Source organism: Octodon degus, unplaced genomic scaffold, assembly GCF_000260255.1.
Source record: "Octodon degus isolate 3935 unplaced genomic scaffold, OctDeg1.0 scaffold00226, whole genome shotgun sequence".
NCBI classification, from domain to species: Eukaryota; Metazoa; Chordata; class Mammalia; order Rodentia; family Octodontidae; genus Octodon; species Octodon degus.
This window is the reverse complement of record NW_004524802.1, coordinates 578,980-646,492: the sequence shown is the minus strand read 5'-3', so window position 1 is coordinate 646,492 and position 67,513 is coordinate 578,980. Positions and strand designations below refer to the sequence as shown.

The window sequence follows — 67,513 nt, the reverse complement described above, 5'->3', positions numbered from 1 at the left end:
CGGGGGTGATCCTCTGCATGCAGTGCCCAGAAGTCCACAGACAGAAGCAGGGCCTGGGCTGGGCTGGGGGATAGGGCTCCTGTCCAGTGCTTCGGGGGTGCAGGTTGGGAGCACAAAAGCTCTGTGTGTGGCTGCGAGGTGAAGAGCTCAGTTGGGGCTGCCCTGCGCTCTGAGTACCACAACCCCCGGGAGCACAGCGGGGGGCAGAGCACAGCGGAAGCCAAGGGCCAGGGGTGGGGAGCAGGAAGGGTGGAGCCAGGCTGGGAGGCAGCCAGACCCAAAGCAGGAAGGAGCGGGGCTGGGACCTTCCTCTGCTGAGTGGCCTCGAAAGTCCTGGGCTCCAACAAAGGAGACCCATGCTAGGATCCCCTGAGAAACTGCAGGGTGCACAGGGTACTGGGGTAACACTCTGTCCCCTGTCAGTGACAGAGTCACCACCCCAAAGCACAGAGGCCTGAGGCAGCAGCCAGGTGGTCCCAGTTATGGCTCAGCCCACCCCTCCACCAGGCAGGTGCCCTAGGAAGGGCTCAGAGTAATGCCTTTGAGAAAAGGGACAGCCTTGAGTAGGGACAGCAGGCACGCTGGGCAAACTAGAATCCCAGCACTCTGGAGGCTGAGGCAGGAAGACCTCCAGCTCAGGCACATTAGTGACTTAGAGAGGCAAAATCTTGAAATAAAAAATAACCTAGGGATGTAGCTCCACATGAAAGTCCTAGGTTCAATCCCCCATACTGAAAAAAATGAGAGAAAGAAGGATAGGGAGGGAGCGAGGAAGGGACAGCAATTGAGTGTGTGTGGGGGGGGGGGTGTGTAGACCCAGACCCATCAGATCCCAGGATCCCAGCAGAGACCATGGGGTCTCTGGAGAGTGAGGAGGGCCAGACAGGGGCAGGACAGAAGGAAGGGCAGGGCTCCCCCTGGAGGAGTGGGGACATAGCAATCTTTGGGCAGGGGCCACACCACAGCAGAATAGTGCAGAGCACTTCCAACTACCCCTCCACACAGCAGGCAGTGTCACCCTGGGCTGCCATTCTGTTGAGGACAGGAACCTGGGGCCATACATAAGTGAGCCACACAGAGGGTCCCTGGCCTAGGGCTGAGCCCCTGGAGCCCCCCACAGACAGAAGAGACCCATCCCATACCACAGTCCTGAGCGAAACACGGGGTCCCTAGTGCTGCTGCTGAGGGGAGCTGGCTCTGCAGCAGCTCAGCCCAGCCCCAGGGGGACAGGGCATCACAGGACAGCCTCACCCAACGGGGGGTGGGGTCCAGTCACCCTGGGTCCTGGCGTCACTCCTGGAGCATCCTGCTTCTCTCCCAGAGGTGTCCTTTTCCTCTCCACAAAGAGCCCACTGAGGCAGCCCCCAGTAAGCAGAGGCCCCACTGACCCAGAATCACCCAGTGGTGGGAGTGAGGCTGAGGTCTCAGGTGCACAGGGATCTGGGTTCAAATACTGCCACTCATGTTTGGAAAGTTGCTGCCCCTCAGACCTGAGTTTCCCTGTCCTTAAGGAGAGGACCTGGTCCCCACGGGGGCCTGGGGATGAGCGTAGATGTGCAGCTGTCTGCAGACACTCCTCACCTGGGCTGCAGGCTGCGCAGGAGCCTCAGGACGAGCAGCTGGGGCTACAGGCTCTGAGGCCTGGATCCAGGGCCAGAGGTCACTGGGTGTGACAGGAACCTACCCTGCTCCCCAGCTCTGAAGTCCCCTCCCAGCCCATGGCCTTCTCACTCCCTCCGGCAGAGGAAGCAGCGCAGTTGTGCAGACCTCAGATGGTAGCTGTAGTACCCTGGGGAGAGGAGACCTCATTTCCACACAGCCAGTGTGCCCATGGCCCCATCCTGTGGCCCCAGAACCTGGTGGCAGCGAGGCCCCCTTTGCGCCCTCCTAGCCCCTTGCCCACTGGCTGCATTCACTGACTTCCCTGTGCACACACGCCCACCCACATGCACACGTGTGTGACGAGGACTGCACCAAGTTGTGCATCCCTTGTGTTTGCAGGGCGGTGCCTTCCACTCCAGCCTGCCAGGCTTGCACCCCTGCTGCCCAGGCCTGCAGACGATGGTGGGTGGCCACAGGCCCTCCCACGCTGTGCATGGAGCCTTCCTGCACCCACTGCTCCCTGCTGCACCTCTGCCCTCACATAAGTGCTCTACCCCCTCAGCTTCCTTGGGAGCTGGAGATCAGGACCAAGCTGGAGTGCAAATCCCTTCACCCAAAATTCGGGGAAGGTACAACAGCAGAATCGATCAGTGTGCATCCCAAGGAGTAACCTGAGGGACAAAGCATATCATCCTCTCAAGAGATGCATTTTTGTTCTTTTTGAATCTCGGAAATAGAGGCAAATGAAACATTTCCAATCTGATAAAATCATTCACCAAGTATCCACCACAGAAGTACATTTAGGAAAACAGATCTGTGATGGGTGGGACTTGGGGGAGCCCAGGACATTTGGAGAGCAGTGTCTCCCTAGTCCAAGCTCATGGCCCTGAGGCTGCAGGGCCAACCCTCGCCACCTTGCTCAGCCAGCAGAGAGCCAGGAAGCAGCAGCCCAGCAGCGGCCAGAGCCCAGGCTCAGGGTTGCAAAAGACTCTCCAGCTCGAGGGACCTGGAGATGCAGCGCTGGGCTGGGGCAGGAAGTGTGCCTGACAGCCCGGAGCTCCTGGGAGCCAGGAAGGGAGGCCACTCAGGGCCCATGGGGTGAGGTGGGTGGAGGACACAGGGGCCGGGAGAGAAGGAGCCGGAGTGTGGGACAAAGGCTCGAGCATAGGTCAGAGTGCACCCAGCCAAAAAGTACAAATAAATAAGCCAATGCAGGCGAGGCCGTCTCCAGGGCAAGAGAAGCCCCCTCAGGAAGCAGGGCTCTGGCCGCCTGCCACAGCACAGCATGAAAACGGGGTGCGGACCTCACAATGCGACACATGACAGATGCCACCCAAAGTGATCCTGTTCAACGTCCACGGTGACCACTGGGGTCATAGTGTTGGCCCAGAAATCATGGATGGAAACGCGCTCTGCCTCTGTGGCCCTTGCCCCAGTGCACCCAGTCCACCAGGAGAGGAACAACAGCCATATCCATATCACAGCCGGACTTCCTATAAAAAACCCAGCAGGGACTCCCCACATCAAGACCAATCTAAGAATCCTGGGCATCCACCCACATGGGGTGGGGGTTGAGGGTCTCTGGACAGAAAGGACAGGAAGGGTAAGGTCAGAAACCCAAGTGAAGAAAGGGCATTAGCTGAAGATGAACTCACTCCAGGGTCCCTTAGTGGACAACAGCAGGGACACGGGAAGGGCCGGGAGGGAACTGGGTTGTAGAGAGCACGAGCCTGCTGGTTTGCACCTTCCGTGCACATCTGCCACTGTTCTCCTCTCACACAGAGAGGCTCCCTATAGGCAGTCGTCCCTGGAGGAGGAGAACACCGTGGGCCCAGCGCCTGGGACCTGTCCAGCCCCCAGGAGGCGCTGTGATGGACACAGGGCGCAGCAGGCCCAGCCCTGGGCCATGGCCCGGGCGAGCTGGGCAAGGGGCAGGTCTGCGCTGGCCAGAGAAGGGCTTGGGCAAATCATTCTCCTCCTCCGTGCTACACTGGCCTAGTTTGAAATTCCAGTCTGTTCTAGCCTTGTAAAATGAGCTGGCCAACATTTATGTGCTTGTTTTGCCTCCTGTTTTCTGAAGCAAACTGTGTAAGAAAGGAGCTAAGCAATCCTTCAATTTGGTAGAAACAGTAAAACTGTCTCTGGGACTAGAATGCAGTTTGTGGGGTTTGGTTTGGTTTTTGGAGCAGCAACGCCTTGACACTTCTGACCTACTGAGGGCTCCACGCCTTCTAGCGCCCAGGTCCACTTTCTGAACCACCAGGGCTGGGAGTCTGTAAAGAAATGAAGTTTATGCTGCTCTGTCTCCAGCTTCCAGGCGCCCAGCAGGTGGAGGCTGAGGCAGCACCCGCGGACAAGGAGCCTGCCTGTGTCCCTGGGCTCCTCTATAAAGCCAAAAGAATCGCTCGGCGGTGGCTTCCCCTCTCCGCCCTGCTAGCCGCCTCGGTTCCGCTAACAGCTCCCAGCCCTGGGCAGGGCCTTGCAGCTCATTTTCAGCCCATGTGCTTTCCACGGCTTTCAGGTCTGCAGCAAAGAGGCGCGCCGTTCGCGGGACCCCCTCCCCTGCTCATTCATTCATCTCTCGCTGCTGCCGGCCTTCGCCCAGGCCGGCTCCCTTCTGCTCAAATCCAGTCCTCCCAGCTTCCCCTCCGACCAGCAGCCATGGGGGACGGAGCTGCACAGCCCCGGCGCCCCGCTTCCCACCGCTGTGCAAGACGGGTTTTTCCCTCCACAGCCAGAACTGACCCACAGCGAAGGGAAGGCCGGAGGCAGGGACCTGCGCGGCGGCCCTGCGAGCGCCCCGCGAGCGCTGCATCCAGGTCGGGGAGCTGGCGGAGCCCTCGGAAGGGCAGGAGATGGAGGCCCCGAACTGCGACGAAAGCCCTCACCGAGCGCGGCCGCAGCGCGGAGGCGCGAGCCGAGGCCCAGCCGCAGCCGCCTCTCCACGCGGAGGTGCTCGGACACGCAGCGAGGGTTTGCGCCGCGGCGCCCGCCGCCCCTCGACCGCCCCCTCGCGGTGCGCGCCGCCCTCCGCGCGCTCGGGAGCCCTCTTGCCTGAGTGGTCCAAACTGCGGGAACATCCCGGTCCAGGGCGCGCTCTGGGAAGGCAGCTCCAGAAGAGACACCGCTTGGCCCTCAGCCGCCTCGCGCTCAGCCCGACTTCTGGCTCCCCCAAGGCCAAAGTGACCGCGAAGGCCGACGTTCCTAATGGATCCAGGACATGAAGGTAGCCGCACTAGCGCAGCTGGACAGGAAGGAGGGGTGCGCTGCTTCCCACAGCGGATCCTGAAGGGAAACGGTTTCATTGTTGTTTATTGATTTGTGTATGTATTTTTAGGAAGGGTCCACAGGGTTGCTGCGTAGATTGGACTCAGTGATCCGCCTGTGTTCAGCCGCCCAAGAGCTGGGATTACAGCTGCGCGCCACCACGCCCAGCCTCAATTCGGTCTCAGCTTTAATCCGCTGCCTGAAGGGATATGGTGATGGGCCTTTTACTGTAATAACTTTTTTAAATGTAAACACTCTCTCTTCAGATCACACCCCATCTGTTAACCAAGACCCAAACTCTAGGCCACCACAGGGGCAAGGCACACAGCTTCATGGGCCTGGCATACTAGTGTACACCTGGAATAACAGCCCTAAGAGGCTGAGGCAGGAGGGTCCCTGTGAGTTCAAGGCCACCCTGAATTACACAATGAGACCCTGTCTCAAAATAAAGAACAACAAAAAGAGCACAGCTTTCGCATGTCATGGCAGTTCTTGTCTGACCCAGCGATGGGTAGGATTTGGTTGAGAGCAGGGTGGCCAGCTCTGGGTGCCTGCCTGTCCCTGGCCTGCACTCCTAAGTGAGGGACGCTGGTGTGGGCTGGAGCTGGCTAGAGATGGTAAAGACGGGTGCAGTTTGCCCAATCAAGTTCCAGGGCATCCAGCTCACCCGGATGAGTCAGGGACTGGACTGTGCCTCACACCATCTGCCTTGGCAACCGACCTCACCAGGTCGGGCAGCAAGCATTTGCCTGGGGGCCCGCCTTCCCTCTTCCTTGCTCAGCCCTTCCTCCTGACAGACCCCCCCCCCAGTTTATTAAACAAGCCTTGTGCGGTGGCTTTGGGTACCCCCAAGGGACACTCAGAGTGTACTCGTGCCTGCAGGGCTGCTTGGCAGGATTACTGCAGGCCCAGGCCTTCTGCTTGATGCCCCGAGACCAAAACTGACCCCTGCACCCAAGCAGCTAGGGATCTGCTCACGCTGGTCTCTGGCCTTGGAGCTTCTCCTCGTTTATTGTTCAGATCCCCCAGAATGTTCTTCCTGTCCTCCATGCTGGGAAACAGAAACACGCCAGGCTCAGTCCTCACCTGCCTTTGCCCCCCAGGAGCCCCATGGGGAGGTGCAGCTCTCCTCTTGGGTAGCGCATCCTCCTGCCACAGTCCCGCCCAGCAGTGGATTGGCCCTTCCTTCTTCTCCTTTACTGACCGAAGCACACCCAGGCTGCACCGTGTTTACTTTCCACACTTACCCTGAATTCCCGTTCAGTGCCCATGACCTGGGCTGAGAGCTGGACACTGCCATGGGTGTGCATCGCATGGCAGACTCCAAGCTCCTGCAGGTTGAGCTCTTCTGACCAGGAGCCTCCCTAGTTACTCCTGGAAGCCTGGGCTTAGAGACAGAGAGGCCCATGCAGGCCTGCCTGGGCCCTCTCGATCCTCAGGAGAGCGGGGAGCTCGCTGCCTTCCTCTTCTGGCACCGTCCCTGCAGCCCCAAGCCCCACTGGGGTAGTGTTTAACTTTTGCATTTTTGTTCCCTAAATTTGTCCTTATCGCCCTCTGGGCTTCCCTAGGTTGGGGACCCCCATATCTCAGACACCCTGGCCGGAGGGGTTGGGAGGCAGGGCCACTGAGTACTCCCTCTTCCGACACGGGAACAGCTGCCACAGCTTGAGAACCACAGAGGTTAGGACAGCGGGCACCCACAGCTGGATGAAGAGACCCCCAAGACTAACAGGGCTGGATGGGGTGAACCATTGCCACCATCACTACAGGCGTGCACACACTCACTCACACACGTGGCCCCCACAGCCTTCTGGGTCTCTTTCAAGTCTGACAGAGGAAGGGAGGCCCACTGTGGGCCGGGAGAGCCGTCTGCCTCAGGAAGGCCAAGGCATTCACCTGAACAAATTTTAAAACTATCAGAGTTATGGTGCCAGAGGCACCTCAGTCTCCCGCGTTGGCCAGGCACAAGCCCCACTGGGCCACCACTTTTACTCAGGTTCACTGGTGCCCTTGTCTACCACCAGGGCTGTACCTGGGTGCCCAGGCCAACAGACGGCAGCAGCTAGGAGCAGGCAAACTTGTAACAGTTGTCCCCACAGGTGGAGCCCGGCGCAGCGCTTGAGGCCAGTGCACTCCCTGGGTGGAGTCATAGCTGAAAACAGGCACAAAGCAGCACTGCTTAAAAATTCAGAAAATGTGGATGAACCACAGGAACACTGACTCACCACGATGGCGATGGTGGGGCAGGCACCACCGTGGGGCAAGTCTGCCACTGTCCCTCCAGCTGCTCCAAGCCCAGGGGTCACTCAGGCATCTGACAGTGCCACGGCCCACCCAAACACCTCGGCTCCCACAGGCCTCACCAGCTTCCAGAGCAGGGCCACCTGGCAGCAGCTGTAGCTTTCCCACAAGGCACCTGCTGCTGGAAATCATCTCCCTGCAGCTTTTCCTTAAACCTTGGTCTCCAAACACCTTCCTAACCACTCTCCAGAAAGGGCAGCTTCCTCAGCAAGGCCATCTCTCCTGCTGGTAACAGTGTAGGAGACCAAGCCACTACCGAGAGTCCCTTGCCTTGGTGTGGTGTTGTATTGTGGGTTGTTGTTTTGTTTTGTTTTGGGGTTTTTTGCATCACCAGGAACTGGACCCGGGGTACTCTACGCTGTTACCTCCTCAGGGCTGCTCTGAGTGGCTCAGGCTGAGCTAAACCTTATCATTCTCGTGCCTCAGCCTCCCAAATAGCAGAGATAGCAGATGTGTACCAACACACTCTGCTAAGTTGTACATGTTTGAAGAATTTTTTCCTTGTTGGAACATTCCTGAGATTACAAAGACTCCTGGCTTCTGGTCTGTCCTGTGGTCATTTAGGTAAACATTTCATCTCTACATAAGCTGAATCTTTTCACTACAGAGAAGGAGTAGCAAGTGTTTTGCCCAGATGTTAATCTTACTTGAAGTCTACCACTTGTTGTGGGATCTGAACAGCTAAAAATGACTATTTAGGGGCTGGGGAGATGGCTCAGCAGAATAAGCGCTTCCCTGGCAAGAGCAAGGGCCTGAGTTCAATCCCCAGTTCCGCAAAAAAAAAAAATTAAAAATTAAAAAATTAAAAAAATAAAAATGACTATTTAGGGAGCCCAGGGATGAAAACTTTCCCTATTTGTCCCCTTTCTCAGGAAAAGTTGACTCAGAATTAACATTGTAACCATTTAAGGAGGGTTTTTTGGTTTTTTTAGAAGTTACAAGACCAGTAAGGGGGGTGGGGGGAGAATGGCTTTACAAAGAGAAATTTTGCAGAATAAAACTAAAGGTTTGACAAAACAGCAGGCAAGATCAGGATTGCTGCCTTGAGTCCAGGCCCAACTGACCCTGTGCTGTGAGGGTCCCCTTCAGCCCAGCAGATGCGCAGGGGGCTGCAAGGCACAGCCTGCAGCCAGAGGGGCAGGCGGGGCAGAGGACAGGGAAAGAAGGACACGGCCACCCCAGCAGAAAGGCCTTTGTCTCCAGCGCAGAGGAAGGCTAATGGGAAAGCGGTCAGGCAAAAGGAAATTAGCCCAGATGTAAGTGCAACAGGTGGAGAAGACGAAGGGAAGGGAGGGGTTGTCACACAGCTGCACTGGACACTGAGGTGCAAAGCAGCAGTTGTGAAGTCCCAGAGGTTGCAGATCCAAGTAACACTTCACATATAACCACCACAGCAGGAAGAGGAGGGTGTCTGCAACACACCCGCCTGGCCCAGTTCAAAGGACTTGTGCACACGGCCTGTGAGAAACTCCGGGGAGCCAACAGGAAGCAGGGGCGGCGCCATAGAATGAGCAGGGAGCCTCGAAGACGCTGCCCTGTCCAGTGCCCAGTGAGCTCCCCTGACGCTGCCCGCGTCATCAGCCTTCGTGCATCATGGCCCACAGTGGGCTGGGCACAGAGATTGAAGCTTCCGATCCTCGGCCAGGATGAGAGTGGGGCTCCTAACGCTGCTAGTGGCAGTGAGAGCCAGTCTTGAAGGGATGGGCATGGTGGCCGGGCCTGCTGACCCATGGTCTTCCTGGCACAGAAGGGCACAGATGTTCACTAAATCCACGCTGTAGCACAACTCCTCAGCGATGGGACACAGAGTCGCTGTGGCCCCCTAAGCCCGCGTCACCTAACAACACGTGCTCAGCATGCACCTCAGCATGGGGCAACTCATCCCTGTGCTAGAAGGCCCAGAGCCACACAGATGCCACTGCTGGAAGCCACCGCTGTGCCACCAACTGTAGACAGGGTGGGTGAGGCAGGGTGGGTGCTCCACAGCCAGGGTCACCCTCTTGGGGCTTCCAGCGAGCCCAAGAGCCAGACACAGAGGGTGTGTCCTGTGTGAACCCCTTAGGAAGGCTCCAAAGGAGGCCAATGACACCCTGTTACACCAGATGGGGTGCTGACTAGGGGAGCCCGGGGCCTGCTGGGCCTGGGCAGGTGGGAGCAGGAGCTGGTCTGGATGCTGTTTTCAGAGGCCTGCTTGCTTCCTGGGAGTGCAGCACACACTCCTCCTGACCCTCCTGCATCTCCAGTAGGCTTTGTGAGAGGGTTTCTGGTGTGGTCAATAGCCAGCTCATCGGGCAGCAAAGGAGGGAGAAGTGGAGAAGCCGGACCAGGGCTCGCGTTCTCGCAGGACGGAGGGCTGTGTGACCGGGAACTCCACCTGTCTGCTGGCATGGGTTCTTCTGAATGAACCCCTTCCGGGGGAGGCTTTGCAGGACCACTGTCTTCTGTCCTGATGAAACACTTCCTTGGAACTCAGCAACTGCTCCCAGGGAAACCCAAGTGGGATCAACTTGATGTTCCTTTCTTCAAGTAAAACATTATCATGTTATTCCATCCTGCTGTTCAACCATCTCCAGCCCTCTGTCTCTGGAATAAGAGGCGGTCTCGAGACTGTCATTCCTTGTGGCTGGGCTGGGTGACAGCGATTCCAGACCCTTCTGGTGTCTCTCCACATTGCTCTGGTGATTTAAGGAGGAGCCTTTCTCGTGGTGAGGAAGCTGCTCTTCTGCACTCTGGCTCGGCCTCCCTGGCTGGGCCAGCTGGGGCAATTGCTTCACCTCTCTGAGCCTTGGTCTTCACACCTGGAAAGTGCAGCTGGCAAGATCACCAAATTCAAAGGATGTTCATGAGGATTAAATTAAAGGAGTAAATTAAATTAGCTAACGCAGCAGAGCAAGGAAGGCTGCAGGCATAAATAAGAAATAAAACGGCAAGAAGACCAGCTCTGACCCTCCAGAGACCAGGCTGGCAGGGAGAGCAGTCTCCTGTCGCACAGTCGGGTGGCTCGCACGGGCAAGCAGCTTTCAGCCCAGTTTGCTCTGGCCTCTGGGACAGGAGACATCAAAGCTGCACCCAACTGGGGGGGGGGGCAGCGTCAGGAGGGAGTCTCTGCAGGGAGTCCCCAAGAAGCTGGGTCCTTGCCTCCAGAGAGCACAACAGCCCCTCCTGTTGACCTGCAGGGCTCTCGGGAGGCCAGGGCAGGGCTGCTTCAAGAGAGTGTCACCTCCCTCTTGCCTGCCGGGTGCTCCTTCCTCCTCCCCTCCCACTCTTCCCAAGCAGGCAGCTGGCTGGAAACTCTGCTTCCTGATTTCTGGGGGAGCGTGACTCAGTTCCGCAGCTGCCTCCTAGCACAGCCTGCCTCCCCCACTGGGCCAGGGGCTCCCCCCCCCCCCAGCAGCTCCATCTGGGAGCGCCAAGGCTCAGAGTCACTGCCCCGGCCCAGGCCTGGGGAAGAGCACGGTGTCAGGACCTCATTCCCTACCCTATGTAGGGCCACAGAGGGACAGCATGGTCAGGGAGAGTGGTGACACAGATGTGACCATATAGCTTGAGGTGGCATCTGGCTTCAAGAGTGTGGAGTGACAGGGACAGGAGTTGGGAAAGGGGCCCATGAGGAAGGCAGAAAACCAGCTGTCTCCAGAAGCTGAAGCTGCTGTATAGACAGCTTCATGAGCTGCCAGGGATGTCCCTGAGCCCAGGGAGCTCTAGACAGCGACACTCTAAAAGGTCTCCTGCCCACCAAGGGGGACCCAAAGCTGGGCCCAAGGCCTGGTGTCCATCCAGGTCCCCCAGCTGATGACTCTGCCAAGTTCCCATCTCCTTCCAGATCCCCTGGCAGCTTCAGCTCCTATGTCTATGGGTTGAAGATGGTGGGGTGCCCCTGCCCAGAGCTGGGGAGTCTGGGGGTCAGGGGAGGGGCAGGATGCTCCAAGGTGGAACCCAGGCCAGAGAGACACAGAAACAGGCTCCTGCCCTAGCCCTGCACGAGCCTCAGTTTCCTGGGCCTGATGCCCCCTGTCTGCTGTCTGTAAAGAGCAAACTCTTCTGCTGGCCAGCATTACAGAGGGCAGAAGGAGCCAGACCCACCAGATGCCTCAGGGCATGCAGACTCTGGGGCTGTGTGCTGAGTCCCTAGGAGCAGGTTGGCTCTGCCCTCCTGCCTAGGGCGCTGGATGCTCCACGCTCAGCTGCGCCTGCACCCAGGATGAGACAGCTCCAAAGCCAAACCACAACTGGCTGGTGCCAAGTGCAGCCCTGGGTCCTGAGCTCAAAGTGGAGCCCTATATAGAAAAAAAAAAAAAAAAAAAGTGGAACCCTGCGGGTCCCCCTGGAGAGTCTTGCTGGCCTGGGCCAGTCTGCCCTTGGCTGAGGGCACAGTGGGCTCCTCCCCAGCACACTGTCCCCAGCCACTCCCAGTCACATCTAACCCCTGAGCAGCCCCAACCACATTGCCAACCAGGGACCCTTCCATGTTCCCTGTTCTTGGGATGAATCCTGCCTTCATCCTCACTGACCCTTGACCCCTATCAGAAGTGGCCCTATATCCACCCCTGGACTCCAGCCTGGCTACTGCCACTTGGCCTGGTCTTGGGGCCACTCCTGGTGCCTGGTCACTTTTACTGCCAGTAGCTGGGCACTGCTGGATGGCTTCCCATGCATCTCCCATCAGGACGCCAAGCAGAAGGTCTCCAGCGCAAAGTTTGTCAATGGCAGGGACAGCATGTGGGTCACTGGGTGTCCCTGTCCCCAGGACTATTCTGACTGTGGAGGAGCTTCCCAGCTCAGGCTGCGGCCTGTGGGCAGGTGCTACCAGCCACAGGGTGATGGATGCCAGCGCTGATCAGATTGTGCCTTCTGAGCCTGCGCGCCCACCCGAACCCCAGGCCACACCCCTGGGCTCTGAACACCTACCCTCCCATCCCCCTGGGAGGTGGGCGACGACTCAGCCTTGAGTCAGTAGCTCCCGGAGGAGGCAGCTGCTATCACTGTGCCAGCACAGGGAGCCCCGAGGCCCAGCCCTGACGTGCAGGGCAGTGGGGACCCTGCATGGAGCCGATGCTGCCACTTCATAGCTCAGATGCCAGGGCTGCCCTGGAGCCTTACAGGAGTGTTCAGCAAAGAATGTACACACACGCATGCACGCACACATGCACCTACGCATGCCAAAACCCACCATCAGGAGTCGTGGCACCACGCAACACTAGCCTGGGGAAGAATGGAGGGTGAGGCAGGGTTCACAGTTCAGGGTCCTATTCTTGGCTCCCTGTGCCCGCAAAAGCCTTCGAGCCCCCGTACCTTTAGCAGAAATGCTGGCAGCCAAGGTTGCCGAGCTCCCTGCTGACTCATCTCCAGCCACAACCTGGCCACGTCTGCTGCTGAGCTGGGGACCAGAGCTGAGTCCCAAAGGGCTCACTACAAAGGGTACCCAGCACCACCCACAGGTCAAGTTTCTAGGTGCCCAAAGCACAGCAACTCCAACATTCCCCAGCACAAGCCCTCACCTTCCAGTGCACTTTGCAAACAGAAGCAGGGTGTGGCAGATAAAGGAAGGAGAGCCCAGCCGGGGGCCACAGGGAAGGGCCATGTACTGGGCCTGGAGCCGCATAGGGCCTGGGCCCATAATCTGTCTGTGCCAAGAATGGATATCTTCGTCCGCATCTCAGGAAGTCCCAGGAGAGCCAAGGTGCAAAAGGACTCATCCATAGGGCAGAGAAGCCCCGGGCTGCAGAGTGGACACCTTGCCACTATGTCACTTGGGCAGAGCTGAGGCAGAGATGGGAGGGACAAGGAGGAGGCAAGGCCCCAGGAGGCATAGGGAATGGCATTCAGGTAGAGAAAAAAGCAGAGCAAGCTGTGTGTGGTGGTACACACCTGTAATCCCAAAATGAGGCAGGATCCCCAAGTGTTCAAGGCCTAGCCTGCACGACATAGGGACACCCTGTCTCAAAACAGTACATAGACCAGAACTCAGCCAGGTCCCATCAAGTTGGGAAGCAGGCTGGGAGAGGGGTCAGATCTTACCTACCCAAGATCTAACTACAAAGCCTTAGATTGCTTAAGAGCAGGGTGTTTCTTAACTTGGTCAGAATGTGTGAATTGCGCAACCAGCCCTGGCTGGAGGGGCTGGGGTAGGGAGCAGCCCAGGAGGACAATAGCCTCTCCTGGGACCCTGAACTCCGCCCAGGCTGGCACAGCACCACAGGCAGATGGGAAGTCAGGCAGCCCTGGGGGTCACTCCTCCAGTTGAACCTGGAATCATCTGCAGGAAAGTTCCACAGGCCTGGCTGATGTGGGGCAGCACGCAGGGCCAGGCTGAGGGCACTGGCTCCCCTGGCATCTTACACTCAGCTGGCCAGGCAAAGGGGATGCAAGTTGCCCTGGGGCCCCTCCCAGCTGCTGCAGGTGGCCGCATCACAGGTGATTTGTGATCTTCGGTGAAAAGGAATAAAATGGTGCGGCTGCTTCTACAGATGCTGCTACGTTCCTAAGAGAAATTGAGACTCAGCCTGATCGAAGTCTTCGGCTATCAAATCCCCTGCTTAAGATGCTGATGAGCAAATCTCATACACCCCATTCATAGATGCACTTGGAGATGAAAGAGAGTGCTCCTCCACAGCGACTATTAGATTGATGAGTAAAATAGCACACTTGGCAAAATAAACCAGACGTGTAAGATCTAGATGTGGCACTGAATTGCTGAGTTAATAAACTGAGCACTATGTTGGACACTCAAAGAGTGGCAAGTCCTCAAGGACACCGCGACCTTGGGTGGCATAGGAGAGGGTTGGAGCACCCCTAGGAGGCAACAGGAACTGGGGCACTTCCTGACCCCTTCCTTGGTGGGCCACTGATGACCCCACATGGGGATCCAGAAGCAACACACTCCCTGTGCTCACTGCCTACCCAAGGGCCCCCGGCTGCTCGTGGGCAGGGCGAGGGGACCATCCTCAGGGTCCTGCAGCCCCAGGGCCCACCATGGCATGGGAAGGGGTTCACTTGAGGAGATTGTGGAGAGGTGGTATCAGGAGGCTGGGGCAGGGTGGGGACTGCAGAGGCTGGGCCTACAGGGCCAAGTCAGTTAGCTGACAGCAGTGACCAGACACCTTAGTGATCATGGCTACCTCCTCTCTGGCTTGGAGTCTGGCCTCCACTATAGCTACAAAACATCATCCAGGGCTAAAGCCCCTAGCAAGGAAGCCAAGGCCCCAGCCTTCTCTGGGAGAATGCAGGAAGGGTTCAGGGCCACGCCTAACTGCCCGTTTCCCTGCACAGCCTTCCCCTGCCCTGTTTGGCCAAGTCAATAGCTTCCAGGATAGACCAGGGCCACTCTCCTTTGTAGGGATACAGGGGCTTGAGCCCCTGCCTGTACCTGAAGTCTTGCAGGCCCAGGGGTCCCACCTTGCATCCCAGGTCCCTCCCTCTTCCCACACCTAGGCTGCAGCCCCAGCAGCTTCCCATTTCCTTAGCTGCAGAGCCTCTTTGAGCAAAAGAGGATGTGGCCCCAGCATAAAAGAGCTCAACGAGGGCAGTTTCGCTCCATCACCCAAGCACTCACGCAGAATCAAGGAAGACAGCTTGTGTGGCAGCGGTAGCCAAGCTCACTGGAGGTCAGCTGAGAGCCCAGACTGTGTCTCAGGCACGGTCCCAGTGTTCCACAGGGCCACTACTTGCTAGGTCCAATCTGCCTTCAGCTCAGGCGCCAGACGGAGCTCCTGACCTCTCTGCACCTCCTCACAGGGTAGGGCAGACACAGATGCTATGGGCTGCAGTGGGGAAGGCAGCCAAGGGGCCAGTGGGTTCACACATGGCCCAGGCCAGGCCCAGCGGGAATGAGTGCCTGTGTCGTGCCGGAGACCCCCCAAGAGCAGAGGCCAGTGCCCTCCAGGAGCCACGCTCAGGTGTGGCACAGGCTCAGAACCATCAGCAGTTTAAAAGCTACCTGGGCCGTGACAGGCTCAGGAAGGGCCCCCAGACTCTGCATGGAGCAGAAGCGGCCAGGCACTGATAGGACCTTGAACCTCAGAACCAGCAACAGGGACCAATGGTGCAGTGGTGACCGGGAGTCGCCTCTGGAGAAGCACAGAGGGCGGGGCATCGGGCACTTCTTAGGCCTGGGTGTGTTCACGGGATCTGGGCAGTGATGCTTAACACACCGGAAGGCACACACCCAGCAGGGCATGGAGCGCATGCCGCCAGCCCAGCTTTCACCTTGTAGCCATGTGACCACAGGTCATACAGGTGCTGAGCCATTGCTCCTGGCAGAAGCATGAGCCAAGTCCAGGGACAGCTTTGGTGAGGACATTCTCAGGACCCGATCAACATGCTATGTCCAGGCTGATGTGGGTTTCTGTCTCGGGCACCTTGCTTAATGTGTGTCACTGCTTGTTGTCACGGAGCACATGGCAGCAGCACTGGGCTCTCACTGACCAAGCCTGTTTTCTCTCTGAGCCACAGCTCCAGTGTGGCCTTTCTTTGATCAGGAATCCAGGCAGCACTTCAGCACTGTGCCAGGTCTGCTTTCAAACCAAATCACAAGGCTAGCTTTGGACATTCCTGTAAGTCCAGCTCTCCAGGAAGCTGAGGCACAAGCACTGCAGGCTCTGGACCAGCCAGGGGAATTTAGCCAGGCCCTGCCTAAAACAGAGTTTTAAAGGGCTGGGGTGTGGCTTCAGGAGAGCCCTGAGGCCTAAGGAATCTCAGCCCTGCAAAACAAAGGAGCCCTGAGGCACTCCATTCTCAGCAGGACCTTGGTCTACAGGGTGGAAGCTGAACCCAAAGGAGGATGGCTCGAGTCCACCTCAGCGGGCACTGGCATATGGAGGACTCAAGCTTTTTGCAGCTCTGACCTGTCCTGGGATGACCGTGAAAGTGCCTCAAGTATTGACCAGGGCCACAGATAAATTGCCTTGAGCAGGCGAATTCACAAGCACAGAATCTGCAGGCATTACTCTGTGCGCCTGCAATGAAGATCAGAGTGTAAAGGCTCCTGCCAGGCCCAGACCCCAACCACAGAACCACATCTGTCCCTTCAAGAAAAGCTGCTGGCCAGGCTCCTTCCCCCCCCCGCCACCCCAAATAGGACATTCACCTGCTGCAGTCAGGTTCAAACAGTGGCACTCGGCAGCTTCTAGGTACAAATGAAGAGAGAGGAGGGGGAGAGAGGATTGTGTCTGGGGCACTCTCATGCCAACTCTCCAGCCAAGTGTGGGGTACACCTGCTGTCCCAGCTGTCCCGAGAGCCTGCCCTGGTGAGGCACAGAAGCCTTCCAGCCCAGCTGCAGAGCAGAGGCAGAGGCCAAGAGTCTGTGCTGCCTTCTCAGGCCCAGCTGTTCAGCAGTAGCAAGACAAGTCCTACCCTTCTCAGAAAGCCTGCCCAAGATGTCAGAGCTGGACGGTGGGTGGATGGGCACCAGGGAGGGTGGGTGGGAAAGCAGATGGATAGGTAGACAGTGGAAGGGTGGGCAGGTGACAGTGTGGGTAGACAAGGGAATAAATAGGTGGAGGGGTGGGTGAAGGCAGGTGAGGGTGGGTGACAGGTGAGGGGGTGGGTGTGTGGAACAGTGGGCAGGTGACGGGGTGGGTGGACATGTTTTCACTGACTTCTCTCTGTGACAGCATCAAGGTCGCTTCAGGGCACCCCAGTAGGACAGGGACTGGAAAGCATTTCAAAAGAAAACTGTCAGAGAGCACTCTGAGTGCTGGACTGACAAAGGAGATGAAACCCAGCCAGGTGCAGCTTGGAGTCCCGGTGGCCCTGGTGGCCCTTCCGCCTGCGGATAGCTGCCTGCTGGCCTCAGGGTCGTCCTGGCTCTGCACACTCTGCCCGCAAGCTGGGAGACTCCCTCCGGGCAGCGCCCACGTCTGCCTGCATGTTCCCAGCACAGCTCGGGCTGGCGGCGCCCCAAGCCCACTCCCCCTCACCCCAGTCTCAGCTTCTGCTCCCCACCAGAGGTAGTGATGAGCTCGCCACGGCTTGCAGCCATAAGGCCACCCCCGTGGTGCTCTGGACGTGGCCACATGAGGGCCTGGTTGGGCCGGACAGGGTCTGCCGGTGCTGGCCACCCACGGCACCTGTACATCCTGGGCCACCTGCTGTGTACAGCCCTTGTGATGGGGCCTTGTGTGACGCAGAAAGCCAGAGCTTTAGGCAGGAGAGCTAAAAACATAGTTCTTCGGTGCTGACACGTAACGCCCAAGCCCAGGCCCTAGGGAAAGGCCCCTCCAGGTCTGGCGTCCCAACCCACAAAGAGCCAGACTTCAGACCTCTGGTGCCAGGCACCCACTCTACTCACAAAGTGCACAGACACCGTCACCCCTGAGTCATCTGCCTGGCCCTCCTGGGGACCCCTCCAGTGTCCCCTGCTGACATCACCTGATTCCCATCACCTGCCCCAGCCTTCAGGGACAGGCACAGGGCCAGCAGGAGCTGTGCTAGGCACTCAGTGCTCCCCACCCACCGTCTGGTCCTTGCCCCTGACTGTGAGTCTCCTGGATAGGCAGCCCGGGACCCTTCTCTGCCCCTGCCAGGCCCTTCTGTGTGGGCCCAGCATGGGTGGATGAGAGCAGAATGAGCAAAGGCACCCACAGCCACACCACACTGCTTTCCAGGTGTGCCCCGGTCCAGCCAGGCCAAAGACCTTCTGGATCAACTCCCCCCATGACCAGGCCTTGAAGTCAGGTGCCGGCTCAGCACAGGTGAGTCCACCTGACCACAGCCTTCTCTCAGGAGGTGCCAGAGCCAGGTCACACTGGAGTCCCCAAGACACCTGTAAGCCCAAATCCAGTTCCTAAGAGGACAGGAAGGTTCGGTGCAGAGGGTCATGGTCTGAGCCAGGAGCCAGCCTGAAAGGGTAGGAAGCCTCCCAGGCAGGCTTGCCTGTCAGGCCTGGCGCACTCCAAGAACAGCCTGTGACTGCAGGCCTGGAGGGCTTCCAGGAGCCAGCTGGCCCTACCCAACAGGCTCCCAGGCACACCCGGCCCTCCAGCCCTCCTTTGGCACAGGCTGGCTGGCCAGGCTAAGAGACTGAGGCCAGGGAGTGGAAGCAGAGGGTGGGCTGAACACCAGAGGTTCGGCAGCTGGTCGGGAGCACTCCCTGGGCCTGGGCAGCAAGGCTCTCAGAGGTCAAAGTGAGTGCAGACCCTTCTCCCTGGGTTCACACCCTCCTCACGCAGCTGGGGAATCAGGCTCAGCAGCCTAAGTCCAGCCTGTAGACAGCCGGCTCAGCAGCAGGGCCTCCCTCAGGGCCAGCCTGGTGCAGGAGGGCTCTGGGCAGCTAAGAGCCACCTCCCACGATGGACCCCCACAGCGGGGACACGTGTGGGCTTGAGCGGGGCTCCCAGAGGAGGACAGAGGGAGAGGGAGGCGAAACCCACCCACCGCCTCAGTGAGAGACCCACCCAGGATGTGCTGGCCGAAGCTGCAGGGCCGGGAGTCACCCCGGCATCCTGCATCCGCCCTCCGGGATGCCATGGGCTGCGACTCCAGGGATCCCTCCCCGCCCCTCCGGCACCGCCCCCCACGTGACCCAGGATGGGCGGGGCGGCACCTCCCTTTCCTCCCCGCCCAGGCGGAGCGCGCGATCCTGTACTGCACGGAGCACCCTCGTGCCCCGCCAACTCGGTCGTCCTCGTGGAACACGCACCACCCGCGCCGCCCACCGGTGAGTCCGAGGCTCCGGGCGCCCCTGCAGTCGGGGGTAAACTGAGTCCGGAGGCAGCGAGGGCGCGCGTGGGGCTGGGGACTGAGCTCTGGTAGCCGCGGGGGCGCCCCGGTTGCCAGCAAGCTGCCGCCTCCAGCGGGAACCCGACTCCGGAGGGATCCGAGAGCTAGGGCAGGGTGGGGTCGGGGTCCGCCGCCCGCAGCTACCACATCCTGAGGGTGAATCAGCTGCAGTTCAGAAATAAACTTCTACTCGGTCCACCGCCCGCCCGCTGGGCGGCACCCGAGGCTGCAGGCCGTGGAGAGCGAGCCCCGCGCTCGGCAGAAGAGGGCGAGACTGTGCCTCCAACCCTGCCCGGCGAGGGACCTCAGAAAAGACGGCTGTGTCGCCCCCCGCAGCACAGGCGGGATCGCGGCCCTGTGGGTCGCTCAAGGCTGCGCAGCGCAGGCCGCGGGTTAGCGCTGTCCGGGCTGGACTGGCGCAGGAGTCCTGCTAAAACAGCCCAAACCCGCCAGGGCCAGAGGTCGGCACGCCCACGCCACACCAAGTTGTTGGCAAGTTCCGTCCCCACCTGCCCTGCTCCTCCCCTTGCTCTGTCTAGGCGTCGATTTCCCGTCTGCTTCAGGAGTGGGGAGAGGCTTGCACCTTCTCCCTGCAAGAGGATGGTGGGGACCCAGAGCGGCCCTCCAGACCTCCCGGGGCGCGGGGTGGAGGTGCCTGGGAGCAGTGCTGTGTTTGGTTCCAGGGCTGTCCCCACCCACCAGGGCAGCAGGAACTTGTTTAAAAAGGAGGCAAATTCCTCCTCAGACCTCAAACCAGGTCTGAGCTGATCACTGCTCTCTCACTTTGTCCTCAGGAACCCCGAACTCTAGGTGGTCAGGGGCCCCCTGGGCAGACCCTGGGGGCGTCATGGGGATTGAGTGGGCCCAGGCTGGCTGCTGTGGAGGGCTGCACTGGGCCTGCTGGCAGAACGCTAGCCTGCAGAGCTGCGCGGTGGCGCTGGGTGCTGTCAGCTAATCGCACTCAGCCTGCTTGCAGGGACTAGGATGCAAAGCTCTGCCTTAAATAGACTCCTGCCTTCCATCAGAGTGCTGCTGTTCCCAGGTGGAAGTCGTGGGCTTCTGGGTGTCACACAGTGCAGACGGGACACCCAGGGACAGCCTGGGGGTTGTGGGCTCAAACCCCCTCATTCGAATGCCAGTGTCATGGTGCTGGCTCTGCAGCCTGACCCTGTGCCTGCTTGATGCACACAGGTATCTGATGGGTACATGGGGCAGTGGTGGTGGACACTGTATTGGGTAGTGGGACCCAGGTAGAGCCACGCCTGGGGACTTGTGACACCCAGGAGTGAGAGCAGGGCTGGTGTGTGACCTCCTTTTGTGGAGGCCTCCACCTTGCCTGGCTTGCCCACATACGGAGGGCCCTTGGCAGCCTGAGTCCTCAGTCTGCCTGGCTGCCCACGCCTCTGTGGTCAAAGCTGTCCATGTGGAGCCAGGCTTGGCTGGGCTAGCTGGGCCTGCTCTCTTGTGGGCTTGTTGCTCAACCTCTCTTACAGCCTCTATTTAAGGTGTGATTAAATAAAGAACTGTCAGATGAGGAAACTGAGGCACAGGCAGCTGAGTGCACTCTAACCCTTTTCTGGGATACTCTTTTTTTTTTTTTTTTTGCGGAACCAGGGATTGAACTCAGATCCTTGCGTTTGCCGGTCAAGCGCTTATCCTACTGAGCCATCTCCCTGGCCCCTCTGGGATACTCTTAATGCCCTGTGTCCACCTCAGCTGGGAAAGATGGGGCTGGGCGCTGCCACCCTGGAAGTCAGAGGGCTTTGTTCAGGCCACGTGGCCCTTCTGGGCCTCCCCTGATGAATGTGCCCTGGCCCCTGTTCCCGGAACAGCCCAGGGAGAAGCTCTGGGCCCCTCTGGTCATGGTCCATCCCACTGATGCATGGGGTAAATCCCCTTCTGGTAGTGACAAAGCCAAGGCCGTCCATGCTCTGAGAACAGGATGAACTTTCCTGTCCTGTTCACTTCCTCCTCCTCATGTGGCTTTTCCCAATGGTAGGAAGCAGAGCAGGCCACTGCCAGCCTCTGTGCCCCCAGCAGTGCTGCGCACAGGAGGGGCAGGCTGCTGTGGCAGGGCAGGGTGAAAGCCCCTGCAGGGCTGGGGAGCAGACAGTGGAGACACCTGTCTGCACTGCCATGGATCCCCCCGCACCTCCGTGTGGGGACCCAGCCTGCGCCTGCTGCACAGTGGTAGGAGGGACCCCTGGTGGGAGGCCTGGCTCCTGAGGCTGTGGCCTGGGCCAGGCTCACCATGGAGGCTGAGAATGCTCAGCCAGCTGCATGGCCTGCACTGCCAGGAGGCCAGGCTGCTCTGGGCCAAGGGGAGGCCCTCAATGGCTGGGGTCCCAGAGAAAGATCACGGGAGGTAGAGCAGGCTCTGGTCCTATTGTACCACTGAGGCCTGACACGAAAGCCCAGTGTTGAGACAGCTAGGATGCAGCGGGCCAGGAGGAGCAGGCAGGCGCTCCTGGGGACTGACCCACATCCCTTCCAGGCCCCCAAGGCCATGGGCAGAGGCCAAGCCAGGCCCTGGCTGTGCCCACCTTGGCAGTGGTTTCTCTGCAGGGCCTGCTGCTGGCTGGCCTTGCCCACAGTGCCTGGGCACTGCCCAGCTGTGTAAGGAAGGCTGGCATCCTGTGGCCTTGTCACCTGTCTTTGCCTGGCCCAGGTCCTCTCAGGTCGTGGGTGTGGCCTTTGTGTGCAGCCTCCCCCTCCCCACGTTCCCACATCCCTGAGTCTGTGTTCCTGCTCCAAGTACAGCTCGGCTCTGCCACCTGCACCCAGCAGCAGGAGGCGGGCATCTGCTCTCCACAGCCCACAGGGAGAGGGCACTGCTGGTGCCCTGGCTGTCTCCACCTCCCACACCCCCAAGGGGTCTAAGAACAAGGTCCTCGATGGCCCTGTATGTGGGTGCTGGGGGCCGGGCTGTCCTCTACAAGTGGCAGAGCCAGGACATGAGGGGTGCAGCCTGGATGGAGACTGTAGGCACTCGGCCAGCAGTGGTGGGTCCAGGTCCTGGCCTTTCCCCGGGGATGGAAGCCAGGGCCAGTCTTTGTGAATTTGTTATGTTGAGACAGAGTCTCACTGAGTTGCCAAGGCAGGACTCAAACTTTCAATCCTCCTGCCTCAGCCCCTGTGTTGCGATCGCAGGCTTGTGCCCTGTCCCCAGCTTCCTTGATGCTTTCTAGATGAGCAAAGTGAGCCCAGAACAGGCTGGCTTTCCCAGGGGCCTGGTACCCTCAAGTCTCAGCCAGGGACGCCAAGAGGTATGTTGCACCCACGCTGAGGATGTCATCACCTGGTTGGGCCTGACAGGCTGCTGGTGTTGACTGCCTGGGCCAGGTGGATGAGTGGGGTCTGGGGAGACGCCTGCACAGGCCTAGCTCAGTCCCGGCTGCCAGCCAGGAGGCCTGCTGAGTGGACAGGGCAGTCAGGGCCCAGCCCTTCCCTGTAGTTTCCAGGCCTGCTTCCCTATGTCGTCAACTCATGTCGACACACAGGGTCAGGAGATGCAGTGGTTGTCCCTGGGTCTGTGGCGGCAGAGCTTCCTCCTGCCCAGAGTCCGAGCTGTCCGCCGCCCAGATCTTGGCAGCTACAGTGGCCGTGCTGGGGTGTGCGGGCTCCGGCCCTCCCCCACTCTCAATCTGTCTTTGTTCTTTCTGCCCCTGGAAAGGCAGCCTGGAACTGAGACACAGGCGAGGGGCAGGGACCTCAGACTGGCAGCAAGCAGGACCTTCATCCAAACCCACCATTCTGCTGGGCTGGGAGAGGCCTTTCCAGAGGACAGCAGAGAACCAGAGGGACATAGGGGCCATCTGGAGGGGAGTCTCCAAGGCATCCAGTCCTGCAGGCAGAGGCACCCAGGGGTGGCCTGAGGTCTCTTGGTGCACACCCTGCTCCGTTGAAGTCCCTGCAGGAGTAAGGAAGCTGGGCTGGGCACCAGAAGAGACCGCTGCTCCAGTTATCCTGCCCTGCCAGGCCCAAGACCCTCACTACCCTCCATGTCTGCCAGTGGGGCCACCACAGAGGTGCCGTGCTCAGAGCATGTCCTTGTCACCCCCGAAACCTCCACATCAGAACCCTGAAAACATTAGGGGCCAGGGCCTCTCAGAGTCAACACTGGCCCTGCTGTTTGCAGCAGGGGAGACTGGGCCCTGGGCCTCATAGGACAGCGAGTCCCAGGCAGCCTGGGCCTGCAGCATCTTACAGCAGGTGGAAGCGAAAGCCGGCTTCCTGGTTCAGGGCCACCACCCTTCCTGTCCTCCTAGGGGAGGACCCTGAGACCACTCAGTCCGTGCACCAAACCCCAGTGTGTGGTGCCCAGCAGAAGTGTGCAGCGCAGGGGCAGCACCACTGCTCCAGCAGTTCCTGTTTCCTGCTTCTGTTGGCCCTAAGCCGGTGTCCTGATGACAGAGGTGTCGCCCCACGTGTGGCTGTAGTTCTACTTGATGCTTCTGCTCCCTGGTTTTGCTTTTCAGCCTGGCACTGGGAGACCACTGTCATGCCCGCTCCCCCCGGGCCCTTTGTCCTGGCCAGCAGCTGCAGTGGGGCACAGGGCCCTCTTCGCACAGCAGCAGGCTCAGGGGACCATGCTGACCTAGGCTGCAGGTGGCCACTGGGTGTTCCAGGCCTACTCTGCACAGGACCCCTGCCTGGGCGAGCCTGCTGCAGGGGACCCTATAGGCCAGCCCTGGCCCCTCAGGGGCCTTGCAGCCTGCAGGAGGAAGTCAGGGATGGGCTACCCCCAACCTCAGGAGTAGTCAGGGCTGCATGCAGCTCTGGAGAGCTGAGGGCTGCCAGGCAGTGGAAAAATTTAGGTTCTTGTGGGAGCTAAAAATAGCATTACAGCCCCTGCCTCCCAGTTCCGGAATCCCGCTCCTGTGTTCCTCTACCCACCCCTGGAAGACAGCTCCCTCCCTGCCCACCCCCGCCCCTGCTTCTCCAGCTCTGGGCCTGGAAGCATCCCAGCTCTTGTTCTGGTGCTGCTAGCGCCCTCCAAGCTGCCTCTCCACCCCAAGTGCCCATGCCCACCTCTGTCTCAGGGTCCTGGCCAGCAGGGACAGGACATTTCATACCACCCACCTCCTCAGGGCCGAGGCTGAAAGTGGCTGCTCCTGTCCCTGGGAGTCCTGGGTCTCCGGGCCTAGTGTAGAGAGAAGCTTCTGCCACCTGGGAGGCACTAAGACTGTGGTCCCTCCCACTGCCAAGTACACCTCAGCCCACCTGGGCTGCCCACCCGCCCTGGGATTCTGTGTGTGCAGTGGGGGTCAGGCAGACCACCTCTGAGGTCTGGGACACCCTTGGCCCTACTTCTCCAACCCACAGGGTGGGTGACAACCCCCAGCCAGGGTGGTGGCCTCACAGTGTCTGAGTCAGCGCAGCTGCCTGGGCATGCAGAGTGGAGGATGAGCATCACCATGCCAGGCTGGCCAGGCGCTGGCCCAAGTCCCTCCCTCTCCAGGGAGCTGAGTGGTCGCTTGGATCAGGGCCGGCCCCTGGTGGCCCTGCAGAAGACCCGCCTGCAGGAAAGCCTGGTCATGTCGGGCAGGGGGGATTACCCTGTGCACAGCAGATAAAGCAGAAGCTGAGAAGCCACAGTGACTGCTCCTTCTGGTGGGGGTGAGCCGGGAGTTCACGCTCAGGGTTTCATGGTGGAACCCCCGTTGCAGCAGTTTTTCGGGGCCAGGGTTGTACTGTGTGTGGCACACAAGGCGCATTCTCCACTCTCCCCAACACTGACTGTGACGACTTGGGCCTGGGTTGCGCTAGATGAAGCCTGCAAAGGCAAATTTGTGCCCCAGGCCCTGCCCTGAGGCCACACCCCCAAACCACAGGCTTGAGCTGAGCCCCAACCCCACCCTGTCTCCTTGCACCTGCCAGGCCTCCTGGGAGCCAGACGCCCAGCCCACACGCTGGGCAGACTAGAGGCAGCGGGCCAGGCATCCTGTCAGACGGCACCCACTGGGGCGTGGTTCTGCACACCTGTAACCCCAGCCCTCTGGAGGCTGAGACAGGGGGATTGCTTAGGGTTCACAACCAGTCTGGACTAGAAAGCAAGCTTGAGCCCAGCCTGAGCGGTATAGCCAGACCTTGTCTCAAAAGACAAAAATAAATAAATAAACAAACAGGCCGTGCATTCCAAATGCTCCCTGTGTGCCTGCTGGCTCCTGGTCCCCACACTGCAGATGAGAACAGAGGAGTAGGATATCTTGTAGGGCCCACAGCTGGCATGCCCAGGAAGAAGCTTCACCTTGGCTGGCACTAGTGCCAGCTGGGGTTTGCACTGAGTGCAATAAACTGGTTCTCAGCCTCCTGTGCCCTGGGGCTGGCAGGGCTGTGTTCAAGGGATGGCAGAGACCTGAGGGCGAGCACAGAGGGAAGAGCTTTCAGGAAGGCTGGGGTGCCCCGTGTAGAGGCCGATGGGAAGCAGGGCCTCCTGTGTACTGGGCTTTGTCATCTTCCTGTTGGTCCTAAATTGACACCTGGGACTAAAATTATGGAAGCTGCTGATATTGATGAAGTCCCCACAGTAGTACATGGTTTCTGGATGTTGGCTATAGGGTGTGGGTCAGCGTGTGTATCTGCCAGGTTGGCCACCGCCTGGGGAGTCTGTGTCACCCTCAAAGAAGCAGGACATTTCTAGGGTCACGGCCCTGGTCAGAGCCTAACCCTATGAGCCTGAGCAAGTTGCTGGCGTCAGCTGGGCCTCCAGCTGAGCTTGCCTTCCCAGCTAGACACAGTCCTCGCTGGGCTACAGCTAGCCGAGCTGGCTCCAGGGCACAGCCAGCTGCCTCCTGCTGCGGTGCCACCCCTCAGGCAAGCCCATTAGCTGGCATCTTTTAGGGAGCTGTAGTGCTAGCAACAAGGGGTGCACTGGCAGGAAGACTAGGCAGTGCCAGGGGCAGTGCTGAATCAGCAGGCCCCTGACCTTCGTATCTGGGGCCTGGACGTGGCAGCTGTGGGTGGCCCTGCTGTGTCAGATCAAGTCCTTCCATTTGGAGAGCACCAGGCCCCGAGCCAGAGTGGACACTGTGGAGGCTGAGGCCTGACTAGAAGGGCTCATGCCTTATCCACTTGGCCTGTGCCAAGTGGGCAGGGACTCAGGCCAGCAGGGCAGAGGGTGGGTGGGGAAGGGAGGGCCTGTGCCAGGCACCTCCCCAGGCAGCCACACAAGGTGGGGCCCAGCACCCAGAGGCTGCTCGGTCCAGCTCCTTCTCACAGTGGGGCCTTGGTGACTGAGGCAGTGCAGTCTGCAGCCATGAGAAGCCTGAGGCAGGGCCCGGAATGGGTGGGCAGGGGTGGCCGCAAGGTCTTGCGCATCTGGGTGAGTAGACACGGGAGGTGGCCAAGGGCCTTGCCTGGGGGGTAGATGTGGGAGTCAGGGAGGACTGCGGCTCCTCGCCTTCTGAGGCCTTGCCCAGGGGCCCAGGCTGTGGGGCTGGGAAGGGTGTGGAATCCACCAGGCACTCCTAGTACCCACAGGCCCAAGGCCAGAGGTACAGCTTTGGAAACAGGCTTCAGTGGCGAGACCAGGTTGTGGGTGGTGCCCAAACTGGGTCCATGCACAGGACAGTCCTCTTGCCCGCTTCCTAGCTCTGTAGGGCAGCTACACAGGCAGATGGTGAGGGGCTGGACAGGACCTCGTTCTGTGCTCTGCACAGGCAAGGACCCTGCAGGACCCTCACCCAAGCAACAGTGGGCCTGAGGACCCAGGGCCGGCTGATGGGTTCATGTCCCCTGTCCTGCTCAGCCTCCTGGGTGGCCTTGGGTGGCCCATTAGGGTGTTGGCTTCCTGGGTTGGGTGGGACGTACAGCAGATCTGCGCTGGACACAAGTGCATAGACTCCGGGTAACTGGGGTCCAGCCACAGCTCCACTGTCCCCCTCCATGGGGGACATGAGGCATGAGATCTGCCTTCCCCAGGTGTTTCCTCTGTGGCCCATGCATCCACTTGGGCAGAGTGTGGGATGGAGGCCTTCAGACGGGGCTGAGTCCACCCAGCGCTGCCTGCTGGGTTCACCCTCCCACAGCTCCATGGTGCCATTCTCAGGCCCTAAATAGAAGATCACAGCCATACATGGTTGCAGGAGGGCCTGGGATGCCCCTGACCTCTGCAACTGTCCCTAGAGACTGCAGTGGGGACAGAGTGGCAGCCAGCTAGGCCTAGGCTGGAAGGCCGGGTGCAGTGGTTCAGCCTAGGGAAAATCATCTTTTGGGGCCCAGTGCCAGCACATCTGTGCCCCTCCATAACTGTGGTCTGAGAGGCGGCCCCCTGACCACCAGGGTGAGTCCTGGGCATTTCCTCACTCAGAGCCCGAGGCTACCCCGTGGCTGGCCCTGGGGCCTATCCTCTCCTCGCTTCAGAGTGCGTGGGCGCTTGGGACTGTCAGAAGTGCAGTCAGCCGCACAGTCACAGCATAGTCAGTGGGGTTCCAGCCAGGGTAGCCGCCCACTTGGCCTCCACAAGCCTCCAAGGCAGGGAGTACAGGGAGATGCAGTTCACCTCTGTTAGTGACGCAGGCGTGGGATGTGCCCACCTGTTCTAGGGTCCTCGTGGTCACTGGGGGGGCCCTGCCCTCTGACCTTCCCAACCTCTCAGCAGGAAGCACAGTGGAGAAACTGAAGTGGAGGACAGTTTCTGCCTGCCCTTGCTGGCTGTGCTGAGCCCTGCCTCTCAGCCGTGGGTCCCTGCCTCCCCGACTGTGCTGACCATCACCTCCCCATCCTGCCTGCAGTTTGACAAGATGTCGGTGAAGGAGGGCGCGCAGCGCAAGTGGGCGGCGCTGAAGGAGAAGCTGGGGCCGCAGGACTCGGACCCCACAGAGGCCAACCTGGAGAGTGCTGAGCCCGAGCTGTGCATCCGGCTGCTGCAGATGCCCTCCGTGGTCAACTACTCAGGGCTGCGCAAGCGGCTGGAGAGCAGCGATGGGGGCTGGATGGTGCAGTTCCTGGAGCAGAGCGGCCTGGACCTGCTGCTCGAGGCCCTGGCGCGGTTGTCGGGCCGCGGGGTGTCGCGCATTGCTGACGCTCTGCTGCAGCTGACCTGCGTGAGCTGCGTGCGCGCCGTCCTGAACTCGCAGCCAGGCATCGGGTACATCCTCAGCAACCAGGGCTACGTGCGCCAGCTCTCCCTGGGTGAGCACCTGGAGGGGGCAGAGGATGTCCCCTCCATTTGCACCTGGCTGTTCCCCTGTTCCTTCTGTCCTGTGACTCTACCAACCCTGCAGAGGGAGGGGAGAAACCCTCAGCCCCCAGGTCCTGGTTTATATGGTGCCCCCTGGCTCCCCGAATGCCCTTCCTGGCTTCCAGCCCTTTCACTTAGCTGGCCAAGTACAAGTATAGCTCCCATCTCTGTTGGTTTACACCACTTCCTCTTGGAAGTCTCCTGGACCCAAACCTGGCAAGAGTCCCTTTCTGGGTAGTGGTTTCATATGTCCTTTGTCCACCCATTGCCCTCTTCCAGGGTGGCAGCCAGGCCCCATAGCGGTTCCAGGGCTGGCTGGGGAGTGCTGTCAGTGACAGATCAGGGCCATGGAGGGTGGCTGGGTGACTAGAGGCTACCCTCTGTCCAACCCTGGGCTCAGCTGTTCAGCCTGTCAGGGCTTCCATCTGGGCACCCGGCCAGGGCTAGACAAGATGGTCCCCAAACTTGCCCAGCACAGAATGGGGTAGGACTCCAGAGTTCATAGAACAAAGATGCATTCCAGGTTGTCTGTCCTAGCGCACTTAGCACTGTTTGGGGAAAACCTGCAGCCAGCACCAGCAGCAGGGGCTGGGCCAGCCCCAGAGGACTAGTCACCTTCTCCAGCCGCCAAGTTCTCCTGGCAGGGTAGCCGGGGTGTGGGAGGCAGTGTCCAGACATCAGGAGTCAGCAGGCCAGGCCCCAGTTTCCAGCCGTCAGGCAACGGCTCGCATGAGCCAGGCTGGCCAGGAGGGTAGTCAGTGGGCCTGCTGATAACCACCCGCCTCTGCAGCGCTGGACACATCCAACGTGATGGTCAAGAAGCAGGTGTTTGAGCTACTGGCCGCCCTGTGCATCTATTCACCTGAGGGCCACACGCTGACACTGGATGCCCTGGACCACTACAAGGTGAGTGTGGCCCCGGCTGGGTGTGGATGCCCTGCCTGGATGATGCTCATGTGCCTACTCCACAGACGGTGTGCAGCCAGCAGTACCGCTTCAGTGTCATCATGAACGAGCTGTCTGACAGCGACAACGTGCCCTATGTCGTCACCCTGCTTAGCGTGATCAATGCCATTATCCTGGGCCCCGAGGACCTCCGAATCCGTACCCAGCTGCGGTGCGAGTTCATTGGTAACCACCCACTTGGCGGCCCCTTGCCTCCCCTGTTCCTGTTCTGTCCCCAAAGAAGGCACTGTCAGAGGGCCCAGAGCTTCCTGCCACTTCCTGCCTTGGTAACTCGGGCCTTGGAACTCCTGGGTGTCAGCCCTTTGGGCTCCAATCCAAGACGGGCTGGGCAATGGAGGAGGCAGTGGCCGGCGAACAGGCACTCTGGGTGTCTAGAGCACTGTCCCTTCTGGCCCCTCACATCTTGTGAGTGGGTGCCGTGTGTGGGAGAAGTGGCCAGGGAGGGGAAGTGAAGGAGATACTGTAAGCCAGGTGCTGCTGTCGGGTTGTCCAGCAGCAGCCTCCAAGCCCTCTGACCCATTGTCCCTCCCTAGGATTGCAGCTGCTAGACATTCTGACCCGGTTCAGGTGAGTCCCACTGTCGCTGCCCCCGAGGTCCTTCCCATCCAGGCCCCTTCCGTGGTGTCCCAGCCGCCTGGCCAGGGACCAAGATGACTTCTGGAACTGCCCTGTGGCATACCCTGGGCCAGCTGTCAGGTGGTGCTGTAGAAACGAGGCTTCCAGGTCCAGCACAGGACACCCACTTAATGCCAGCGGCAGACACGTGACAAAGTGTTAGTGTGAGCACGTCCTCAATGCAGCGCGGGTCACACTTACAGAACAGTCTGTCTCACTGCCTGCAACCCAGAGAAACATGTCCTAGTGGGCAGGGGCTCGGCTAGCACCACCTCAAGGGTGTCAGTGCCAGGAGTGCCAAGGTGGGGTGCTGAGGGCTCTGCGCATAGGCCAGGTAAAACCAATGATGCCCTCAGTCCTAGCCAGGCCCTGCCACTGCAGCTGTGGAGGACTGGCCCTAAGGGAGGGCTTGGTCTTGCCCTTGCCCTCCGAGGCTATGTGGAGACACCAAGGACCCTGGCAGCACGTGAGGCTCAGACCTATGGGCCTGCACTCTCTGGCTGCATCCGGAGCCTAGGTCAGCAGCAGGCCTCTGTGCCTAGGGACCTGGAGGACGCTGACCTGCTGATCCAGCTGGAGGCCTTTGAAGAGGCCAAGGCAGAGGATGAGGAGGAGCTGCTGCGCATGTATGATGGCATCAACATGAACAGCCACCAGGAGGTCTTCGCCTCACTCTTCCACAAGGTGGGCCTGGGCAGGGTGGGAGAAGGCCCTGGAGACAGAGACCTGCTGTGTCCCCAGCAGTGGCAGAGCTGGAGTCATGCTGCAGGTGGATGGCAGCTGTGCTGCCCAGGACCAGGTCTGTGCTGTCCTGAGCCCAGCTGGCCAGCCAGCATCAGGGTCACGAGCCCTGAGCCCAGTAGCCCTCAGCTGGAGCATGTGTGCCTGGTGTCATCCAGCAATATCTAGAAACACCTTTGTTTGTCACCACTGGCAGGGTGTGCTCCGAGCAGGAGTATGGAGACCCCATAACACATAGAGCAGTCTCTGATGTCACCAGGAGTGCAGAGGGGTGTGGGGTGCACGCCTTGTTCAGGTGGTGGAGGGTGCTGACCTGGCCCTGGTCTCACCTGCTCAGGTGAGCTGCTCCCCAGCGTCGGCCCAGTTATTGTCCGTGCTACAGGGCCTCTTGCACCTGGAGCCCTCCGGCCGCACCGGCCAGCTGCTCTGGGAAGCCCTGGAGAGCCTGGTGAACCGGGCTGTGCTCCTGGCCAGCGATGGTGAGTGGCAGGGTGCACAGAGGGCACAGCCTGCTGCTTAGGCCCTGCAGGGAGGCCAGCCTGTGCCAGCCATCCCTGACCTACACCTTCTGCCCTTCCCCTGTTCTGGCCTCTCCCTTGACCTGAGCATCCCTTGTCATGTTGTAGCCCAGGAATGCACCCTGGAGGAGGTGGTCGAGCGGCTGCTGGCTGGCAAAGGGCGCCCCCGTCGGGGCCCCCTGGACCAGGCCCACAAAAGTGTCCAGGCCGACCTTGACGAGAGCCAGAAGGACAAGCCCCCCCACAGCATTACTGCCCCTGTGACTGGCATGGGTGCCCCACAGCAAGCAGTGGCTCCTGTCTGCCAGCAGATGGCCAGTGCCTGGAGCTCCAGCATGACAGCCACACAGCCCCCAGCGCCCCTGCAGAGGGCGCCCAGCCCACCCGCTCCCGCACCCCCACTCCCAGGTCCTACCACCCAGCCCCCCCTACAGCCCCTACCAGGCCTGGGGGCTATGCCTCCCTCTCTTCTACCCCCACCTCCTCCCCCTCCTCCTCCCCTGCCCAGCCTAGGTGCTAAATCTCCCCCAGTACCCCCACCTGCACCCCCTCTACCGGGCTTTGGTGGTGCCCTGCCTCCACCCCCTCCCCCTCCCCTGCCCAGCCTGGGAGGCTCATTCTCTACACCCCCACCTGCACCCCCTCTGCCGGGCTTTGGCGGTGCCCTGCCTCCACCCCCTCCCCCTCCACTCCCAGTCACAGGGTGCCCTCCACCTCCCCCACTGCCCAGCACCATGGGACTCCCCATGGCAGCTGGCATGGAGGAGATCATTGTGGTACAGGTGGACCACGGCCTGGGCTCCACCTGGGTCCCCAGCCACCGCCGGGTAAACCCCCCAACGCTGCGGATGAAGAAGCTCAACTGGCAGAAACTGCCATCCCACGTGGCCCGAGGTGAGGCCCGCAGCACCAGGTGGCTGCCCTGGAGGGCTCTGAGAAGGGGCAGCCAGGTAGTTGCAGGCTGTCCTCCCCGCAGCCGTGAGGTGCCCTCCATTCGCTGGAGCAACCCAGCCCCGTGGGCTTTGCCTGCTCAGCACAGTGGCATGCACACAGGTGCCTCCGCACATGTGGGTGCGGGGCAGCAGCTGGGGGTGTGTTGAGCCACTTTGTACCTCACCTGGCCCTGAGCCTAGGCCTGAGGCAACCCCTCCCTGCAGAGCACAACTCCATGTGGGCCACACTGAGCAGCCCAGGCTCTGAGCAGGTGGAGCCCGACTTTGGCAGCATCGAGCGGCTCTTCTCCTTCCCCACCGTCAAACCCAAGGAGCTCACAGCTGCCCCGGCCAGGAAGGAGCCCAAGGAGGTGGGGCCAGGCCAGCCTGAGCTGGGCGGGCTGGACAGGGCCGCCTGCTGCTGCCCTCCAGGTTCCAGCCTTGCTGGGTCTTCCAGGTCACATTTCTGGACGCTAAGAAGAGCCTGAATCTCAACATCTTCCTGAAGCAGTTTAAATGGTGAGGGTGGTTCCAGGCTCGGGCCAACCTGGCACCCCACTCAGCCCTGAGGAAGCCTGGCCGGACAGTGCCCTCTGGAGGCTGCCCTGGGGCAGTGCAGCTCCATCCTGCGGTTGCCCCACCTAGGGGGGCGTCAACTGCTCCGCTGCCCCACCCATGAGATAATGGGGTAGGACACTGGAGCAGCTGGGTTGCCAGGTCACAGACAAGCCTGATGGTCAGGGTGAGGGTCCCACGACCTCCCCTGTTACAGGGTTCCACAACAGTGGGCGGGGGGGGGCGATGGCTGGTTCCCCGAGCCACCTGGGAAGGGAGACAGACGGGAAGCATGTTATTCAGCCTGAGGCTCATTTTCTCAGTGACACTGGACAAACAGCTTCGGCTCCACTTGCCTGCCACGCCGCAGGGAGGTGTCTGGGGGACCCCTCAGCAGTTCCCATCCTCTCACCCCTCCAGCTCCAACGAGGAGGTCACTGCCATGATCCGGGCTGGGAACACAGCAAAGTTTGATGTGGAGGTTCTCAAACAGCTCCTGAGGCTCCTTCCAGAGAACCATGAGGTCAGCGGAGCCCCACGCCGTAGAGAGGACAGGGGGGCCTGTCCTTCCTCTCTGCAGGGATAGGAAAGGGAAGGGGAGGGCCAGGCCACCCTGCCTAAAGCAGTGAGGACACAGGCTCAGAGAAGGCAGTGCAGGAGGGCTTCCTGGGAGGGCAGGAGTTGGTGTCCATGCACGCCTGTGCGTGTGTGTACAAGTATGTTAACACACGTGCACGCAGCAAGTCGCACCCATGGGCCTCCTTCCACAGATCGAGAACCTTCGGGCATTCACAGAGGAGCGGGCCAAGTTGGCCAGTGCTGACCAGTTTTACGTTCTCCTGCTGGACATTCCCTGGTGAGTAGGGAAGCGAGTCCAGCATGATGCGGTAGGGCTATGAAGATGATGCCCTCTTCCCCAGCCCTTGCCGGCAAAGAAAAGGGCCTGGGCCTCTTGAGGGGTCCCCGAAGATGCCAGGGTCTTCCTGGGAAGGCCTTCTACACCCCCAGCACCTCAGCCGCCAGCTGTGAAGAATCAGGCCTGGGGGGATCTGCCAATCTTAATGAGAAACGGAGCTAGTGCTCTGTGCCCAGCGGACACTGCGCAGGACAGCCTGGCACTGACCTGGCTCTCATGGCAGCTACCAGCTCCGGATCGAGTGCATGCAGCTGTACGAGGGCACAGCCGTCGTGCTGGACATGGTGCGGCCCAAGGCGCAGCTGGTTCTCAGCGCCTGTGAGAGTGAGTGAAGCCAGGGAGGCAGAAGGGTGGGCCACTGCACAGGAGGGGGCAGACGGGCCCCTGCTGCCACCATCAGGATGGTTGCTGAGAGCAGCAAGGTGGCAGCTTTCAGGGTGGTGCCTTGCTAAGCTGGAGGCGGTAGGGACGGAGTGGAGACACCAGCCCCCACACTGGCAAGGGGGCCCCAGGCCTGCCCTCACTGCTGCCCACCTTTCAGGCCTGCTTCGCAGCCACCGGCTGCCTATCTTCTGCCATCTGATCCTAAAGATCGGGAACTTCCTCAACTATGTGAGTTGGAGGTGGCCCTGACCTGTGCCCGGCCTGGGGAGGCAGAGGATTCACACCCAGTCCCTCGCAGGGCAGCCACACAGGGGATGCTGATGGCTTCAAGATCAGTACCCTGTTGAAGCTGACAGAGACCAAGTCTCAGCAGAATCGCGTGACGCTACTGCACCATGTGCTGGAGGTGGGTGGGCCGCTGGGGACTGGGGGGTAGGTACAGCCTCCCTGCTGCAGCCCCTGTCTCTCCCAGGCTCTGTCTGGTGGGGGCAGTTCCTAAGAACAGCTGAAACATTACAGGATCATGGCCAGGATCCAGGAGGCCCTGGGTTGAGCTTTTTTTTTTTTTTTCTTTGCGGAACCAGGGTTGAACTCAGGCCCTTGTGCTTACCAGGCAAGCGCTTATTCTACTGAACCATCTCCCCAGCCCTGGTCTAGCATTTTCTGATCCTTGGTTGCTAAGGGTGGTAGCTGGGGGCAGCCCAGGTGCAGGTGGCAGCCCAGATGCAGGTGGCCAAGCTGAGTCTCCCCAACACACCCTGTTGCAGGAAGTGGAAAAGAGCTACCCAGACCTCCTGCAGCTCCCTAGGGACCTGGAGCAGCCATCCCAAGCGGCAGGGTAGGTGGCCCCACTTTGGCCCCAGTCTGGGAACCTGCAGACAGGCTACAGTGCTACCCCAGTGACCCCAGCCCCTGCTGCTAGTTGGGGTGCAGGCCTTCACCTTGGGACAGGACCTCTGCTGTGGTAGGGAAATGAGGCCTAGAGGACAGGGGGTGCTCTGGACTGGCATGGCCTTCTGACAGGCTCATCTGCAAGCAATGTCATGCTGCCCCAAGATCCAGAGGAAGGAACTGAGGCCAAGGCAGCCATGGGACCCTCCAGGGTCCCACTGCTGAGTAGGGCTTTAGGAGGGCAGCTGCCAACCAATGCCAGGCCTACTGGCTTCAAAGTTCACAGTGCAGCACTAGGTCCCAGGCAGGCTGGTGTTGGCTGCCCCTGAGCTGGCCTAGACCTGGCCCCTTTCAGGATCAATGTGGAGATCATCCGCTCAGAGGCCAGTGCCAACCTGAAGAAGCTGCTGGATGCGGAGCGGAAGGTGTCCGCCTCCACCTCTGAGGTGCAGGAACAGTATAAGGACCGCCTGCAGGTACGTGGGTGTGGACCCCAGCTGGCAGCAGAGGCTGGGGTGGCTCCAGGGAGGGGTGCCTGCCTGGGACAGGCCAGGATGGGAGAGGTCACAGAGGCGGCATCCGGAGTGGTGACCTCCCTGAGATGGGTGTGGGCACCCAGGTCCTCTCAGTCTGGCCTGCCCTTGCTAGTCCCACCCTGCCTGGGCGGTGACTGAGACCCTGCCCCAGGCCAGCATCGAAGCCTCCCAAGAGCTAGACGCAGTCTTTGACACCATTGAGCAGAGGAGGCTGGAGCTAGCTGACTACCTGTGTGAAGACCCCCAGCAACTGTCCCTGGAGGACACGTTCAGCACCATGAAGACCTTCCGGGACCTTTTCACATGTTCTCTGAAGGTGAGCAGGCCTCCTGAGGCCAGAGCAGTCCTGTGCTCCTCACCATCTACCGCAAGCTGCTGGGTGGGTCCAGCGGTGTGGCCCTCCAGCTAGGGCCACCCCTGCCACAGTCCAGGCTCGTGGTCAGCAGCGGGCTGCAGGACTGGGTGACAGGCTCCTATCTGCCTGAGCAGGAGAACAAGGACAGGAAGGAGCACGTGGCCAAGGCCGAGAGGAGGAAAAGGCAGCTGGCAGAGGAGGCGGCACAGAGGCCACAGGGCAAGGACGGGAAGCCTGGTGAGGCGGGCTCGGGCGGGCAGGGCAGGACCCAGGGGCATCTCCACCCACGTCTTACAGCTCCGCTCCCACCGGGGCCCCTTCTTCCTAGGACACTGGGGTGGGATCTGGGTCCCCAGCACAGCTCTCTGAGGCTCCGTGGCTCCTCAGGGAGGAAGGCGCCAGGGAGGCAGGAGGAGGTATGTGTGATTGATGCCCTGCTGGCGGACATCAGAAAGGGCTTCCAGCTGCGCAAGACAGCCCGCGGCCGAGGGGAAGCTGAAGGGAGTGGCAAGCTGACCCCAGCAGAACCTCTCGGGACCCGGGAGCCTGGTGAGCCCCCGTCTGCTGCTTCTCCATGCTCCCCTGCTCCACACCGTGCCCTAGAGACCTTAGCCAGTGCTGCCTGTCCCTGCACCCCAGCAGGTGAAAGCACAACTGCTGGGGGGGGGGGGGTTCTGCCACAGGTGTGGGGGTGCAGCCCCATCCAACCCCTGGACAGCCTCATGCAGCCTATCTGGCCGCCATCTGGCCCCTGGGCACCAAGAGAGTTGGGGGTTGGTGACCTATTGATAAGCCCCCCCAGGCTCAAGACCTGAGTGATGGGACAGACATCCCCAGGAGGGGGGCCTGCTCCTGGTCAGCTTTTCTCCAGGCTCTGGGGACAGGAGTGGTGTGTTTGTCCAGAGTGACAAGAGAACCCAATCTGCCTATAGAAAGCCACAGTGTGGGCCTCTGACGCCTTGGAGTTTCACAGTCCATGGGCAGGGGTGGGGGCAGGCAGCTGCCCTGCTCTGACCTCATGTGTTCCCCCCACCCACAGCAGCTGCCAGTGACCCCACGCAAGGCCCCGAAGGTGGCACAGGCAGCCCTGCCCTGGAGCAGGACCTTCATGCCGCAGTGGTCAGTGAGCCGCAGGGCTGGGACTTTGTGGACACTGTGATCCCCCACCCACTGCCCCATGACGAGGGGAGTGGCCCACTGCCCCTGGAGCGGCGCTCCTCCTGGTATGTCGACGCCAGTGATTTCCTGGATACCGAGGATGCTCTAAACGCCTGCCCCTCCAAGGAGCCCTGGCCGGTGGCCTTGGGGGACTCCCACATCCTGAAGCCTCTGCAGTTCTCCAGTGAAGTGTCCCCAGGGCCACAGAGTCCAGGACTCCAGGATAGCGAGGGCTGTGAAGCTCCCCAGGGTGTCCACCAGGCTGAGGCTGACAGCACAAGCCAAGGACTGGAGGACACAGGCCCAGGTGGGGATGAGGACAAGGAAGACACAGCCCCGGAGTCTGCACTGGATACGTCCCTGGACAAGTCCTTCTCCGAGGATGCAGTGACGGACTCCTCTGGGTCTGGCACCCTCCCCAGGGCCCGGGCCCAGGCCTTGAAGGGTTCAAGTAAGCGGAGGAAGAAGCGCCCTACCAGGAGCCAAGAGGGTAATTTGGGGCCGGGTTGGGGGGAGCAGGGCTCTGGTGTCAGGCCCCTCATTACAGCGCCCATCGCTGCAGGGCTCGAGATCTCTCCCTTGGGCGGCCACCACCTGGTGACAGGTCCTGCTCCTTCCCCAGGGGCCACTGCAAGCTGGAGCAGGATCCAGGAGAGAGGGTGACCGGGCACACACGGGTAGCAGTGCTCCACTGCGGGGGCAGCTTCAGGCCTCACGCCTGTGTCACTGCACCCAGACACTATCCCAGCTCTCACAACCCTGGCAGGGAGTGGGGTGGCTCGTGCCAGATGCACAGGGCTGGCACTAGGCCCACGGTGCACAGCTGGACTGGACTCTGTGCCAGACAGCTGGGCATGATGTCATGTGCTGCGGCTATCCCCTAAGGGCGGCAGCCCCTCTGGTCACCCAGGATAAGCTGCTGAGTGCATTTCTTTCCTTTGAAAGCAGAGGTTGCCCCTGAGTCTGATGATAATAAAACAAAAAGGCTGTGTGCAATCCAGTGAGGTAGGTACACAGCCGCTCTCTGCACTAACAGTGGTGGGTGCTGGGCTGAGCCTGCTGCTCAGCCCTCACAGGTGCTTTGCTCTGGCCCACGGCACATGGTGGCAGAAGCCTCATGTGAACCTTGGTGGCTCCTCCCCATCCTCACCCTTGCTGGGAAGGTCAGTGGCTGCACATTTTTCCTCCAGCCTCCTCTGCTTTGACAGGATGCAGCCTCAGTGCCAGCCTCGAGGTCAGTGGCCTTGGGGAAGAACTCCTTGTGGAGAGGGGAGGATGGGCTGAGGCTGCTCCTGCCCTGCGTCCTGGCCTAACCACAGCCCGCTGCTGCCCCCGTGACTTCCCTGACCCTGCCTCCTCGGGTAACCTCTGCTGTGTGGACACACGCAGCACAGCCAGGCCTGCAGGAGCGGTCCAGCCCTCAGGTGGAAGGTGCTAGCCAGGCGCGTGCCAGGTGGATGGAAGCCTCCCCATTTCCTCAACCAGGTCTGCAGGGAAGGTGCCTCCCAGTGAGGGGGAGGACCCCAGGCCATCAGTACGGCCCAAGAGGCTGAGACACAGCAGGCACCTGGCCAGAAGATGAGCAGGCCCAGCACCACTGGCCCGCTCCAGGCGCCCTGCCCCTCACAGAGGGCCCAGGCGCCAGGTCAGGGCACAGGGTGAGGTCACTCCTCCCAGTGGAGGAGGACCAGTATCGGAACCATAAGGGCTACTTCTTGTCTTTCTGGACCCTCTGGGTTGAACCCAAGGGCCTTCACACTGAGCTCAGTAGCTCCTTTTTATATTTTATCCTGGGACAAGGTACCGATAAATTATCAGGCTGCCCAGACTGGGCTCCATCTTCCTGTCCTCCTGCCTCAGCCTCTCGTTTTACAGGGATGACAGGCATCCCCACCTGGCGTGGGGCTGAGGCCCCAGGGACCCCCTACCTAAAGCTCCACAGCCTGTGGGGGCCTGGGCCCCACCCCTGTGGTGCAAGTGCAGGTTCCTGCATGCAGCCAGGCCGCCCCTGGCTGTGGCACAGCCTGCAGCCCTGGCCACACAGAGCAGTTCACCATTAGCCTGGCAGTCCCAGTTCCTGTCGGTGGGCTGGTACTGAAATCCCATCTTCAGTGGGTGCTTGGTGGTTTATTTCTGCTCATATTCTTGTTGTATGTCTGGGAAGGAATTTCTCAGACCCCCACGAGACCTGGTCCCTTATGGAACCAAGAACGTAAGAGCTCTGAGGCAGCTCCCAGGAGATCTTCAGGGAGGGCAGAGGGTACTGGCAGAGCCCTGCAGGGCCACGTAAGGGCGCTGGTCCTCAGCCGCAGCTGAGAGCACAAGCAGGGGCCAGCTGGAGGGGATGGAGCATGGGCCCGAGGGAGTCTGCAGTCACTGTGAGCCCAGGATGCAGAGCACAGCCCTGGCAGAGGGCTGGAGGGGACAGAACCAAGCGCTGTCCCCAGCAGGGCTGCTCCTAATGACACTGCTTCCTCTGCTCCACAGGCCTCAGGCCCAAGCCCAAAACTAAGTGAGGAGTGCACGGCCCTGGCACTGCCGTGGCCCTGGATGTGCTTCTAGGAGGCTCCTCTGACCAGGCTGGGACTGGGCCCCGAGGAGCCGAACTCCGTGCCTTACTGAGGGCCTCAGTCGGCTGGTGATGTCACAGCCAGGGCTGCACAGACTCCAGTGCCCGGGGCTGGCACCTCCTGCACCGCCCGCACACACAGCTCATGCCCTGCTTGGAGACCCAGTGTTGGTCTTGCCCCTGTCTGTGCACCCCATCATACCCCCTGGGTACCTCATGCTTAGGAGACATCACCTACTCCTGCCTCCGTCAGCTCAGCTGGGCGGTTTTGTGTGGATGCACTGCTGACTGACTTTGGCTAAGTTGCACAAGCTGGCCTCCAACTTGGGATCATCCTGCCTCAGCCTCCCACCTGGCTGGAGTTATAGGCACATGCCACCCCACTCGGCCCTCAGCTGCATTTTGATTGGAAGGTGGTTCTCTTGAGTCTGTACTGTCCAGAGGCAGTTGTGTTGGGGGCAGTGCAGCACCTCCAAGACCAGGCAGAGGCAGCCTGGCAGGCAGTGCCATGGGGGGTGTGCCCAGCCCATCATGGTGACCGGAGGCTGTGCTGAGACTGCATATCAAGGGACCACCTCATCAGCACCCTCCCAGGACCAGCTGCCCAGGGCCCAGGTAGGGCACTGAGGCCAGAAGTAGAGGGACTTAGGCCAATAAAGAGCAAGCCTGGCCCAGTTTGGCTGTTGTGTTTGGGCAGAGGAGCTGCACAGGGGACTGGACAGGGCTTTGAGGTTCCGGCACCCCCTGCTTTCCCCTCTCACTGATGTGGAGAGAGGGGTAGGTGGGCACAGGGACAGGCGTGCAACAGGCATCCCGGGCTCGGAGGCCCAGAGAAGTCAGAGGAGAGCCAGGCCAAAACTGGCACCCACCCAGACCTGTGCTCTGGGCTCAGCTTGGCCTGGCCTGGCCTCTCAGCACCTGCCAGACGGTAGGATGGCCCATGGATGGCACACATGTCTGGGAAAGCAGAGGGCAGGATGGAGCTTAGCAGCTGCCTGCTCATTGGTGGCCCCTTCATCGTGATCAGCACAGGCCAGGAGCCATGTGGCAGCCAGAGCAGCAACGGGGACCCACAAGCAGCCACAGCCCTCAGTGCTCCTCCGACAGCAGCATGCACTCTGCGCTGCCCACACTGGAGACTGCTGTCCACCTGTCCTTACTGGCAGCCTGGTGCCAGCAGCTTCTCCCAGAATCTCCCTGAGCGCCAGCCAGGAGCCTGTGCCCAGGCCAGGCATGGGCCACACCCGGAAAGCCCCCAGCCCCTTGGGGTTTTTGGTCGAGGCCTGTTGCCCTCCTCAGCCCAGAGCATGTTCAGTTATGTCATTGCTGGCTTTAAGTAAACATCACTCATTCATTCAACAGGCATCTTCAGGGGCCTTATAGGCATGTGAGACGGAAGGAGCCTGCCTGCGCCTCGAGTCACTAGGACAGGCATCAGGAAGGGGCAGCTCTGTCCACCCTGGGGAGGCGGGCTTGTGTGCCAAGTAGCAGCGGTTCCCTCCAGTTTACAAGGTGACTCAGCCACTGCAGCCAGGCTAAGCATCTCCCTCACAGCAGAGTCCCTGCTGGTGCAGTCACCCCGGTTGTCACTGCCACCACGGGTACTCTGCGTGAATGGAGTCGTCTGGCACACTTCTGGGGACAGCTTCACTTACGCTCCCGTCTGGGCTGTAGCCCAGGGCAAGGACTGTCGCCCTTGGGGCCGAGCACCCATCCACAGATCTAAACTGCATTCTGTCTCCATCCCTCCCCCCGTGGGGCCTCCTTGTGACCAGGCATGAGCATTGTGTGCTGGTCCTTGAGTCCACCCTGTACTCTGCACTGCAGTGGGTCCCTAGCTGGGTGGTAGAACCTACAAGGCAGTTGTCTAAGGAAGATGCACCCTTGCCTGGCCTACAGGCCTGCACACTGCCCGTACAGCCCCAGAAGCATGCAGCACTGAGCTATAGTAACGCTGAATGTGGGCTCCTGAAGCCAGGCATGCCTATGACTAGCCTAGGCCTCCCTGGAGCCTGCCTGCCTGCCTGCCTTCCTACCACTCCCCAGGGAAGCCCACTGAGCGGGCCACCAACAGCTCACAAGTGGGTCACATCAAACCCTAAGGTGTGAGGGTGTCTGGGGCCAGGCAGCATCTGTGGATGTCAGTGCCCAGCTGCCCTATGCAGTCTTGGTCCCATGGGGGCCTCTGTGGAATCCATAAGTGGCCACACCATGCTCCCTGGAGGGGCCTTTGGCTCACAAAGCTTGGTGAAGGCCACTTGTCCCAGGTCACAGTAGCAAGGCCGCAGCCCACCACCCTGTGACAGGCCAGCTGCAGGGTGGGGTGATCTAATTTGGGCCAGGCCATGTCAGCTGGGCTGTTTTTAGAAAAGCCCTGCCCCCCTCCAGCCCATGCTGTTTATAGTCTTGGGCCCCAGAGTTGGCGCCCCAGGTCAGCGCTGGCCCACACAGCCAGTCACAGCCTTACAGTGGGGCAGTTAAGCTGCTCCCCGGGTCCCTCTGAAACTTGACTCCCACTGGCCCAGAGCCCTGGGTCCCCAAGGAAGGATGGCTGGACCCCCTCAAGGACTGTGTGCTCACTTGTCTGATGTGACTCCGGCCAGGTGCTCACAACACTACGTTAGTGGTCACAGCTCTGGGACCCCTGTATTCCTCCAGCTGCCATTCTGCCCTAGCTCACCTACTCAGGCCCAACGCTCCCCTGAGACCCACCTCCTGCACCCACATCCCATGGTCCCACCCGTGGCAGTGACAGTCTGAACCAGGTCCTGCTGCCCCCGGCCCAGCTGCTTACCACCCAGCCATAAGTCACCCACGATGGCACTGAGAAGGCAACTCTCTCTCCTGGACCTGGTATACAGCAAAGCCCCGATGCTGCCACATAGAGGCCAGGGAGGGGACAGGCCATGCCATTACACTTGGGAGTGGAGGGTTTGAGCGCACTAACCACTCCCCTCTGGGTCCCCAGGGCCCATGGGGCTGGAGCAGGAGGGAATCAGCCTCTTGGAAACCCACGCTGCGGTGGCTGCGGTGGCCGGTGCACAGCTGGTGACCCGAAAAGTGGCACCTTATGCCGCGTGACCAAGCAGGCAGGGCGGATCCTGGCTAAGCCTCCACGTCCCGCTGCCCGCAGGGGGCGCCCTTCGGGCCAGGTTCGCGGCGGGCAGCGCCCTGACGCAGGTGCCACCCGCGAAGCTTGGGCAGCGCGGGGCGGGGCCTGCCCGGGTCACGCGCGCTGCCATTGCCCCGCCCCGACCCACGGTCCCTTTAAGGGCGCGGGGCGCGGGGGCGGGCTCCCGGGCGGCCGGCGCGAAGGGCGGACGAGGATGTCAGGGACCCGAGCCTCCAATGACCGGCCCCCCGGCACAGGCGGCGTCAAGCGGGGCCGGCTGCAGCAGGAGGCGGCGGTGACCGGCTCCCGCGTAACCGTGGTGCTGGGCGCGCAGTGGGGGGACGAGGGCAAAGGCAAGGTGGTGGACCTGCTGGCCACGGACGCCGACATCGTCAGCCGCTGCCAGGTGCGGGCGGGGCGGGGCGAGTCTCCCTCCCAGCGCCCCTGGGAGGTCTTCCTGGGAGCAGCCCTGGGCGCGTGGCCCACAGTCCCGCGTACACATGCCGCCCACACGGGGCAGCCCAGGGCCAGAGCTATAAATACAAGTCGCTGAGTCGGGGACACCTGATCCTCAGGGGTGGGTTTGGTGTATCAGGGGAGTGACGGTCGCCCTGGGGTTGGGGCACCCCGCTTGGGTGACCTGAGGGTCCTGAGGGGCTGCAGCCCTGAGGGTCTGGGCCGTGAGGTTGGCCACACCTGGTGAGAGGGCCTTGAAGGGCCCCGCCCATTTGCTGGGTTAGGGCAGGTGACCCCTGGAGCAGAATCCAAGAGGATCCTGGCTTCCTGGGGTGGGGGCCAGACTTCTGGCTAGCGTGACCGAGCGTTGGGGCCATGGAGGAGCCCGGTGCAGCCTGCACCCCCAAGGACCTGGGCCCAGGCTGGCCAGCTGCAGACCAGAGGCTGGGTGGATGCTCTTTGGGTCACCGCCCCTGTCCCTGGGGCCTTGTCCATGCTGCTTGTGCCTGCCAGCCCCACGCAGTGTCTGCCTCGGCTGCTCAGCTTGGGTCTGAAGCCTGGCCTAGGGCCGGGGCACCCACGGGAGTTCTTCCCTGGCACTGGAACCTGGGGTTGGGTTTGCTGTGGCTGTCTGAGCTCCATGAAGGGGGTGGGTGTGGCCCGCTGGCCCACAGGGCATGGGCAGACCTACATGGGCTGTGGAAAGTGCCTCCTTGGGGGCCTGAAGGGGGATCTTTTGTCCTCTCTCTGCAGGTCCTAGGGCAGCGCTCAGACCTGGTCAATGGGTACATGTCCAGAGTTCTGTGGCACAGAGTGTCCCCACCTCCATGTAGCCTCTTCTCTTTGCTGCCCTGGGCTGTCCACACAACCAGTAGCCCCATCGAGAGAGTCCTGCTGACCCTGGCCCCCCCACCCAGGCCAGCCCTGGTCCCTGGGAACCCTCCCCGCAGCCTGCCTCCTACACAGTTCGAACCCTGTCCTGGGCTGAAGGAGCCCTGGGCTCCTCCTTAGCAGATTTAAAACATGCCAGCCTGCTAACAAGCTGGGGAATGGGGCTTACAGAGCTCCTTCCCAGGTGGGGAAACTTAGGAAATTAAACCATGATAGTAACTCCTGTGTAGCACATCCCCAGCTCAGTAGCCCTGGGCTTGCACCCCTGCTGCACCTCTGGGAATGAAGGCAGACCCCCCAAGGCCAGGAACTCCTCTCCAGTTTATAGACCCTGATTTTGCACCTGTTCAGGGACCTGGCTTCCTGCATTGTCTGCCCTGGAGCAAGGCCCCTGCCTGCTGCTGACCTCCCAGCATCTGCCCCATTTCTGTGCACCGAAGGCCACCCTGGCAGAGTGAAGTTCCAACCAGATGCTCTGGGCTGTCTGTCCTTACAGCATGTGTGCATAGGTAAACAACAGTGTTAGAGCCAGGGCCTGACTTTACAGTGGATGCCAGGGGCTCAGAGAACCAGGTAGTCTGTAAAGTGGGCACAGGGTAGGAATTCCACAGCCACCCATGTCACCCATTCCTTCCTCTGAATGCCCAGGACAGCTGGCTGCAGGCATACCAGGCACTAGAGCCCCATGGAGCTTTCTCTTGGTTTCCACCATGGGCCAGTGTCCATGCCCAGCCAGCTCAGGCTGAGGCTTAGATCTAGCTGGGGTCACAGTCTAGGCTAATCCCAGGTTAGGGGTAGAAGCCACGTTCATGGGTGGGCCACAGATGTGGGCACAAGATCCCAGACTCCTCTCAAGTCCTCACTGGTGGATGTCCTGTGCAGTAGGGGCTCTGCCTGTGATTTGCAGGGTTCTAGAGCTTTCTCAGGGGCATGCCAGAAATTCCAGGCTGCTCTGGGACCCCTAGAGTGACCAATGTGCTCCCAGAATCAGGTCCCCCACAACCTCATCACTGCCTGGTGTACACACAGCATCCCCCTGGAGCTTGAGGTTCTAGCCAACTAACCAGCCTCACCGTGGCCAGGGCCAGCTGGGTTAGGCCAGAGCACCCCAGGGGGAAGGCACCTGGCATCTGCTGCCTGCCAGTCAACTCCAAGAGATCTGGTCCTGTAGTCAGGGGCCCCAGGGTCTGTATGCAAGTGGTGCGGGAGGGGCCAAGCAGGGACGAAAGGCCGGGGCTGGGGGAGAGGTTGACATGGAGTAGCCCACTGGCGTCGAGGAGGCACATCTCAGCATTCAGCATGTCCAGGGGTTTGGAAGAGCCTTCTGACCCATGCAGGAAACACCCAGCCTCTAGCGTCTCTGCTTAGCTCAGGGCTGCTGTTGAGCTGGCAGGGCCTCTGCAGGTAGGAGACCATGAGCAGAGGGTCAGGAGATAGGTGGCTATAGAGAGGAGCATTCTGGACATAGGTGGGTCTCAGGACTTGCAGAGCCACAGGTGCCAAGGGTGGCTGGGCCACACAGGCAAGCAGGGTCCCCACTGTAGGAAGGATGGGACAGGGGCAGCTCTGGGTCCACACTTTGGACCACAGCTGCCACATTCCTACAAGGATAGAGCCAGTGTTAGGGCTCAGCCACTTCCACAGAGCAGAATTGGGTTATCATAGGGCCCTAGAGGGAGAGCTCTGGTCTTAAAGTCCCAGCCACCAAGAACTGGGGGCCTTTGAGTGACAGCTGGCCTGAGGGCAAGGGACAGTGGCCCCTGGAGTTGTGTGACCAAGCACCCCACAGCATATAGCCCGGCCTGTTGGCATGTGGGCTGTGCCCCTGACCCACTCACAGGAGCCACAGTGGGCCCTGGGTCAGCACCTGCTGAAGGACCCTGCTGTGTGGTGGAAGGTGGCCTTTCCTGAGCCCTATGCCTGGGCTCTGCTAGGTCATCATTGCCTTCAATTCTGCAGAAGCCTGGTGCCTGCACACAGGGGCTCTGGCTAGAGTGGGTATCTGCCATGGTGACGGCCATGGTGGGCATCTGAGATGGCTCTCTCTCCATCAGCCCTGCTGGGGATAGATGGGGTACAGGATTGCTGAGTACTCAGTGACAGACACAGGAGTGTGCTGGACTCTAGGCTGGCTGGCTGGCTGGGACAGGTGGGAGGGAGACAGGGTGCAGGCTGGGAGGGGCACAGGTACTGCGGGCAGGAGGATGGGAGGCCATGGCCCTCCAGATAGGGAGATCAAAGCAGCAGCCTGCCTGGGTCCAGCTCTGAGGTCCACTTGGGCCCAGCCCCAGGCAAGCCAGGGCCACAACAGAGCTGTGGCTGACCCAGCTCCATAGCAAGGCCCGTCCCTTGCTACACGCCAGGTGGCTCCGGCTTCCTCCATAGTGAGCCCTCTCCAAACTGCACTCTAAGATGTGGCGGCAGCAGCAGAAGTTGCACTTCTCTGTGTGACCAGAGCTGGCTGTGGGCAGAGTGCCCTCTAGAACCTGCTCACCTGGGTGGGGCAGTAGAGACTGCAGGGCTCAGGGCACCATGTGGATTCCACCTGTCCATGCTCCTGTGCCCACCTTCCTTGGGTGCTGTTGGCTCTGGGAACCCCAGGCTGAAGCTCATGAGGGCATCTTTTCCCCAGCTCTTTGGCTGTCCCCATGCACCTGGTGTTCCAACAGCTCCCTGAGCAGGGCCATAGCCTGGGCGTCTGGGGAAAAACCCTCACCACACAGAGCTGCTGGAAGCCCTGAGGCTGGGCCTCCTCTGAGGGCCTAGCTCCTGGCACCTGGCCCCACACAGGCATTGGCCCAAGATCATGGGACGTCCCCTGGCCTGTGACACTGTGCTGTTCCCAGGCACCCATGTTTACTCCAACACAAGCAGTGTGTGCCTGTCCTCTGCCAGATGGCTTGGTCCTGGGCATGACGAGAGGAGGGCGGGGCAACAGGCGCCCTCTCAGGGCTCCCTGGGCCTCAGCTTCTCTGGCAGGCCGACTGCGCTGCCCCTGAGGTCTTGCCCTTGCAGGGAGGAGGCTGTGAACCAGGATGAGTCGGGCTGGCTCTGCTGAAAACTCGTCTTTTCTTGGGATCTTTGTTCCCCATCTGTCCCAGGAGACCTCAGCCTTAGGTGACACAGGGCCCCAGGTAATACAGGTCACAGATGCAGGTGCTTCATGAGCCAAGGAGGGCTGCACATACCAGGGGAGGGCAGAGCGCAGAGGGCTGCAGGGTCTGTTGGTCCCAACAGGCTGCACATGTGTCTTGGTTATTTTTTATTTGTTGGTGGGACAAATACCCAACACCCAGAATTAAGGAAGGAAAGGTTTAGTTAGCTCACACTTAATGAAGGTTTTATTGTAGTCTACTGGCTCCAAGGCAGGCTGGCACATGGCAAAGGACAGCATTTTATCGCCATGGAAAACAGCAAAGCAGAGGGAAGACCAGCAGCTGTAGCTTTTAGCAAGCCTCCGCTCTTCCTTCCACACTGATTGTGATGACTAGAGCCCCTCCGAGGAAGTGGCACCCTCCATCTTTGCTCAGTTCCCTTATATATCCTCTTTGTGCTGAGCCACTCTAGGGTGGGCCCTCCACTCACTAGGGAGGGGCCTCCATGCCTTATGGTGTGGAATTGCTGACAGGATTTAGTTAAGCTTTTAGCTTTTCAAGTTGACACAATGTATCAACCACTACAATCCACCCCTTGTCAATTTGGCAGCTAGACGTGTTTTTTAACCAGTCTCCAGGTACACAGACATGCATATTAACATTTTACAAATTTGACATTATAGTACAGGTTTAACTATCATTAAGTATCAGTATTAAGTCTATCAAAATTATATTACATGAGAACCATAAAACACTCTGTCCCTGGTTCCCCAAGACTCATGCACATCCCTTTATGCAAAAGGCACTTAGTCTATCTGCAAGAGTTGCCAAAGTCCTAATAGTTTCAGCATCGCTGAAAAGTCGAAGTCCCAAGTCTCCTCCAAGATCCAAAGCAAACTCTTAGCTGTGAGCCCCTGTACAAATGAAAAGTTAAACACTTTCAACATTTAAAGGCACAAGATAAACATTACCATTTCAAAAGGTATATGCAGCGGGATACAAACCATTGAGACCAAAACAAATCAAAAATCCAGAAAGGCAAACATTTTAAGTTGTGTAGTTCCATTTGAAACATCAGAAGCAATCTGTACCAAAAGCCTTATGTGGCTCCACCCCTATGGCACTTCTGCTGGTATCTTCCATGGCTGTTCTCTGGGGCTGGCTTTGCTCCCTCTTTGCAGCTTTCCTTAGACAATCCACTGAATTTAGTTAAGCTTTTAGCTTCTCAAGTTGACACAATCTATCAACCTCTAGAGTGTGCAAGCCCAGGACAGGACAGCGGTCTGCTGAGCCCCACAGTGAGTTCAGAGGTCCCTCAATTCTTCTTCCTCCTCTTGCTGCCCCCCAGGCCTTGTCTCCCTGTGCTTAGATAGCCCCTCTGGGACAGCTTGCATGTATGCCCCCCATGAGAGTCCATGCAGGTCCTCTCACAGCCTTGCTCCCCACAGCCCCCTAGGACCCCATCACCTGCACACAGGACCTGCCCATGTCAGAACCAACTACAGCCACAGCTACAGGTTGCAGTGCTGGCTGGGGAGGTGGGCACTACTCTATCATCAGAGCCATGCCTGGATGGGTCCTGCAGTTGGTGTGGCCAGCCTGTGTTAGCTGGGGAGGGTCCCACCTGCTGGGCAGGGGGACAGCACCAGTAGCACTAGTGGCATGCATTGAAAGCTGCAGGGAGAAGCCTAGGACAGAACTTCATTTAGCATTCTGGTGCCATGGGGTAGAATCGGCTTCTAGCAGGCCCGTCTCACCTGGGGGTCAGGAACTGGAGGGTGGGGAGGTAACTGAGTACGTGGACTCCAGCCCTGCTGTCCAGTGACCACTGTGCGAAGTGAGGTCCCTGCCAGGTCCTTGTATTACCAGCTGCACCAGCTGTTTCAGCTGAGCACCTAGGGGGCTTGGAATCTGCCCAGTGAGTCATGAGCAACAGGCAGCCATACTGAGTCTTGGGTGGGCAGAAGAGGATGGGGGGGTGAGGGTCTCTCTTCATACATAGATAACAGTGTGGCTGGAGCCAGGGGCCCTGGCAGGGGCAGGAGGAAAGAGAAGGCTGCACACTGGTCGGCCAGCATGTGGGACACAGGACTGGGGCTGGAAGGCCCTGTGCAGAATCTCAAGAGGTGCCACCACACTGTACCTAACCTGGCCTCAGGGGTAGCAGGACATCTGAGGAGGGAAGATGCTGCCACCCCAAGCCCCTTGAGTGCCAGCATATGTGTGTTCCCTCAGGGGGTCCTCCTGCTTTCCTTTGGCCATGGCCCTATCAATCATACCCCAGGGTTTCCAGCCCCCTCTGAACACCAGTACTGCCCACCAGTACTGCAGGGCCATCAGGTGAGCCTGGAGCTGCCCTGTGCACCTGGGTGACAGCCACTGCAAGGCCCCTCTCTGCCTTATCTGCTGGTGTCTGGGGAACCCAAGGAATAGTCAGCTGAGTCTCTGTCCCCAGGGAGGCAACAATGCTGGCCACACCGTGGTGGTCGATGGCAAGGAGTATGATTTCCACCTGCTCCCCAGCGGCATCATCAACACCAAGGCAGTGTCTTTCATTGGTGAGTGTCCCTGCCTGTTGCCCCAGCACTGCAGTGTGAGCCAGAAGGCTGTGTGCAGGTCTGCCCACAGCCCTGGGCTGGCTGGACATCAGAAGCTGGTGTAGGAGTCACCCACACAGCCAGCTGCCTCCCAGGCCAAGGGGGAGCAGACAGAGCCCATCCTCCCAGCCTCACAGACCAGAAGCCCAGGGGTCAGAGGGCCCTGGAGGTTCTGCTGAGCTCAGCCTCCACGTGAACATGCCCAGGTACATCCACTGGTGTGCCTTTCACTGAGGTCTGCTTGCATATGATGTGTATGACCCCAACTGCCTGACAGGCTCCTGGCCCTGGCCCCTGTCCATGCTGCAAGGGCCCCCCGCTCTAGTCCCCCAGCTGTTCCAAGCTCTGTGCACATCCTTCTCTGCTAACCTGCTGCAGCCACCTATGACCTTTTGTGCCCTTGAGGTGAGGCCACCTTGGCCCCCAGGATCTTAGCCCACCTCCCCATACCATCAGAGGGCTGGGGGGCTGGCCTGGCCTAGCTCATAGCCTGTGACCCAGCTGGCCTGGCCTAGCTCATAGCCTGTGACCCAGCCCCATCTGGCCCATTTCCTCTGGTTCTGCCCAGCCTGCTGGGAAGTGCAGGAGCAGAGGGAGGCACTGGCTAAGGGTGGCCTTGTCCTGCTGGGCCATGGCTGCTCCCGGAAGGGCCACCCGCCTGGACAGAGGGCAGGGCCAAGCCACAGCAAGGCTGCACGGTCACCAGGGTCACCAGCAAGTAGGCCTCCAGCCGGCATGGCAGGCACCCCGTGAAGTCACCTCTGCCATATGGTTATTTCAAGATGCTGGGGCGTTTGCATAGCCATTCCTACTCACTGTGACTTGAGCAGTCTCTGGGCCTCTTAACTAACGTTCTACTGCCCGCAGCCAAACCGTGTGGCCGTGGAGCCAGGGGCCCCCGTGGAGGCGGTGCGGGTCTCTGCTGGGCTGCTCATGCTCGGAGTGAGGGGCCCCTTCAGCCCAGACACACACTGGCTTGCTGCACGGCCTTGGAGGGTTGCCTTCCCTCTGACTCAGTGGAACTCCAGCAGATCCCAGACAGTTTACATGAGTGGAAAGAAAACACCTTGGAGCTGCTGTCACCTTGGTGGGGCTGTGAGTCTCCAAGGGTCCATTTCCCATATTTAGGCTGTTTTGGTAAACAACCCTTTCCCTGAGGTCCAGTTTATGTCACAAAATCCTCCCTGGAGGTTGCAGCTGGGCGTCCATACCCTGAAGCCAGCTTCAGACCGTGACGGTCCCTGTTGTTGCTGGGACTTGCCCGCCCCCACCTCGCAGGCCACTGCTGATCTGCTCCCATCACACTGGTGTTTCCACATTTTGGGGTCTTTTTTTTTGTACTTGCAAGACATACTCAGTAAGCTTTACCATTTAAATCAATTTTTAGTGTCTTTTAATAGACTTTATTTCTTAAGAGAAGTGTCAGGTCCACAGCAGAGCTGAGGCAGCTACAGCACACTCCCTGCCCACACATCCCCCACTGGCACATGAGGCCTCCTGCCTGGTGGCTGGTGTGTGTAGACAAGTATACAGTGACATACGCCCATTGTTAGTGTCACACAGGACAGTGTCTACCTGTTTGCCTTACTGATCACTTTATTGACATCGTGATTTTGTCTCTTCCAGCGTCAGAGGTGAAGCTGTATCTCTTTAGTTCAAAGATCCACTTGGCTTTTATTTGCCACTCAGGAGGGGCAACACCCAGCCTTTGTGGAGAAGAGTGAGTGCAGTGAGTGGGCAGAGGCAGCCGCAGTGGCCACTGGCAGTCATGGTCCTTCCACCCAGAGCCAGGCAGAGGGGCCTGTCTCACAGTACTCATGGATGGGCAGAAAACTGGCCTGTTTCCAGTCCAGACTGAGGTCACAGCCCCTGGCACCACGCCGCCATGCTGATGTGGCCTGGCAGTGGCGTGGCTCATGGCCCTGCCTGGATCCCTGACCTGCTGACCTGGCTACCCCCAACAGGGTCGCCCATGAGCAGCCTCTCCCCTGTGAGATGCATTTCAGTTCAGCCACACGCTCAGGGAGGGCTGCACCCAGGTTGGGCAGTTGGGAATAAGGCTGCTAGGCACTGTGCAGGCCTAGATGTGCACGTATTTTCAGCTGTTTGGGTAAACACCAGGGGACTGGGCTGAGAAGAGAGCTCAGTAGAGTAAGTGTTTGACTGGCCTGAGTTCTGTCCTCTGTCCCACCAAAACAACAACAACAACACACCAGGGGACTGATGGCCGAGCGCTGTCACTCCATCCGTCTGTAGAACCCATCACATCCCAGACTGCAGCTCTCCCCTGAATGGCCCCACCCTCCCAGCCCGCTGAGCACGGTCCTGCTCCTGTCTCGGAGTCAGCAACTCCAGGTGCTGCTCCTCTGGCTGATGTTGCCTGGCTTCTTGTCCTATATGCTGCAGCATATGACAGGATTCCCTTACTTTCCAAGGCTGGGTCGAGGTCCATTGTGTGATGGCCTGCGTGGCTCACACAGTCACCCTGATGGATACTTGGCTGCCCCCAGCCCCTGGCTGCTGTGCTTCCCAAGCTCCATGCATGGCTCAGTCACGTGTCCTGTCTGTGTGTTGCAGGCAATGGTGTGGTCATCCACCTGCCGGGCTTGTTTGAAGAAGCAGAGAAGAATGAGAAGAAAGGTAGGTCCCAGGGCTACAGACCACCGTGCCCAGCAGCATGCAGCACAGTGGCTAAGGCTCTCCCAGTGTCACAGAACAGGAACTGCCAGGTGGCGAGGCAAGAAAGCCAGAAAGGAGGCTAAGCAGCCTGCCCGCGTGCTGGGCAGGTGTGCTGTGGGGCAAGGTGGTTTGGGCAGGACCATTGTCCTGTACACAACATGGGGGCCGCTCCGGCCTCTTGGCCCCTAACGGGAGCTAGCAAAGTCTCCTAGCCTAGACACAGGTCATCATGGATGCAGCATGCCAGTGAACACACCTGTCGTGTGCCACAGGCCTGAAGGACTGGGAGAAGCGGCTTGTCATCTCCGACCGGGCCCACCTTGGTGAGCTTCAAACTTACAACGCTGCCTGGTCCCATACAGCTCCCCGCCCTGTTCTTTGCCCTTTCCAAAAAGCTGAGTCAGAAGCCATGAACCCATTTGCAGACAGGGAAACTGAGGCCCAGGGAAATGTACAGTCACACCTGCATGGAGGAGGGTGGGCCTTGAGGTTTCACAGCCCCGTTCTGCTGCTGCCCAGCACTCGGGTCACACACATCCCCTAACCCCTTTCCTGGGAAATGGCACATGGTCACTGAATACCTGCATAGACCTCTGCTCCTGCTTCTCTCTGTTCCCTGACACCTCATGGCCCGGCAGTGTTCGACTTCCACCAGGCGGTGGATGGACTGCAGGAAGTCCAGCGCCAAGTGCAGGAGGGGAAGAAGTAAGTACGACCCCGCCGCCCTCTGGGCCTTGGCCCTGCAGGCTGGCGGCTTTGCACACGCCCAGTCCTGCACAGGAGCTTCTGTCCTCTCAGAGGCCCCTGAGGACGGCATCCACCTGACAGCCCACCTCTCTCGGGGCCTACACTGTCCTCACTGGCTGTCCCTGCAACGGCCTGGGACACCCTGACTGCGCACAGGGTATCCAGAAAAGGGGAAGTGCTGAACCAGCCCGGCGCCCAGCCTTGCTCACACCCTGGCCCTGCCTGCTGTGGGAGCCCTAAGGTGTCCGCTAGGACCTCTGGCAACCAGAGGCCAGAGGAAACCCAGAGGAGGGCACCGCCTCCAGCAATGGACTCACAGTGGCCCACCCATGCAGACAGTGCTCCACACCTACACGTGCAGACGCATGCACAGCTGGCCCCGGCTCACACGTGCACACCCCCAAGCACAGGCAGTGGTGGCGAGCAGCCTACGTGCCAAGAGTGGTCTGTGGGGGCTGTGGGCACAGACAGCGCAACTGTCTAGGGAAAACAACAGGGGCCAACCTCAAGAGTGGCACCATGACTGCCCAGTGAGGGGAATCAAGGCAGGGCAACTGAGAACCAGAAGGACTGTGGAGCACAGGCATAGGGCTGGGGCTCCAAACGATGGGTCCCCACCAACCTTGGGTCTCTGGAAGCTGTGCATCTGAGGAGGCCAGGGCACCTCACAAGGTCCCACATTTGGCCCTCAGCATCACTTCAGAGAGGCCCCTGGGATGTCTCCCTGCCTGACCTTTATCCATGGGTGCACCCAGCTCTGCTGGGGCTGGCAGGGCTGCAGTGGGATCCCTGTCCCCCGCCAACACCCAGTCCCATCTTTCAGCATCGGCACCACCAAGAAGGGAATCGGACCAACCTACTCCTCCAAGGCTGCCCGGACAGGCCTCCGCATCTGTGACCTGCTGTCAGACTTTGACGAGTTTTCCACCAGGTACTAGGGCAGCTGCAGTCCGGTGATAGAGGGTTGGAATTACCAAGGGCGAAGTTCTGTGTGGACCCCTGGCGATCACTGCACCATTCACCTGCACAGATTCAAGAACCTGGCCCACCAGCATCAGTCCATGTTCCCTAGCCTGGAGATAGACATTGAAGCCCAACTCAAGAGACTCAAGGTAAGCTGTGCATCCCAGGGTTGGCAAGTCACCTCTCCCTTGCTGTGACATCCAGACTCATCAGAGCAACACATCACTGCTGGCTGGCATGGTCCCTGCAGGGCTTTGCTGAGCGGATCAGACCCATGGTCCGAGATGGGGTCTACTTTATGTATGAGGCTCTCCACGGCCCCCCCAAGAAGGTCCTGGTGGAAGGTGCCAACGCCGCCCTCCTCGACATTGACTTCGGTATGTTCTCTCTCCCCTCACCTACTCCATCCTGGGTGTCAGGTCCTGATGGCCTTTTGTGTGTGCTGGAGACCAGCTGCCCATGGAGGGCAGGGGTCAGAAGGGGGTGAGGCACAGCCACGGTGCTACCCACGCCATCAGTAGGATCTGACCTTCCCGTTTTCCCCACTTCAGCAGGGCAGGGATAAGGGCAGGGCTGATGAACCTTTGGTCAGTCCCAACCCCACAGGCACAGCAGTAGACAGCAGGGTGGTCAGGCCAACTTGGTCTGCCCTGGGAACGCCTCCTCCTGCCCTCACTCCACACTCCTATGCCCTGCACACAGCACTTCATGCGGGGGTGAACCCACTCCCTGCCCTCTGCTGAGAGATGTCTTGGGCCCAGATTCGCAGGACTGGACAAATCCCAACCCGTGACCTGCTCTGTCTTGCAGGGACCTACCCTTTTGTAACATCCTCCAACTGCACAGTGGGCGGTGTCTGTACAGGCCTGGGCATCCCACCTCAGAACATAGGCGACGTGTACGGTGTGGTGAAGGCCTACACCACTCGCGTGGGCATCGGGGCCTTCCCCACAGAGCAGATCAATGTGAGTGCCCAGCCTTGGCTGTGGGAGGGGGTGCAGGGACCCCATGCAGCCACACCAGCTCCCAGCACAGGCAGGCATGCAGTAAGGGCAGGAGGTCAGCTTGCTCCCACACTGGGGTCAGGTGTGTGTGTGTGCATCCTGGACCCTGTCTACCCCAGAGTGTGTAGGGACCTTGATGTGGGGGTGCCTTCGGACATCCTGCTGAACTAGGACAGTACTGACCGCATGGCTCTGAGAGCTCAGCCTTCTGCCCCGGGATCCCCCCAGACCATGGTGGATATAAAGGGGCATCCAGAGAGGCTCAGGGCTTTTACTGAGCAGCACAGGTAGAGGCAGACAAGACAAAAAGTCCACTGTCTACAAGCTGCACTGTGGCAGCAGGCCCCTCCTTGCTGGCTCAGTCCCTGCAAGGTCCAGACTTATCCACAACACTGCCAGGCGTGTTCTGAGCAAGAACCACAGGAATTGCATGATGAACAACATGTCTGAGGTCTCTGCCCTGTTTCCCTGGTGTAGCCCTGTTTCCCATGAGTGGGGGGTGACCACAGGCAGGTAGCATGGCCTGGTGGAACATGGCTACTGGGGACACATATATAGAGGCCATGGGGGTGACCAGTGAGGAAAGCACCTTCAGGAATTCTCCAAGTCCAGAAAAGAGCAGCAGAGGGACAAGGGACTTACGGATCCCCTCGAGTCATGTGGGTGCCCTCTTGCCCCTGCAGGAGATTGGGGATCTACTGCAGAGCCGTGGCCATGAGTGGGGGGTGACCACAGGCAGGAAGAGGCGCTGCGGCTGGCTGGACCTGATGACCCTGAGATATGCGCACATGGTCAACGGCTTCACCGCGTAAGTGGTGCTTTTGCGGAGCGTCCCACCTCACTGTGGCTGAGGGCCCCAGGGATCCTTGTGGGATTCCTCCTCTCCCCCTCAAGGCTGACCTAGGGCTCGTGGTGGTCCTGGCTCTGTGTGGTAGTGTCCTGGCTCTGTGAGCACTCACAGCAGGTCACGTGCAGGTGTGAGACAAATCCAGGTCATAGGCAACCGCCTGCAGTGTGGGCCACATGCCAGGGAAACACTCACTGCACCGAGCCCAGGCAGAGTGTGTCTCAACAGGGTCCCCTGCTCTGTCATTCAGGGCCCTGTAAGGACCTCTCAGTGTGGCTGCTGGGCTCATCTTCAGGAGCCCTGGGACACCTTGCCAGAGGGCTGGGGCAGGCCAGCAGCACACTTATGCTCACCCTGTGCAGGGTCCAGGAGGGGTCTCTGAACCAAGGGACCTGGCATGAGGAGAAGGGCCATCTTGTGTGTGGAGCTCCAAGAAGGAACAGGGAAGAGATGCAGACCAGGCAGGGGTGGCCAGCAACACAGCCTGCAGCTGCCCTGGACTGTGGGAATGGTGTGGGCTCTGAGGAAACCCCCACACCCAAGGCCATCTGTGAACCCCGGCTCTGTGAGGGCAGAGAGTGGAGGTGCCCCGGTGGTGCTGCCAGGTTAACAGTCCTTGGGAAGGGCGCCAGGGCCCCCACCTCTGAGAGCCCCGAGGAGCACGCCCCATGGTGCTGAGAACGAACCCCACTTTGCCATAGCTGGACTTTCCGGAGGAGTGATTTTCCCAAGACAGGTTGTGAGCGGCATGTTTTCCACTGGGTGACAATGTCCCCTCTGGATCCAGACCTGGCCAGCGCACTGCCTGGTGGTTCCAGGTCCATCTTTGTGCAAGAAGCATGGGAACCGTGTGGCTAGAGTGTGATCTCTGAGGTGCTAGCTTCAGTTTCTGTAGTGCAGACTCAGAAGCTTGGGGGCCAGGACAGGGTGGCACTGGGCGGCACTGCCCACTTGTCACCACTGCTGGCTTGGGTCTAGCAACACACATCTATGAAGTGCATGGCACCTGGGCCTCCCACACGGGAGCAAAGGAGAGGAAAACCTGGAAGCTTTAGCCTAGGCGTGGCACAGAGAAGAGCTGCAGAGGCGACTGCCATTGTGACACCAGCTGCCCCAGGGGTAGATGAAAGGGACACAGTGCCACGCTTGTGGCCATGCTGTGGGAAGATGTGGCTAAGCCTCCAGTAGACAGAGAGAGAGCTGAGCAGGGCACTCAAGGCAGAGCCCTGAGCAAGTGCTCCTGCCCTGTCCCCTTCAGCAGACCAGTTTTCCAGGATTACCCAGGGTCTTCACAGCTAATACGAGGAGGAGAAGCAAGAGAGCAAGAACCAAACCAAACCAGTACGGGCCATTTCTGCCTCTCTCACCCCTTGATTTCTGGGCAGGCTGGCCTTGACCAAGCTGGACATCCTAGACGTCCTGAGTGAGATTAAAGTTGGCATCTCATACAAGCTCAACGGGAAGAGGATTCCCTACTTTCCAGGTACATGACATGATCCAGTGTGCTTGCCCACTGGGCACCAGAGGACAAGGGGACAAGGAGGGGCGGCACTGTCAGCAGGTGGAGCGCAACTGCTTTGCTCCAAGGACCTGTCTAGCCTGGCTTTGCGTCTCACGGACTCCTGACGGGACTGGCTTGTCTGAGGACTCTTGGCAAGGACTCTGGGAGTCCCTGAAAGGCTCACCTCCCAGGAGTGGGAGTCTGAGTTAGTGGATGTGGGTGGTTGTAGAGAACCCAAAGTCCTCTACAGATGCAAAGATCACCGTTTTATCTAGGAAAACATGCCTTATGGTCAGATTTCTTTCTTTTACTTTATGGCTCTGGGTGCCTTACCAGAGGCTAAACACTCTTCTACCAATAACTTCCGTCCCAGTCCCTGCTAGCCACTTACAGATCTAACTGGCCCCGTGTCCTTCCTTTAGAAAAGTGCGCTAGTGTTCTTTTCCCGCCTCCGTCTTGCTGGTGTGGAGCATCCCCCTTCTCATCGCACCATGGTTTTGTCCAGCCTGCTCCCACGAGCTTCCTCTATCGCAGCTATGCACATCACCTTCCTCGCCTTCCACATGCATGCAGACCTGGGCAGGCCCAGAGGTCCCTTTGGTGTGACAGCCATGCACACCTTCGGAAGCCCTCCTGATCCTGGCCTTGGAAAGGGCACTCCATGGGGTCACTGTGGCTCTGCACGTGGGGTGTGCGCCACACAGGCAGACCCCTTGGGGGGGCCACTTGTTCCAGGACCTCCCACTAGCAGGGGTCCCTGCCAGGAAGGAGCTGCCACCCCAGGGGCAGGGCATATGTCCTCAAGGGCACCTTAACGCTGCAGTACTCCAGTCTCCTAGCGTCAGTTTCTAGGCAGAGCCTGCCATCCCCAAGAACACTTGGTCAACATGAGTGAGCTGTCCGAGCCCCAGGTCTAGGAGCTCAGATCCTGGCCGTTCCTGATTCCCTGCAAACACCAAGCAAGCCCAGAAGGACCCCTGCCTTCTCCAGCTTCCTGTCTGCTGACCATCACATCATGAGCAGCAGCCTTGTGGCAGACACAGTCCACTCACCCTCTGTACCCCCAGCTAACCAGGAAATACTCCAGAAGGTCGAAGTGGAGTACGAGACACTGCCTGGCTGGAAAGCAGACACCACAGGTGCCAGGAAGTGGGAGGACCTGCCCCCACAGGCCCAGAACTATGTGCGGTTTGTGGAGAACCATGTGGGCGTGGCAGGTGGGTGCCAGTCCCCCTTCCCATGGTCCTCCCTGCATGCTGGACACCCCAAGGGGCCCGAGTCTCAGTGCAGAGTACAGAGGGCGTGAGACCCTACCATGTGTGGTAACCACACGAATGCATGAGGCAAGGAGGGCAAGGGGACCAGAGCTGGGCCTTCCAGGATGGCAGGCAGCTCCAGCCAGATGGAGCATCAGCCACCTGGGATGTGGCAGGGGGAGGCGCCATGTCCCTGTGCAAGTGAGCCAGCTCCATCACAGGGCGACTGGCCCCCAGACTGGAGGGTGTGCAGACACAGTGTCTTACCCAAGGGCAGGACCAGGGGCGGCATGTTGCTCCCCTCGACAGCCCTCCTCAGGCACTGCCTTTGTAATATACACTGCAGAGCTCTTCCCATTTGGGAAAAAAGTCCCCTTTGCCAGGTGAGCTATAGTACACAAAACTGTTCTTGGGCTTTGTGCCCTGGGTGCACTGTGACTGTCCTCTGTTGCCCTTTCAGTCAAATGGGTCGGTGTTGGCAAGTCCAGAGAGTCCATGATCCAACTGTTCTAGACCCAAAGGAGTGGCTGCTCCAGGCCACAGCCATGCCCTGTCCATTTGGGAGCAGCTACAGCCATGTTCCTTGGTGTCACAAGCAACACTGGAGACAAAAAAACCTGAAAATTATTTTCTGTACTTCTATTTTTCTGAAGCTTTCAGCTCCACCCACTGAATATTACAGTGATTTAAACATCTAAAAACCAGCACTGTGTAAAGTTTTTAAAAATTCTGCTATTTAATATGAGCCCAAGGACTCAAAACAGAGGCCTTGTGTGACGCGCTGTGACCGTGTGCCTTTTCGGAGTGGTGCGGCAATAAATGTGTCCAGAAGCCCGAGTGCATGGCTATTCACTCTGTGCTCTCCTGACTCCAACCTGAGGCCTTCCAGCCCTGAGGTGACCGCGCTGCATGACGAGTATGCCTGGTACAGTTCCTGGGGAAAGCCGGTCCTGCTCATCAGACGGGGGCACCTCTGAGGGACCTCATGCCAAAGAAAGAGGCAGGTGGAGACGCACAGACAGAAGCGTGTTGTGGTGGTAGCAGGAAAGGAGGCCTTGGCCTTGGTGTTCAGTGTGGCAGACCTGGGGTGGGACCGAGGAGGAGCAGGAGCAGCACTTGGGTCCTGGGCACTGCCTCCTTCTGTAACACGGCAAGGAAAGGACGACAGAGCTTCTAGAGCTGCTCAGCAGCAGGTGACAGCCAGTGCCCGGTTCCGAATTCCCACGGACACCTGCACACGCAGCCCCCACGAGTTCAATAAAGGCCTCGGCCTGCAGGTCTCTGCCTCTGCTGCCTTCCTGGGCCTGTGTCATGGGCTGCCTGCCAGCTGGCCCTGCCGAGCGTGCTGCTGCCTGGGTCTGCAGCGAACAGCCTGGAGCCAGACACGGTGGCACAGACCTGTAACCCAACGCTGGGAGGCTGAGGCACAAGGACCACAAGTTCCAGTTAAGTTTTTAAAAAGTTCCAGTTACACCGGGGCGATTTAGTAATGTGAAACTCTGTCTCAAGGAAACAATAAAACCGCCCTGAGAGATGGCTCGGTGGAATAAGCGCTTCCCAGGCAAGCGCAAGGGCCTGAGTTCAATCTCCAGTTCTGCCAAAAAAACCTACTTTTTTAAAAGAATTTACAGGTCTGGGGATGGTGCCCAATGATAGAGTGCCCTGGATAAGCAAAGCCAAACAGGTTTCGCGTCCCATGTCAGCGTCCGCCCGCGCGTGTGTGTCACCGCACTGACCCGCACTGGGCCACTACCCCGCCTTGCGAGGGCAACCTGGGCACAGGTCTGCCAGTGCGAAGCGCTTCCGCGGCGAGACGCGGGTCGCCAGGACAAGGAAGCAGCAGGAAAGGCTCCCGGTAAACATCCAGGGGCAAACCTGGCAAGGCTGGAGGCAGGGCTGGCGATGACAGACGCTCTGCAGAGATCTCGGCCCCACTTCCTCCGAGGAAGCCACAATGGCGTCCCTCACAACCCTCAATAAAACGTCATTTCTCCCGACCCGCATTAAGTAGACGCGGACGCGCAGGGACCGGGGGGTGGCGGGACGCGGGCAGCCGCGGGGAACCAACGGAGTCAGCCGATCCGGCACGGCCGAGAGCTGGGACCGCGGCCGCCGACAGAACGCGGCGGGCTTGCTAAAGCGGATCAACCCAAGTTGCGCGGGCGCTGCCAGCCCGACGCTCTGGGCCCGCCCCCTCCGCAGGCTCGACCTATCCCGCGCCGCGAGGCGCACAGGTCCCGCCCTTGGCCTAGCCTCGACCTATCGTGTACGACTCCGTGTGGCAACGCCCACACGTTCCGCCTATATCTAGCCTCCAGCCTGCGCCCAGCAGCACCAAACGCGTCTGTCGCTCGGGCCAGTCCTTTCCGCTTCGGCTTCTCCTTCAGCGTTTCCCGCGCGCCGAGTCCCGCCTCCAGCCCTCTCGGCCTATGCCGCGTCGTGTCTCGCGCTAGCCCCGCCTCCAAAGTCTTCTCAACCTATCCTGCCCCCGACAGTTGGCGCGCTGCTCTGACGTCAGAGGCGGCGCGCGGCGCTCTGCGTCCTGCGGCCCAGTGGCCATGCCCAAGCGGGGCTGCCCGTTCGCGGACGCAGCCCCGCTGCAGCTCAAAGTTCGCGTGGGCCTGAAGGAGCTGAGCCGCGGCGTGTGCGCGGAGCAGTACTCGCGGGAGGTCTTCGGTGAGTGTGGCTGCTGCGGCCCCAGGTGCTCCACGCTTACTCCGCGGGCACTGTCCCCTTCCCACCTTGTCGGCGGGGTCTTACCGGGTCGAGAACTTCGGCCGAAGGGACAGGCCGGCCACATGCGGAGTGATCTTCCTTACGTAGCGGTTTATACCGAGGACGCAGTTAAAAGATGACCCAGAGTGCTTGTGAGTGGTGCTGCTGTGCACTGGGGACGCGGGAGAGCCCAGCTTTCAGAGACAGGGACGCCGCCAGGCGCTGCCCGCTCCTTTCCCCCAGCTGTGCCGCTGCTGTGTTCTCTCCCCGGGCGCTGGCGGGTCCCAGGCCATGCAGGTGATCCGATGAGCGAAACCGTGGGGACGGTGGCTGGCCTGCAAGAGTGTGCTTCAAAAATGTAAACACGAAAAGAATGAAGCGGCATCAAGAAGTTGTCTGTCTCCCCTTTGTCTTTGTCTTGGAGCATGTGCAGGGCCTTGTCCCTCATATGGTTAGCAAAGCCTGGGGAGACAGGGACAGGCGGCTGGTTTCCACCCCCGCTGCTGCTGCTTAGTTCGCTTGTAGAGCCTCAACATCTTGCACCTCTGTCTTGGCTGTTTTGGAGTGAGCACACTGGACTGGCATCTGATATTTGCTTTTGTGAGGGTCCTTGAACACCTCATGTAGCTTGATGGATAACAGTGCTTCCAGCTGCCACTTCAGCTACCAGGCGTGGATTTGTGTTGGAGGCTCACAGGCCTAACAGGTTCTGGGATCCCTTGATCAGAAGCTGCTATGGCTGGCAGGTCAGCCTGGTGGATGGAAAAAGTGCACACCGGCCTGAGATTTTGGTGCAGCTCTGAGCCTTTCAGTGCTTTTGATAGTTAGCATGTATAGTGCTTGGGGGCGGGGGAGCTTACTCTGCATGGTTCTCCCACTTGCCGGAAGGAAAGTGCTGAGGAGGGAAGGTATGAGAGCCCAGTGAATTGAGAGTAGTGAAAGGACCAGTAGAGGGAGCCCCTGAGCAGGCATAGGCAGGGTCGCAGGATCCAGACCTACCTGAGCCGGAGGGCAGCTGAGCCAAGTGAAGCAGGAAGGCATTTTTAGCATGGGGGTAGAGTGGGCCAGGGTGACAGGCACAGAGGAGCACACTGTACCATCTGGTAGGTCATGGAGTGATCATGTGAGGACTCTATGGCCGCACGGTGTACATTTATAACAAGTGGTCTGTATTTCCCAGAGAAGACCAAGCAGCTGCTTTTCCGTGGGGCCCAGGCCTACAGAGCCCACGTGTGGGGCGAAAGCTGTGCCATCGTCAACCTGCCAGCATCCCCGAAGCCTGGCCCCACAGAGACACCCCGAGCTGCAAGGGGCCAGATGCTCATTGGACCTGATGGCCAGCTGATCCGGAGCTGTGCGCAGGCCTCCAAGGCTGGTAAGTGGCTGCCAGCTGTTCTTGTGGCTGTGACCGTGGGAGTGGTGGTAGGAACAGTGCTGTTCTGGAGGCTCACCCTGTATTGTTGAACAGGGTCCAGCTGTTGCACTTGACCTGCGGGTCATCTAAAGGACTCAGCAGTAGGTAGATGGGGACCCTCTGCTTGCATTTTCAGAAAGATGTAGGTGGTCTCATAGCCCCATGTCCTTCCGGCCTCTTTCCAGGGCTGATAGCTTGGTGTTTCTCCTCACAGACCTATCTGGGGCCACATCCCATGCCTGCTCATCGTGCGTGCGAGCTGTGGATGGAAAGGCGATCTGCAGCCAGTGTGAGCGGGCCCTGTGTGGGCAGTGTGTGCGTACCTGCTGGGGCTGTGGCGCTATGGCCTGTGCCTTGTGTGGCCTTGTGGAGTAAGTGCCTTGGTCCATGCAGCCATTCCTCCTGTCCCTCCTCCCAGCATGTTCCGGAAGCCCCAGGATGCCCTGCCGGGGACAAGTGGGTCATTTGATGGTGCTGTTGCTTAATGGATGGAACACAGAGATCAAAGATGCTTTTCCCACATTTATTTATTTATTTTCGGAAGATTTGGTGATCCTTTCTAAAGGAAATCCAAGTTTCACAAGCCAGCTGCTGTCTTTTGTTTTTGTTTTTGTTTTTTTGTTTTTCAAAGTTTTATTGATAAACAGCAATGAGACAGTTTCAAATCAAATCGGAAGTACAGTTTCAACAAATAATACACTGCGTATATTCTTCTTAGTGGTTAATTGCTGTACAAGATGCGGACTTGTGATCCTATTTACAAACACCATTAGAACAAATCATTCTATTCATTAAGAGAATGCAACTATATATCTATCCCAACCTCTTTGAATACACAGATACAAAATGGACATTCATCGGTATACCCCGTTTTTTCTAAGTTCCGTTATTGAATATTATAGGTGTGTAAACTCAGCAAAATATTCTAAAAGAGTCCAGAAGCCCATAATAGCATTGGGTCTTCTGTTTAACTGGCAATGTCAGAAATTATTGACCTGAGTCCCCCACAGCTCAACTTAACAGCATGGCTTTATTTCTTATATTTCATCTTCATACTTTTCTACTGGATGGTTAAGACCAAGGTAAAGCAAGACCTATGCAACAAGAGTTGTAGCTTTTTTCCAGCTGCTGTCTTAAAGTACCTCTTTGGTCTTCTTGATCTTTTAGGGATGGGTAGCTGGTGCTGTCTCATGGATTTGTTTCCCCTGTATTGGGGAACGACTGACACAGGGCAACAAGCGTGTGCTGCGGTTGTGCCGCACATGGGTTTTATTTGTAGGGTTATCAGTTGTTTCTTAATTGGAAAGTGGGTCATTCGCTTAATCTAGTCTGTGTGTGTTTGCACATATGTTTTCTACAGCTGACTAGGTCTGGTACTTACAGGGTGCCTGCAGGGAGACCTCTCCCCCCACAGCTGTCAGGGACCCACCTCGTTCAGTACAGACCCCTGGGACACACGTGGGTGTCCAGCCCCAGCCCTAGAGGGTGGACAATGCAAAGTGCACGTGGAGAAGCTCTGTAGATCTAGATAAAATTAGACTCACTAGATGGTGACAGTAGCTGTGTAGGACTGAAAACCACATCCCCCATGGTAAGCCCTTTCCCTCAAGGCACTCTTCAGTTGGGAAAGATTGAGAAAGTGGGGGAGGAGGGGGAGGAGAAGTGCTGAGTGGGTGGGAGGTGCTGGAGGGAGGAGAAATGGGTCCCTGTGGCCAGGTGCCCAGGTGCATCAGACTGGCATTTGAAGACTGAGCCTTAGGCTACTTATGAAGGTGGGCTCTATTCTGTGGGTTTCATAACCCAGCTCATCTTCCTCCTGACAGGTAAGCGGGAGTGGCAGGGACTTCCCAGCTTCACCTTCCTGGGGAAGAAACAAGCCCAGAGCAGGGCAAGTGGACTAGAGCCACGGGAGCCCTCTGTGTAGCTGGATTCAGGGTCTCCCCGTCCCTGATGCTGGTTTCCTCACATCGCTGCCTTCTGCTCTTCCTGCCCAGACCCGCTGTGGTGTCCAGGGGACTCTGACTTCCCTTGTGACATGCTCCTCCCATGGCCACAGTCCAGGAGGTCAGCTTTACAAATAAGTGACTTGCTTGGGGTCAGTGGCCAGAAGTGGCGTCCTTGGGCTTGGGAGCTGGGCCTGCCCACTGAAGCCTTCTGCCTCTGCCCTGCTGCTTCATTCTGACACACCCTGACTTCCGGGGTCAGGACCCCAACCCCTAGGGGTGTTTGGGCAAGAGGGTCTTCTCTAGCATGGCCCTAGTTTACCTGAGACATGGCCCAGCTGGCCACCATATCCCACTTGTTGACCCTGTAACCCGCCTTCTGTCCCCCATCTTGTAGGCTAGCTGCTGCGGCTGCTCCTTGGCTCCTGTAGCCAATAGCTCTGACTGCTCATCTCGCTGTGTGTCCTTACTGTGGTCATGCAGTGTGTTGCTGTCATGTTTCCTTCAAGTGACCTTTAGAGCCTTGATCATTAGATGTCACTGTGCGTCCAGTGTAACTCTGAGTTCTTGAAGGTTCCTGGGTTAGGCACTGTCCTCTGTGAGACTCAGCTCAGGCCACCATCGGCCTCCAAGGCTGAGTCAGGCTCATCTGGTCAGCTCAGATGGCAGAAATGCACTGTCACCCCTCTGGAGGCCAGAAGCCCAAGGCAGGGTGCCAGCCCGGTGGGATCCTGCAGCGGCTGTGAGGGAGCATCTGTTCTGGGCCCCCTCCTGGCATCAGCTGGCTGCCAGGAAGCCTTGCTATGTGTCAGTGGCCGTGTTCTTTGTCCTTGTGTTTTCTTTCCTTAGGGGTGTTCTCTGTAGGACACTTGTTCTCAGGGTGACATCCTTTCTGGTCATATCTGCTCACCCAGTGGGGAAGGAGGAAAACCCAGATTTCTGAGCCACAGCCCACTTTTGAGCTAGGCCACCCCCTGCAGGACGTTGCTCCCAAATACCCCTAAACTGCCATTGTCAGAAGAGCCCTACGGCAACTAGGCCATGTTCTGAGGAGTCCTGGGCCTGGACAGCAGCGGCCCAGCAGTGCATAGTCGTCGCTAACACGGCTCTTCTCTCTTCCCCTGCATGTGCAGCTGCAGCGATGTGTGTGAGAAGGTGCTGTGCAGCAGCTGTGCCATGTTCGAAGTCTGAGGCCGCGTGTCCACGAGGAGCTTGTGTGTGTGTGTTTTGTACTTTAATGACAGAAGTGAATAAAGCTCTTTATATTTGCACACACAGACTCCCATCTATCAAAGTAAGTGCGGAACATGTCACAGGCCGGTGTCACCTGGGAAGGTGATGGTGACAGCTACAGGGACACATGCCCTGCTCGTCGGCCACCCTTTGTTTTGGCCCTAATAAGCAAGGACAAGCACTGTTTGAACCCAGGACCTGGCTCCAGAAGACATCAATGTGCTGGGCCACCCTGGGGCAGGTTGTTCCCAGACTGCCTGAAGTGCTGCTGTCACACACCTGTCACAGTCTGATGTCTACTGTGCGTCCTTGGATCTGAGTGCCTGAGTACTGGGAGACTTGACAACCCCTGCCTCTAGGAGCTCCAGTGTGGCTGGGGGAGAGCCTGGGCTAGGGACTGAGGTCCTTGTTCTGTTTTGACTGGCCATGGTATTGTGGGCTGAAGGACAAGTTGAGCTGAGGGGCCTGGGGGATGGGGACAGCTCCTCACATATATATCTCTAGGGGCTGCCCTGAACAAAGTGGTCCCCTGACCCCAAGGGCTCAGTGGACATTTGATGTGCCAGCTGGTGTGGAGCTTGGAACTAGGACAGGTTTGAGGCTGAGGGCAGGTACCAGGGGAAAGCCTTCCCTGCTGTGGCATTGGCACGTCAGTCAGTGTCCAGGGGCAGATGATCTGGTCTCAGGAAGGCCACTTCAGAGTGAGCTTTAACCAGGGCCAGTGGGCAGGGGAGGCTACTATGAATGTGGCTGTGGATCCTGTGTGCTCTTCTGGACCTGGAGCATCCTGAGGCCTTCCAGCGTAGCTGGCTTAAGCTCTGTGGCTGATGAGTGCTCCATGCCACAAGTGTTGGAAGCAAGTGGCTGTGGTTACCCTGTGCTGATGTTCCTGTCAGGGCTTGCTTCCTCTCTGGCCTCAGAGGCCCAGAGCCAGTCTCCACCTGCAGGTCCAGACACCCTCTCTGTGCCCACTGCTTGATCACCCCTGACTCCTCTACATGGCCTCTGCCCCACAGTGGCCAGCTCTGTCCCCCTGTGCTCTGCTGGCCTATTGTGTCCCTTCTGCCGTGGGAGGACTCCACTCCAGCATGCTGAGCTCTGAGCAGCTACAGGGCCCGCTCTCAGGCTTGGGCTCAGACAGTACCCACGCCCCAGTGCACAGCTCCCGTCCTTATGCTCTCAAGGCTGAGGGCCGCCTGCCTCACTAGCAGCTGCAGTGGGGGTCTGGAAGCATTAGTGCCACCTGAACAGTACCTGGTGTACAAATTTGTCACCAGTATCTGCTGGGTATCCAACTGGCCTTTGAACAACTAAGGCAAATCATGCACACTCTGGGCAGCAGCCCAAGGATAACAAAGGGGCCCCAAGGCTCGGCATCCAAGCTGAGGAGACAGGGTCGGAGCAGGCCCCTGGGTTTGCACACTGAACACTGGAGGGGATGATACCCTGTGCTAGGAGAATCTGGAAGACAGCAGCAAGCAAGTCCCTTCCCAGCGGAGGGCCAGGAACTCCCTCCGTGGGGTCTGGGCAGGTTCTTGGCAGGGTATGGACCCAGCAGAGACCGCAGTAGCTCAGCAGTTGCCCTGTCCCTTCTCATAACAGCCCTCTGTTGCCGTTTTCTTTTTAATCTAACACCTAGTAAAACAAAATGTACATATCTGGTGTCTCGTAAAAACAAACATGAGGGGGCGGGGGAGATGGCTCAGTAGGATAAGCGCTTGACTGGCAAACGCAAGGATCTGAGTTCAATCCCTGGTTCCGCCAAAAACAAACAAACAAACAAACAAAAAAAAAACATGAGAACATGAAAATGTACTTTACAGTGAGAAGGAAAATCAGTCAGCAGCAGGA

At 59.4% G+C, this 67,513-nt stretch overlaps 3 protein-coding genes across 8 annotated transcripts; all 3 read left to right on the top strand.

The window, feature by feature from the left end:
- The first annotated feature begins 18,730 nt into the window (after positions 1-18,730).
- Inf2 (inverted formin, FH2 and WH2 domain containing) lies at positions 18,731-39,883 on the top strand. Of its 6 annotated transcripts, none has more exons than XM_004645380.2 (23): positions 18,731-18,827; positions 27,625-28,024; positions 28,864-28,979; positions 29,045-29,204; positions 29,573-29,606; positions 30,197-30,338; positions 30,733-30,874; positions 31,022-31,807; positions 32,071-32,216; positions 32,303-32,364; positions 32,821-32,923; positions 33,171-33,256; positions 33,540-33,640; positions 33,858-33,928; positions 33,999-34,106; positions 34,468-34,538; positions 34,947-35,067; positions 35,279-35,443; positions 35,617-35,719; positions 35,870-36,031; positions 36,522-37,130; positions 37,589-37,645; positions 39,128-39,883. In XM_004645380.2, the coding sequence occupies exons 2-22, from the start codon at positions 27,634-27,636 to the stop codon at positions 37,642-37,644; spliced, it is 3,735 nt and encodes a 1,244-aa protein (XP_004645437.1). In that variant the 5' UTR covers positions 18,731-18,827; positions 27,625-27,633; the 3' UTR covers position 37,645; positions 39,128-39,883. The 6 variants fall into 6 exon arrangements, with proteins under 6 accessions (XP_004645437.1, XP_023561472.1, XP_023561473.1 ...); XM_023705704.1 differs by having other exon boundaries at positions 31,019-31,807; XM_023705705.1 differs by lacking the exon at positions 39,128-39,883 and adding an exon at positions 37,831-37,883 and having other exon boundaries at positions 31,019-31,807.
- A 2,593-nt stretch (positions 39,884-42,476) lies between these two features.
- Adssl1 (adenylosuccinate synthase like 1) lies at positions 42,477-59,194 on the top strand. Its single transcript, XM_004645379.2, has 13 exons — positions 42,477-42,727; positions 49,219-49,321; positions 51,938-52,000; positions 52,312-52,362; positions 52,678-52,744; positions 53,610-53,717; positions 53,817-53,898; positions 54,000-54,126; positions 54,560-54,714; positions 55,437-55,561; positions 56,986-57,083; positions 58,169-58,318; positions 58,818-59,194. The coding sequence occupies exons 1-13, from the start codon at positions 42,536-42,538 to the stop codon at positions 58,868-58,870; spliced, it is 1,374 nt and encodes a 457-aa protein (XP_004645436.1). The 5' UTR covers positions 42,477-42,535; the 3' UTR covers positions 58,871-59,194.
- Positions 59,195-60,760: 1,566 nt separating this feature from the next.
- Positions 60,761-65,700, top strand: Siva1 (SIVA1 apoptosis inducing factor). Its single transcript, XM_004645415.2, has 4 exons — positions 60,761-61,033; positions 62,253-62,447; positions 62,701-62,857; positions 65,563-65,700. The coding sequence occupies exons 1-4, from the start codon at positions 60,916-60,918 to the stop codon at positions 65,618-65,620; spliced, it is 528 nt and encodes a 175-aa protein (XP_004645472.1). The 5' UTR covers positions 60,761-60,915; the 3' UTR covers positions 65,621-65,700.
- Positions 65,701-67,513: the final 1,813 nt, after the last annotated feature.

Coding starts and splice junctions, on each gene's coding strand:
- Adssl1 (XM_004645379.2), top strand. CDS start 42,536: ATGTCAGGGACCCGAGCCTCCAATGACCGGCCCCCCGGCACAGGCGGC. Junction 53,718..53,816: donor TTTGACGAGTTTTCCACCAG/GTACTAGGGCAG, acceptor TCACCTGCACAG/ATTCAAGAACCTGGCCCACC. Junction 54,715..55,436: donor TCCCCACAGAGCAGATCAAT/GTGAGTGCCCAG, acceptor TTGCCCCTGCAG/GAGATTGGGGATCTACTGCA.
- Inf2 (XM_023705704.1), top strand. CDS start 27,634: ATGTCGGTGAAGGAGGGCGCGCAGCGCAAGTGGGCGGCGCTGAAGGAG. Junction 32,365..32,820: donor TTCCTGAAGCAGTTTAAATG/GTGAGGGTGGTT, acceptor TCACCCCTCCAG/CTCCAACGAGGAGGTCACTG. Junction 35,720..35,869: donor GGGCAAGGACGGGAAGCCTG/GTGAGGCGGGCT, acceptor GTGGCTCCTCAG/GGAGGAAGGCGCCAGGGAGG.
- Siva1 (XM_004645415.2), top strand. CDS start 60,916: ATGCCCAAGCGGGGCTGCCCGTTCGCGGACGCAGCCCCGCTGCAGCTC. Junction 61,034..62,252: donor GTACTCGCGGGAGGTCTTCG/GTGAGTGTGGCT, acceptor TGTATTTCCCAG/AGAAGACCAAGCAGCTGCTT. Junction 62,858..65,562: donor GCCTTGTGTGGCCTTGTGGA/GTAAGTGCCTTG, acceptor CTGCATGTGCAG/CTGCAGCGATGTGTGTGAGA.